General features: G+C 38.5%; 3 protein-coding genes across 3 annotated transcripts; 1 reads left to right on the top strand and 2 right to left on the bottom strand.

Annotated features, from left to right (window-relative positions):
* Positions 1-43,995: 43,995 nt before the first annotated feature.
* LOC122026522 (peroxidase 45-like) lies at positions 43,996-44,424 on the top strand. The gene has a single exon (XM_042585260.1). The coding sequence runs from the start codon at positions 43,996-43,998 to the stop codon at positions 44,422-44,424; it is 429 nt and encodes a 142-aa protein (XP_042441194.1).
* A 502-nt stretch (positions 44,425-44,926) lies between these two features.
* LOC122027479 (RRP15-like protein) lies at positions 44,927-53,040 on the bottom strand. Its single transcript, XM_042586464.1, has 8 exons — positions 52,537-53,040; positions 52,344-52,445; positions 52,149-52,230; positions 51,874-51,893; positions 51,720-51,780; positions 46,061-46,119; positions 45,508-45,612; positions 44,927-45,380 (listed from the first exon to the last, which is right to left on the bottom strand). Exons 1-8 carry the CDS (start codon positions 52,969-52,971, stop codon positions 45,318-45,320), a joined length of 927 nt encoding a protein of 308 aa, XP_042442398.1. The 5' UTR covers positions 52,972-53,040; the 3' UTR covers positions 44,927-45,317.
* A 15,712-nt stretch (positions 53,041-68,752) lies between these two features.
* LOC122026521 (putative disease resistance RPP13-like protein 1) lies at positions 68,753-71,566 on the bottom strand. The gene has a single exon (XM_042585259.1). The coding sequence runs from the start codon at positions 71,564-71,566 to the stop codon at positions 68,753-68,755; it is 2,814 nt and encodes a 937-aa protein (XP_042441193.1).
* Between the last annotated feature and the right edge of the window lie 523 nt (positions 71,567-72,089).

The following is a 72,089-nucleotide window of genomic DNA, read 5'->3' as shown; positions in this document are numbered from 1 at the left end:
TGCATGACTAAACCATTGGAGTCTTAATTTTGTCAAGGTCTTCACTTTGTTTAACTATATTATATATTTTATTGAATGTCATTGAATATGTATATTTTTCTCGTGTTCTGGTTATTTGAATTTACAAACTAATTGCACAGATGACAGGGAAGAGGGATGACTGGGAAAAGGGAGGAGCGAACGAGAAAAGGAGAATGGGGTCGGACTTCTACCACTGAGGACTTCAGAGCCGACCACTGAACTATGCTATGGGACCTAGGGAAAGGATTGAATGTTGGATCTGGACAGGAAGTGAGGCCTACTGCTCCGTGGGGTACCCATTAATGGTTAGGGATAGTATATCTATTAGCTAGCTTTTGATGTAAAAAGAATGTTTGGGTATTTTATGGATATTGTTCTAAGAAGATTATTTATATAATTTGTTAATATTTGTGTATTTTATGGATATTATTGAATGAAGAATATTTGTATAATTTGTGAATATTTGTGTATTTTTTTTTGTTATTGTCGGTTTTTCATGGTTTCGGAAATCAAATTTGTGAAAAAATATACATATTACATCGGTTTTCCACCGCTATAAAACCGGTGTTATTAACTAATATTACATCGGTTTTCCACCGTTGTAAAACCGGTGTCGTTAAGTGCTACTACACCGGTTTTAACCCGATGTCTAAAATGACAGACTTTTAACATCGGCTTCATAGATATCGGTCGAAAATGAAATAGACACCGGTGGAAAACCGATGTCTATGAAGGTTTTTGTTGTAGTGCTAGGGTTACATCTCCCTAGAACCTAGGGTTACATCTCTCTAGAACCTAGGGTTGCCTCCTCCTAGGGTTTTCCACCTGCCTAGAATCCACTAGGACTTTTACCTAAGAACACTTAGGAATTTTACCTAAGAACACTTAGCACTTTCCTGCAAGCTCATTCAACCTTGTTAGATAACAAGTAACTTTAACTTTGGACACTTTTCCATAATCAAAACTTATGTTCGATTGTTTGGTGTTCCCTACACCAACAAACTTTATGTTCATTTGATCTAGAACTTACTTATAATTGAAGATCCGCTCCACTTTATAGATCCAATCAACGAATCCTTCTACTTGCAACATACAAAATATTCGGGTAGTTCAACCTAAAAACTGAGGTCTCCATAAGGATCCTCTCGGCCACGATGCTCATGGTATACAGCTTGTTGGTGATAAGGGTTCTCAAAGGAAGATTTAGATCCATGATCTGAGATCCCACAATTTGAGATCCCTGAGCCTCAATAATTAACATCGCCTCAGCTAAACACTAAATTAAGTTTGTGACTTGCCTATGTAAATTTTCTATCGTCATTATGTCATGAATACTACGACCTCAGTGTGAGGCTTTCTCAGGCAGAACCTGCCTACCGCTACCACGAGCACAATGACACTCTATTGGATTTGTATGTTGCTCTAATACCAACTGACACTAGGCAGGATAGCAATTTTCTTATGGGTAGACAAGAAGAGGGAATTGAGGAGAAGGCAAGAAAAGAATGTGAAGAAAACAAGGAGAAAAATCTACCATTTGCTAAAAAAGAAAACTTTATTATTAATTGAGGGATGGATCCTCATACAACTAGATAGGAGTTTATATAAACTCTAGACCCGAAGACAAAGAAAGGAAAGAAATCCTAATACATGGACCTTAATTCCAATCTTGTAGAAAAAGAAAAGAGATCTTTCTTAAAAAGAAAATCTTTTGATAGAAATAAAAATTAATAAAATAAGATGTTTTATACTAATTATAATCTAAGATTATCAGGAATACCAAAAATATCCTAAATTAAAATCATAAAAATAAAAATCACTAAAAATAGTAATAAAATCTTTGGAGGCTCAGATGAGAGCCTAAATGGTGAAATTTAGACTTGAAAATTAGTAGTTATGAGTTCCACGATAATAAACATAGATTTTTGAATTTTACATACGTGACCACCGATAGAGCCTAATTCTGAATCTCAAGTAAAAAGTTATGACTGTTTGAAATTCAAAGGGTCATGTTGGGTCGATCCTGCATCACTTAGTTAGTTGATCTCTGCTTGAGCTGAGGAGGGTTGACGTACTATTGCCTTTTTTAATCACCAATCTCCACCTGCACTAAGGTGGAGATTTGGTCGAAGGGGGCCAGTTGAGCCTCCAATTCAGCCAAGCGAGCCTCCAACTCAATCAATCGAGCCTGCATAGGCCGATGATCTCACCAGAACCTGGGAAATCATTGGCCGAATGCCACCAGCTTAGCCTGGTGCCTGGCTTCATCCAGCATAATCTCATCAACCAAAGCCTTGAAGGATAGATTATTAGCTGTCTCCTTGGCAACGGACCATCTTGACACCATAGGATCGAAGAAGGTGAGATCAAGCATGTAGTCTCCAGGAACCTCTTGTTCCTGAGGTGCTTCTGAAGTAGTTGGGACAGGGTCTCTAACCACATCAAGGGGAGGGGAGCCTGCCAGGTTATCATCTTAACGACTCGAGAAATTGAGGCCCGGATGTGGATGTGAAGGACCGACCCTATTATGGAAGCCCCTTGGCTCAGTGATATGCAAAGATTGTGTCACAACAGCTCGATATCAAATATTCCTTAAAAATCTACCCCCAACTAGTATAGTGAAAGGTAATCCAGGATCATTTCACGAAAACCTCATGGATTCGTTGTTAAACTTAGATCAAATTCCTTCTCTTGGATTCTTTTTGGGTTTTAGCTTGGATTACAACTTCTAAGCCAAGGAAAGAAGTGGATCAAGTAAACTTCCGTTGAGTAAAGCATTTAATGAACCAATCAAGATAGCAATCAACTGTGTAAGAATTCGTAGTGCACAAATTCAAATGTCACAAAGACAAAGCACGGATGGACAATATGAAAAATCTGATCTAATCTTTTAAAGAATGAAACATGAAACTAAAAAAAAGAAACAATTGAACAACGTCCATACAAATAGTTTGTGAATTAACACAAAATCAGATTCAAATCTCCACTCTCGGAGTTAATAGATGTTGAAACAAATGTAAAGAAAATAGATCAAGTTATTGGGTTGAAATGTTGTAAATAAAGTTCCATATTGAAAACACATAAGAAAGATAATGAATTTATAAGGGAAAGATATCTCCATTGGTATGAAGTATTTTGAGTAAAGTCTAAAAATAAAACCATGATAGTTTAGACCTAAAGTGGACAATATCATATCATTGTAGAGATATCTAAATTCTTTTTGATCCTAACACAAGTCCCCTAAACTAGAATTAACTCAAATTCTTGCAACTAAGCAGAAAATAACAGAATAGTGACAACAACCAAATGCAGGAAGGAAAACTAAGAAAGGAGATGAACTCGAATGAGTTGGGGCAGCCCCAAGCACTCACGGATTTAGACAAAGATGTCTAGATCTAGCAAATGGTGAAAAACTGATCGGATGAGCCCTAGTTTTGTAGATTCTCTAAGTGTTCAGAAATCGATGAGTTGTAGTGAGCACCAGATGATCGAACCTATGTTTTGATAATGGAAAAGATTTAAAGTTAAATTGTCTTGTTATCTAACAAGTGTGATTAAGCTTGTAGGAAAGTCCTAACTATTCTTAGGCAAAAGTCCTAGTAGATACTAGGCAAGTGGAAAACCCTAGGGAGAGGTAACCTTAGGTCCTAGGGGGTGGTAACCCTAGGTGGAAAGTCTTAGCGGGTCATGTACTTTGGACAAAATCTTAGATTCGGGTACTCTAAGTGAAAATCCTAGTGGTCACGGACCAGGTGAAAGTCTGGACTGGCCGTGGAGCAGACGTCCAGCATGAAGACCTGAAGTATCGGGCGCTGAGCAAAAGTCTAGTCAGTCTGGAGGACCGGTCTGGCAACAAGTAACTTCTCCTGAGAGGAATAGGTGAGGACGCGATCCCTGTTGAGAAAACAGTAGGTGTCGATTTGACCCAGAGTTTCTGGAGGAGATCTAAAAGTCAGAACCGGACAGTCCGAAGGATGTCAAAAGTTATTCTTTCTTATTTCTTTATTTGTATAACTCTATTTTGCAGGAGGCTAATACTTTTTGCAAGGTTAGATTAGGCCTTGATCGGTCGACCGAACCTTTGGATCGATCGACCGAACCACCGAGTGAACAGATTAGATTCCAGCTCACAGTGAAGTGTTGGCCAGGGGATCGGTCAACCGAATAGGGAGGTTCAGTCAACCGAATGTGGATTAGCTTCGGACCGGGTTGATCAGATCAGATAAGTTAGAAATCATTGACGGGATCGGTAGATCGAACGCAGGGACCGGTCGATCAAACGAAGACTTATCCGAGCAGCAAAACCTGGACGAGAAGTCGGGCTGATTCAAGCAGAATCGGTCAACCAATTCGGGAGATCAGTCGACCGATCAAAGTCGGGTCAACCTGATCTCGAGATCAGTGGATCTAGATCAGGTTTGAGGTGGCTATAAAAAGGTATCTCAGCCAACACTTTGATACAACAATTTCATAACAACTTGCGCTCTTGTGTGTTAGAATGTATACTAAAAGCCTAACTTTTTGTATGAACATTTCTTTTGTAATAAGAATCACATTGGTCAAATATCTGCATTTAGTTAAATGTAGTTGTCCATTTAATTTATATTGTAGATAACATGGTGTGTAGTGTCACACAGAAGATCATGATATCAGTTCCTTATAAATTATAAATAGTAGTTTACAACCAAGATGGATTGAGACAAACCATTGGAATGGTTGTAGTGTAATTTGATATTAGTTGGTCTTGACTATAAAATTACACTAGTATACTGTGTGTGTATTCAGCAGGACCATTTGAGGTTGTTTCTTTTTATACTGACTGCATAAAAGAACAGAACCTCTGTTATTATGTATGTGTGTCTCTTAATCCTGATATAATAACAAGCACATATACTTAGTATTTATTTCTTTAATTTATCAATGGGTGACATTTATTCGTTAAATCAATGGGCCCGATAAGTTTGGAAATAATATTATTTATATAGTGTATTGTTGATTATAGAAGGAAACTGTGTCCTAGTTATCTAGGTTGATGGTGTCCCTTAAGGAGCTCATAAGGATTATCATGTGAATCTTGCAGGTGGACTTAGTCTGGCATGATAATGAAGTTGAGTGGTACTACTCTTGGAGCTATATATTAATTAAGTGAGTTGTTAGTAACTCATTTAATTAATGGGCATTCGATGTCTTAAACACAAGGAGACTAATGCACTCATGATAAGAAGGATCTCATAATGCAATATGGGATTGGTGGGGTAGTTCAATAATGACTCTTTAGTGGTATGAGTTATTATTGATGAACTTGAGTTGGGTGTTCAGGTCGAACACAGGAAGCTCAAGTCTATCAGGAGGCCAAAACCAATTCCTCCTCTAGGTCTCTGTTGTAGCCTCTTATTAAAAGTCTTTTTATCCACCCAAAGCCCAGCTTCTTACCCAAGCTAGGGGTCAGCCACATCCTTGCTTGGTGCCCAAGCAAGGGGCCGACCAAGCCCATCTTGGTGTCCAAGATGTGGCTGGCCAAGCCTTGCTTGGTGACCAAGCAAGGGGTCGACCACTAAAGAAATAAAAAGAGATATTTTACTTTTTGTTAAAATCTTTCTTTTTATAGCAATCTACAAAGGATTAAAAGAGAGATTTTAATTTTAAAATATTCTTTTTTTTTAAATCATCCACATGGTTTTAAAAGAGAGTTTTACATTTTAAAATCTTTCCTTTTTTGTTGCCATCTATATTGGTTTAAAAAGAGAAATTTTAATTTTGATAAAACTTCCCTTTTTGTAACTATGATTTAGAAGAGAAGTTTAATTTTGAACTTTCCTTTTGTATCCATCACAATAGGAAATTTAAAAGAGAGAGATTTTAATTATTATTAAAATTTTCTTTTTTGCCATGACCAAGGATTATAAAAGAGAGGTAGAGGGTGCCTTATGGGAATAACGAATAACACATAACACATCTCCATATTTCTCTTGTTCCCTTAGGGCCGAAACCTAAGTTTTCCCTCTTCTCTTTTCCTTGGTGGCCGACCCTTCTCTCTTTCTCTTCTCCCTTTGTTTTCTTCTCTTAAGGCCGGCGGCACATCAAGCTCCATCTTCTTGTGGCCGATTTGCTTGGAGGGGAAGAAGAAGAGAAGGAAGTTTCCTATTTTAGCATTCCTTGGGTGGCCAAAACTTGTAGGCAAAGAAGAAGGTTCGGGTGGATTTCATCTTGGTAGATTGTCGCCCACACGACGTCCAAGAGGAGGAGAGGAATAGAACAAAAGATCAAGAGGTCTTTAGCTACAAAGAAATGTATAACTAATTATTTGTTTCTGCTGCATAATTAGTTTGTGTTCTTTGTATTGATCCTGAAATACCAACACAAGAGGCTATCGATTTTGTGTTTCGATTTTATGTTTCTATTGTGGTCTCTATAGTTAAACCTAATGTTACTGTAAGAAGTTTAAATATTCAATTTCTTTGAACGGTTTTGTCTAGGAAGTGGTGGATGATCTCATACCCAAGAAGGCCGAGTGTCTCGCCATGTTTAACCTGGAAGCCAATCTTTGGAATATATATTTAATCAACTTCTGTAATATGTTTTAACTTCTGAACAACACATGAGTTGAACTTGGAGTAAAAATGTTAAGTTCCGTTTCCAATCCAAGTTTAACTTCTGAAGAACAACTTGGATTAAAAATGTTAAGTTTCATCTGCAATCCAAGTTTAACTTCTGTAGAGCACATGGGCTGCTAGGAAAAGTTCTGTTCTTGTACAAATTTTTGAATAAGGGAAACAGAATAGAATTCCAAGTAGCACCCAATATTGTGTGCTGCTCTAGAACACTTCAACAACATCCAAACGCTGCTCTGATGATGACCAAGCGAGAAGATTGATCTCACCAAGTTGTTGGTAATAAGTTGTATTTCAATATTTGTAAAGCTTCATACTTGTACTTGTTCCATGTAAAGAATTTTTGGATCTATAGTGATTTCCCAACGAAAGCGATCAACGATCATGGGCCTTGGAGTAAGAATCGTCACAAACTCCGAACCAAGTAACCAAAAGTGATAACGATTGTTCTCTTATTTCTTTCTATCTTCTGCTGTGTTTACTTTGTGTTTTTCGAAATGAGTGAAAAAGCCATGAGTGTTATTCCCCCCCCCCCCCCCCAGCACGTCTCGATCCCACAAGTTCAACCAATAATCCCACAATACTGTACAAATTCCACCAAAGTTCCAAATGATAAATTCATTCATTTATTAAGTAATAGATGAAATGTAACTAAATGAATGAATTAATAAATCTAATTAAAACCCCAAAAACTTGTACCAAAATGACACCTATCACTCAGCAGGGGAAGTTAGGGACTGGATCACCTGTGGCAAGGTCCGATCGCCCGGACATGGATGCAACGGACTACCTCCAGCTAGGAAGTCCTCCAATTCAACTAGGGAAGTCAGGGTCGAGATTAATAGTGGCGAGGACGAGCCATCTAGAGTCTTTAGTGTGTGGCACCTCTTCCTACTTATTCTCAAGAGCATCCTCGACTCGCCTGATGGGACCGACTCTACAACTGCTAAATGAGAGACAATTTCTGTGGGAGCCATGGTAGGGGTGGGTAATGACCTCTCCTTGGGTGCGGTTGCCTCCATGGTTAGATCAATGATCATCGCACCACATGTCTCCAATTCAGTCTCTTCACCACTTTGTTGACAGAGGCTTTCAACATAATGACGGTTGCAAGAATTGATACGTATTCAGTTAGACATCAAACCTTGTGAAGGTGAAAGGTCTTACTGAATGGGGCTTGAGAGGGATCAAGATAGGTCTCAGCCCGAATTTGTGAAGTAACCCATTCTTGAGTAGCAAGTTGCTATCGTATTTCATATCCTGTAGTTTCTGGGATATAGCAAAATGTTGGATTGAATGAATGCGATAGAGGAGGGGGATGAATATCGCGCTTTTAAAACTTTTCTTTTGCTCGTTAAAGACAAAGTCGTGCAGCGAAAAAATAGAGAACAATTCAGTTACTTGGTTCAAAGCCTAGGTTAACTCCTACTCCAAGGCCCACGATCATTGACCGCATTGATGGGCAATCCACTAAATCTCTTATTTCTGAAAACCTCAGAAAGAAGTAGTGCGTACAAAAGATTAGTAAGATAGTAACAACCTACTATCTTACTTGAATTAAGTACAATGTAGAATAAAAAGATTATACTGATTACGACCCAATTTGTCGTGAATTGGGCATCAAACAATGAAATATCAAACCACTCCTATGCTAATGTAGCATAGAAATGACTCGGGTCGTCCGCCAATGAAAGTAACGATAGGATGGTAAACTTAGGATCGTATGTTATTTCTATTTTTGGGGATTTTTAATATAGAAAAGGGGGTTTGGATTTTAATTCTAAACCTAACAAATTAAAAGCAAGACAAGTAGGAAATTACTCTAATGTGGAATGAAATCTAACTAAGTGCGAATAATTAATCCACAATGCATTGTCACACTACACTATGGATTAACTATCAACACAATTATACTAAGGAAGGAAATAGCAAAGTATTAAATGAAACATAATCTAATAAATGAAAGACAATACAAGTAATAAAGCTAAACCTAACTAACTACAATGGTAGAAAATGAAAGATAGCATGAAGTAAAGTAAAGCAAAACATTTAATGAACCCTAAAGCATTTATGAAATCTAATTTAACCTAACCTAATTGCATTAAATTAAACCTAGAACTTAATGAAATTAAAAGTACAGGGAAAAGCAAGAATTAAACAAACTAAAATGCATCAAATTGATCCTAACTATTGGTTGAAGCATTTGATCGAATACATTGCGTGCATGAAACTAATTAAGCATAATATGTGCAATTTAAACATAGAGAATCAAGTTTGATACAATCATTCAATCAAAAGCATCAACACAAACATCAACAATGAAAATTAAACTAAGTTAACCAAACCACAATCCACACAACTTCTTCCGATTACGAACGACTACCCTTTGCCATCACATGAAAGACCCGGCTCGGAACCCCCAAAACCGGTGGACAGTAGCTCACTACCGGTTGCTGCTAGTTGCGACAACGAAGATGATGCGAATCTTCCACCGAGGAACCCCCTCGGTTGGAAGTTGACTGGAAGATGATGAACTGCCGTCTACTCACCCACACTGCTCTGCCGCCTGAACTCCAATTGGAAGAACTGAAGGAAGAACGGCGGGAGGTGAAGGATCTTGCCGGAGAACCCCTCCGGCAAGGTGAAGTTGGTCAAAAACCGCTGCCAAGCTCACCGTTCCCGCCTGTGTTGCCGCTGTCGTCATCGCTGGAACTGAGAGAAAAAGGAGTGGACTGTGGAATGGCCAGCCGACGGCAATGAAGAGAAGAAAGAGCCGTCGGCCGGAGAGAAGGAAGAAGAAGTGGTCGGCGGTGAGAAAAGTCGATGCCCTAGCCCATGAGAAGAAAACGTTGCGCGATCCAGAGAAGAGGGATCCCCCCTGTGCCATAGCGTGAGTGGAAGAAGAGGTAAGGTTTTCTTAATGGGTTTCGGGTTTGGGTCCATTAGAACTTAGATCCGGATCCAATAACCAATAGGATTGAAATTGGGTTGATACTTGGGCTTTTAAAAGTGGGCTTTTGGATTGAGTTTGAATTGGAACTTGACTTCTTTGGATGAGAAAGATCTCTATGAATGGTCCAGATTGCTCTAAATCAGGATGAAGGCTGGATCACTTGATCTGACTGAAGGGGCAGGATCTCACTGGATCTTGATCAACAGTTCATATTAATTCAGCTTGATCTTCTCTGTTTGACCTCCAAATCAGACCAAATTTGATCCGGCTTGACCCTAATCCACGACTCTTTGAATTTCCTACAAAACCACATAAAAACATAAAATTAAATTCCATAATTTATAGAAAATTTATAATTAAGTCCAAAATAAGTCCCTATTCACAAATCATGATATAAACATAACATTCAGTATGCGAGAAGGTAGAAAATACTAAGTCTAAGAGTTAAAATAATCGATAAAACTGCTAGTTATCTTATTTCCATCATCTCTAATAACAAAAGCAGACTCCACTGGCTCAACTGGTGGTAGAATAATCCAAGGAAGCGATTCTTGGGTCTCCCCTACACTTTCATCATCATCAATAACACCTGCAACATCAAGATTATCTGGAACAACAATATCATCAACAGTAACATTATCAGGATCAACTATAACACCACAATGTAAAAAAAACTAGAAGAGTCATGTAGAGAAGTAGAATAAAAGTCAGGAATATCACAAACTCTACAATCATTCTCCTCGGGAATTAACGCAATAGGTTGATCTGAATGCAACTATATTTGTGTCGATGAATGTGTTCTTGGCTTGAATTGAGTTTCTTGATGTTGACAAAATTGTTGTAACTGCTCCCTAAAATCCTGCTCAAGCTGATGGTGCTGAAAGTAAGGCTGATAATGCTGGGACTACTCAGAATTCTCTTGTTGTATGGTCCCATACCCGAATCCTACAACGAAATTATACCTGTCCTGCTGATGAGTCTGATAATATTGAGGATCAAGCTGTTGATACTGGGTTCTGGTTGGGAATACACTGGCAAAGGAATGAACATCTTCGGTAATCATCAGTCTAGTCTCATACTACTGATAATTTGAAGTCATAATCTCAATAAGTTCTCTGGCCTGAGTAGATGTCTTGTTAACTAGAGCCCCTCCACTAGCTGCATCAACCATACTTCTGTCCATGGGAAGCAATCCCTCATAGAAGTACATAATTAGTATTTGATCGCTTATCTGGTGCTGAGGGCAACTAGCAACAAGTCCTTTAAATCTATCCCAATATTCTTGAAACGGTTCTCCTGTAAATTGTTGGATTCCACAAATACTCCTCTGAATAACTGCAATCCTAGAAGCAGGAAAGAACCTCGCTAGAAATAATTTCTTCATCTTGATCCAACTGGTGATAGAGTTGGGTGACAGATAATACAATCAATCTTTTGCTGAATCGGCTACTGAAAAAGGAAATGCTCTAAGTCTAATATCTTCTTCTGATATGCTAAGTGGGTTCCATTAAGAACAAACCATCTCCAAATCATGCAGATGTCTATTGGGATCCTCACTAGATAGTCCATGAAACTTCGATAATAGATGAACAATATAATAGATGAACAATATGTCATAACTCGAAGTCTACCTCTAAATCAGAATATCTGATGGAAAAGGAATCAACTGATAAATCTGGTGCCCAAAGCTCTCTGAGAGTCTTTTCAGTGTCATTCTCCATTTTACTCATCAAATCTGAGGTTCTGATCACACTGAAACTCTGGAACTGCTAATGATATAGAAGAAATTTCCTAGTCTTACCTGAAACACTCATGCAAATACCATCAAAAGACACAGGAAAATATACTAGATAGCACACATGTATACAAGAGAGGAAATAATTAAGCCCCTAACAATATTTTTGAATTTTTGCAACCACAAAAAATAGAAACAAGAAAAGAGAGAAAATAGAGAAATAATCCTGAGATTACTAAACACCGCTACTTCTTCCCGGCAACGACGCCAAAATTTGATGTTGACCATTTAGAATGTCACATGGCACTTCAAATTATTTAAAAATTGAAACCCAAAAAAGCTAAAAATAAGTGTTGTAGTAAGGAGTCCCAAGTCATATTTTTCCAAGGATAACTATTAAATGTTTGCGAATTAGATTCGAAAGTAAACAACAATCATCTTTTAATGCATTGCAGTAAATCAATCTAGTAATTCTGCACAATGAAATCAACTCAAGGTAGATAGATATTTCTTCACTCAAGAATCGAACTCTAATAAGAAAGAGCTAAGATTTGATTCAAACTTAGCTAAATTGCACTTAACAACTTCCCTATATGAATTGTAGACTAGGCTGCACAGAATAAGAGAAATTGAAAAGGCAACAACACCTAGCATCAAATTGTCCAATAAGCATTTCAATTAAGCTGCTGCATAATATCATAAACTATAAATTAGGTACATAATTCAGAAACTAAATCTCATTCAACAGCTCATCTAAACTCTTGTCTTACTTCGGATTTATCACAGCTTAAAAGTCCTTAACTAACTAACTAACTAACTAACAAATGCTACTCTCAATCTGATAAAGAAACTGTTAAGACAAGACTTATGAAATGGAATCTAGAATTCAAATTGGCAAATGACCTTGCTGTAAACGATTAGGAAATGAACTTGCAAAGACTAATTAGTATGCAATGAAGATATAACTAACTACTGGAGCTCCTGAATTATTAATGAAACTGATCAAGCTTGAGATTCTAATGCAGAATTAACTATGAAACTTTGAAGTGTAATCTCAACAGAAATCAAGAAATAGAGATCGTCATCTCAGTTATTAACTACAACGAAATTCAAACTGAATGGGGATTTCTATATAAAAATACAAATGAAACATGTAAGCAAGAATTCAAATCATTAAATCTACATGAAATGAACATTCACAAACTCAAATCAAATTTCCAATCAACGAATGGGGATTCTCTTTATCGCTGTGCAAAGGAGCTGCTGGGAACACCCTTCTAGTTCTCAACGAATCAAATTGACCTTTCCAACCAGTTATCATGTCACGCCAAGCTCCAAGGAACGCCCTTCAAGCTCGCGACACCATTGCACCAAGAACATGGGAATAATGGAAGTCACGACTCTTCAATCGATTGATCGAATCGATTCAAAAGTTGCAAATGGAAGCAGAAGTGGATCTGATGTAGAGGCATCAGGGAACACCCTTCTAACCTCTATGAATAATTGGAGTCCACAGATCTGGGGAACGCCCGTCAATCTGTAGCAATCTTGATTGCTCGAGTGAGAAAATCATGAATCTGGGGAACGCCCTCTGCTCGCAATCCGTCCTTTGCTTGCTGATTGCCGGATAAAGTAGATTTCACTGATGAAGATGGAACTGGAATCTGAGATCTGGAATGTGAATGAAGCTTGCGATCGTGAGGAGGAAGAAGATGCGACACGGTGAACAGTAGCAGAAGCCTACTATCTAAAAACCTCAGAAAGAAGTAGTGCGTACAAAAGATTAGTAAGATAGTAACAGCCAACTATCTTACTTGAATTAAGTACAATGTAGAATAAAAATATTATACTGACAGTATATAAAAGTTGAGGCTTTGGTCAGCACTTCTTGCAGCAGTAGGTGAGTAGTCGTAGTGCTGATCACAGCTTGCACAGTGAGAATCTTTTAACCAGAACAATGTTGTCTATAGCCTCGGACCTCGAGCTCTCTTTTATAAGAATCGTCAATGTTCGGTCGACCAATCCCAGGGTGCAGTTGACCGAACCATCTCCCTTCCTTCTTGGCTGAAATCCAATGCTGATTCGATCTTCGGCAATTAATGATCATTAAGGGTTCGGTTGACCGATCCTCATTTTCGATCGATCGAACATGCTCCTTCCCTATTCGTCGAGATCTATTGAGATGCGGATTTATTGTACCTTTAATGTTGATTGTTCGGTCGACCGCTCCTCTGGTTCGGTCGACCGATCAGTGTAATATCCTTCTACTTCTGATCGTTGCTAATTGAACTGATCTGTGTTGAGTTGTAAGTATTTGGTTGACCGATCAAGATTAGATCGGACTGTGCTCTACTGGGTTGTGATCTGGTCTGAGTCAACCTAGTTCGGTCGACTGATCCTCATGTTCAGTCGATTGATCAAGCCAAACCTACAACACAGAGTTAAAATAGAGTATTCCTGTAATACAAAAGTTAGCACAGTAATATATATAATGCATGAGTAATATTAAACAGTAGAACTATCTTGATCTCAACTTGGAAACCTTCCCGATTTCTTCAGTTGAATCAGTGACCTTAGGTTGTTCCTTTCAGGAACACGACCTCACTGTCGCTCTTCCAGTTGCATATCTCAACTTACCTGTCAAACATTGGTCCTCCAGACCTATTTGGACTTCTCTTGCTCAGTGTCTGATCGCCTGATCCACTAAGACTTTTCCTGCAATACTATATTAGCCAACAATAATAATAGTAACACAGAATTCTATGGTAAACCTAAACTTAGATTTACCGAGATCCGATCGTCCGGTCGACCGTTCGATCAACCTTGCTTGGAGTTTACTCCTCCAAGACTTCTCGTTACCTAAGGTTATCTCCCCCTAGGATTTCCTTCACTTGACTTCACTCACCAAGACTCAGTATTCGGCTATCTAGGGATTATGTCCTCCAGACCTATCCACCTGGCTTCCACGATCTACCGAGATTTCCCTTGCCTAGCCTACAACTAGGACTTTCCAAGACTTAATATTAGGCTACCCAGGGATCAAGTCGTCCAGACCTATCCACCTAGCTTCCACAATATACCGAGATTTACCTTGCCCATCCTACAACTAGAACTTTCCATGCCTAACTCTGTTAGGACTAGTCACTCGGTTGACTTCTCACCCTTGCCTAGCCATGACTAGGACTTTCCATGATCAAGCTCCATTAAACATACTTAAATATATTTGTGGGGCATTAAAACCTTGGAGGTCGATTGCACCAACAATCTCTTCCTTTTTGATGTTTGACAAATATGTTTAAGTTAGGTCTATTCATAAGATTTAGATTGCTAAATTAAAACCTTCTTCTCCCCTTTTGACATTTATCAAAAATAATCCTTCATAAATATCATCGATTTCTAAGGTATCCCTAAGTTTTACACCAACAATGATGTAAAACCTGAAACATTCTCAAGATATTCCATAAGGTATGCCCTCACTCTTTTGAAAGACAATAATAAGATGTATATTGGATTTTCAAGCATCAAATATATTTTGAGAAATATTGGTTCTTAGTGTTAAAATTTTTTTGATGGAGTTTTCAATATCATTTTCAAAACAAAAATATTTCTAGGCTAATTTCAAAAATATTTTCAATGATTTTACTAAGGAAAAAGATATTCCAAGGCTTAAAAATTGTCAAGGAATAAGAGTTTCATGAAAATAATTTTTAAAAAGATTTGCAAAGAGTTTTTCAAAGTATGAAACACAAAAGTTTAAAGGAATTTTCAAAGTATATATTTATTAAACTATGATTTTTCAAAAAGTTTTCAAAAAAGTTTGAGTTTGAAGAATATGATTTTGAAAAGATAATGCTTTTGCTATGTTTAAAAGATAATATTTTTGCAAAACTAAATTCCTTTCCAAATAATTTTTTAAGTAATTTTATAAAAATAATTAAAAGTTCAAAAAGATTTACAAAGTAATTTTTTATCGTCCATACTTTTCAAGGAGTTTTTCATATCATTTTTCAAAACATGATGATTTTGAAGAAAGAGTTTTTTTAAAAAAATGCTTAAACTCAAAACTTTTCAAATCCTCTTCGAAGAGTTCAATTTGAACAATATGTCTTTCCGTATAGTCTCTCCCCCTTAACCAGATACTCTTTTTAGATATCACTGTTACCCACAAGGAAGACTTTTCTATGTGTATCTAAGGGTCATGATTGACTTAAAGATCTAAAGACTTAGGTGATGAACAATAATTTATATATATAACACACCCAATAAATTATCAAACAAAATATATATAATAATTTTTTTATTATTAAAAAAAATTATAAGTTTAAAAAACTTTTTTCAAAATATTTTCAAACTTAACATCTCACCCATTCTAAATTTTCAAATATGGTAATCCTATAATTGTGTGAGATGACTTTATTGATTTTGAGTTTGTTGAAATTTAAATTGAATTTTAGTTGAACTTCGATTATGTTAGGTTAATTTTGGGTTAAAATAGATTATTAAGATTAATTAAGTTGATATTAATGGTAACATTATTTTTATTTTTATTAATGTTTAGTTTAGAAATTTTAAAGTTATTTGTTAAAGATAATTAGCTAATTAAGGATTAAGTTGATTGGGTTAAGAATTGTTTTTAATAGTTATGGTTATAGGTTATGATTGTTTTAAACTTAATTTAAAAGTTAAATTCAATTGAGTTTAATTAAGTATGATTATTATATATTTTAATTTATTTTTAATTAATTAAGGATTACGAATTAGATTTATAATTGTTATATTAATTATTGCTTATTTTAATTAAGGTTGATTATCATTTTAATTGTTGATTAAAGTTAAGATTTCAAGTTGAAATTCATTAAGAAGTAATTAAGTGTATTAAGTTAGATTGTAAAGTTGATAATTAATTTAATTAAGTTAAACATATTAATTATTGATTTCTTATTGGTTAAGGTTAAATTAATTTATTTATTGATTAAAGTCATTAAAGATTAATTATGTGTATTAAGTTAAATTGGTTAATTTAGTTTTAATTTAAGGTTGATTTAGTTTGTTTTTAAATTACATTTAAGTTAATTTTAGTTCAGTTTAGTTTAATTAAATTAAGTTATTATATTAAGTAAAATTAAATTTAGTTTAATTAAATTAATTTTAGTTTAAATTAAGTTATTTTATTTAAGTTTGAATTAATTTGAGTTTTAATGAAGTTTGAATTATATTTTAATTAAGTTTTAATTTAATTGAATAAGTATTTTGGAAAAGGTTGTTGAACCCATGTTATATTCAAACTTAGCTTTGGGTTAATCAAGCAAGCTTCCTAAGAATAAGTTTTCAGTTCGGTGGCGAAGTATATGACCTTCTTGTGTATCAACGATGGACCACTTGCTAAATACTTTCCAAAATAGTCTTGCCCAAAAAACTTAATATTAAGTTTTGATCTAACTAGTTCATGTTTGATTGGGGTAACTTTGGTCAGATCCACATATCTAGTGCACCAGGTAGAATACACAAGATTCAGCCTAGACATGCCTTCGACAAAGTTTCCTTGACGAACTATCATCCCAATCCATTCCGATGCTATGTTATTAGGGTTTGGTAAACCTTTTTAACTAACCGTTCTAAACTAATAGCATAAAGAAAAGATGCATGACATGGTATATAACAGATAAATATGCATGATAATGGCAAGTCAGTCAATTCAAGCAATTCATATTATTTAATGTTATTATTGTTATTTTATTATTTTTATTGTTATTGATATTGTTTATTATATTATTATTATTTTAATATTATTATTTTATTGTTGTTATTTTAATTTTATTATTATTATTATTATTATTATTATTATTTTATTATTGTTATTATTATTATTATTATTATTATTTATTAGTTTCATAATTCAAGGTACATAATTATAATTAGGTTTGTAAAAGTTTTGTTGTAGATTTGGTTTTGATTTATAACTTAAATCTAGATTTTGTGAGTTGATAAAATTATTAATAATATTTTCTAATTTATCAATTTTATTTTTGAAAACATTATTTTATTTTTCTAGTTTTCTAAAATTTGATTTGTATTTAATTTATAGTTTAGTTTATTATTTTTATTTTCTAAATTTTTAGTTAATTTTAGATAATTATTATTTTGATTAAAATTCAAATTATCTTGATTAAATAAATTTTGATTTACTAGATCTACGTCTTGATTAATGTTTGGGTCGATTTAATCAATTTTAATTACATTTGAATTAATTAATTTTTTATTAATTAAGTTATTTTTGTTAAGTAATGTTAATATAGGATTTTTATTATTTTTTAAATTCATAGTAAAATTTAAACAAGCAGGATCTAAAGCATACAATTTTTCATGTAAAGTAAATTGTTTTACCTTAATTACTCCTCCTAGATCCTTAGTTCTTTTTTTCCGAGCAATAAGATTTGTAATGACCCGTTCTTTTGCATTTGAAGCACTCAATCTGGCCCTTCCTTTTCTGGACTTCTGGCATCGATTCCTCCTTTGCCTTCGGTTGTGGAAATCGGTTCTTTGGATATTTACTTTTGTAATGCCCTTTTTCTCTGTAATTAAAACATGTTATGTGTTCTTTAAATTTTGTATTTACAATATTACCTTTTGAATCCTCATTAGGATTCTCCCCCTTGACCATTGCCATTTTGGATTCAGGCTTGAGCATTTGGTCGGACTTAGGTTTGGGTTTGGACACTTGTTCTGACTCGATTTCGGATCCAACAACCTCCTCCTCAGCCACTAGTGCAATGAAATTGATTTGGTCATGTTGTTCTAGATCTGGCTCTAAGGATAGCTACTCAGATTCGGACTCGGATTCGGACTCAGATTCGAACTCACTTTCGCCTTGATCTTCCTAGCCTCAACGGAGTCTCGTGAAGCTCGATCAATTTGGTCCACATCTCGAATGCGTTCTTGTAACCTTCTAATTGACACAAAACTTTATTAGGAAAAATATTTATTAACATATTCATTACCTTTGTGTTCAATTCTGAGTTTTGAGAAGGTTGTCTTAGTACAATCTAGTTATCGAAATTGTTGCTTCCAACGAAGCATTCCATCATTTGCCTCCAGGAATTAAAGTAGATTTTATCGTACGGCGGAGGTTCATAAATACTTCTCCCTTCTTGATAAGATGCCGACATTCTTGCAAGAAAAAAATTTCCAAGACTTTCGTCTTGGGATTAGTAGTGTTGAAAAAGAATAAGAGAATAAAAGAAAATTTTAAAAAAAATGAAAAGGAATAAATGAAGGAAAAGTTTTAAAAATTCTTTGAAAAACGGTTAAGTAATTTTAAAGCTAACGAGACTCTGATACCAGTTGTTGGATCGAATGAGTACGATAGAGGGGGGGGTGAATATCGCGCTTTTAAAACTTTTCTTTTGCTCGTTAAAGACAAAGTCATGCAGCAGAAAAATAGAGAACAATTTGGTTACTTGGTTCGGAGCCTAGGTAGACTCCTACTCTAAGGCCCGCAATCCTTGACTGCACCGATGGACAATCTACTAAATCTCTTCTTTCCGAAAACCTCAGAAAGAAGTAGTGCATACAAAAGATTAGTAAGATAGTAACAGCCTACTATCTTACTTGAATTAAGTACAATGCAGAATAAAAAGATTATACTGACAGTATATAAAAGTTGAGGCTTTGGTCGGCACTTCTTGCAACAGTAGGTGAGTAGTCGTCGTACTGATCGCAGCTTGCATAGTGAGAATCTTTTAACCAGAACAACGTTGTCTACAGCCTCAAACCTCGAGCTCTCTTTTATAAGAATCGTCGACGTTCAATCGACCGAAGCAGCTCCCTTCCTTCCTGGCTGAAATCCGATGATGATTCAATCTTCGGCAATTAATGATCATTAAGGGTTTGGTCGATTGATCCTCATTTTTGGTCGACCGAACAGGCTCCTTCCCTGTTCGTTGAGATCTACCGAGATGTGCATTTACTGTGCCTTTAATGTTGATTGTTCGGTCGACCAATCCTCTAGTTCGATCGACCGATCAGTGTAGTTTCCTTTTGCTTCTGATCGTTGCTAATTGAACTGATCTGTGTTGAGTTGTAAGTATTCGGTCGACCGAGCTGGTTTGGTCGACCAATCAAGCTTAGATCGGACTGTGCTTTGTTGGGTTGTGATCTGGTATGAGTCAACCTGGTTCAGTCGACCAATCCTCATGTTCGATCGACCAATCAGTCCGAACCTGCAACACAGAGTTAAAACAGAGTATTCCTGCAACACAAAGGTTAGCACAGTAATATATATAATACATGAGTAATATTAGACAGTAGAATTGTCTTGATCTCAACTTAGAAACCTTCTCAGTTTCTTCAGTTGGATCAGCGACCTTATGTTGTTCCTTTCAGGAACACGACCTCACTGTCGCTCCTCCAGTTGCATACCTCAACTTACCTGCTAAACATTCATCCTCCAAACCTGTTAGGACTTTGCTTGCTCAGTGTCTGATCGCCTGATCCACTAAGACTTTACCTGTAATACTATATTAGCCAACAGTAATTATAGTAACACAGAATACTATGGTAAACCTATACTTAGATTTACCGAGATCCGCTCGTCTGATTGACCGCGCGCGGTCGACCAGAAACCATCCGATTAACCTTGCTTGGAGTTTACTCCTCCAAGGCTTCTCGTTACCTAAGGTTATCTCCCCCTAGGATTTCCTTCTATAAAATACCGTAAAAATGACGAATATTAATAAGGGAATTTTCTGGAATTTTTAAAAAATTTCTGGAAATTTTTCGGAGACCGTATGGACGAGTTTACGGGGATAAAAATGGGGCCCAGGAAAGCCTGTTTAGGCTACCCCATTTTAACGAGGAAAAGTTGAAATTTTGTTTTTATTTTTCTTTCTTTTTCTCCTTTTCCTCTCTTCCCATCGTCGTTTCCTTCCCCCGCGTGCCCGCGCCCCCTTTCCTCAATCGACCCGTGCCCTACGGTGCCGACGCCGCCCATCGACGCGTCGCCGCCGCCCTTCCCCGCCGGTTCTCCTCCTCCGGTATAAAAGCTGTGGCTGAGGGTTTTTGCAACCCTTCCTTCTCTTCCCCTTCTTGTGCTGAGCCCTAGAGTTTTGCCGCCGGCGAGACCTTTGAGCCACCATCGACCAATTATTCCCTTCCTTCTCCTCTTCCTCTATCTCGAGTGACCTAGCCGACTTCTTCCTTCCCGACGCCTTCTCTGCCCAAAGCCGAACGCCTCTTCCATCTGCTGTTATCCGGTTCTTCTTTGATCAACGACGCCGTCGGCTATCGTCGGAGCTGCGAAGCCCTTCTATCGCGGAGATCATGCCCTAGCCTCTCTGCAACGATTTGGCAGCACAACGGCCACCTTCTGTGTCCTAGCCGCAGTCGCCATGCTTTAGATCGCCGGGGATCGGGAGCATGCGTTGATGACAAGGGTAGGTTCTTGAGTTGTTTTCACTTGATCCTCTCTAGCATGTACCCTAACACTGTCTATGATTGGGTAGCTGATCTTTATAGGGTTTATTGGTGTCCGGAATTGTTGATTCTGCCTTGATCCGACACTGTGGCAGAAAGGTCTCTTTTCACGGCAGATCGGCACACCTATATTGGTTTGGTTTGGATGGTTTGATCACGGTGAAGGTGACAGCAAGGTGAGTTAGGTTGTTTGTTTGATCTATGATTTCCACCGACTGGTTCCAGTGAGATTTTATTTTTGATCAGTGAGGTGTGCTTGGGCTGTTGGGCAGAGACTAGAAGGTGGTTACTTGATTAGTGACTTCTTGCTTGATTCGGTTGATATCGGTGAGGAAAGATTTCAGCAAGATTCTGTGTTGTGGGTTGCTCTTTGATCTAGCAGCACCTTGGATTCGACAGGACCTCCTTCAGGCAGTACACGTTTTGGCTGAGCTTGAGGTATGGTTTATGTATCGAATTATGGATAAATTAGATTACTAGATGGTTAGATTTATTAGGGTTTTACCCTAATTGAGCCTCAAGGATTTTTATTTGGTTATGCATTTGAGTGTAGTTAAATAAAATATTTATTTATTGGACATAGGACTTTGACGCGAAACTAATATCTCGACGTCGTATTTGGATCGGATTGGACTTTTCGATTGGAGGTGGGTACCTCGACTTATCTTTTTGATATGTCTTGTTGATATGTCTAGTAGGTTATAGCCTTTAGTAATAATTATGTTCGTCCTTGTTTCGGTACGTCACTACCCGATACTCGTTACATGCTTGTTTGCTCACCTGTTATGCATTTTATGCTAGTACCCATATGATTATATATAAGCTCAGTGAGGTAGTGACATACCATGCTTGTTATATTCAGGACCTAGGTTTTTGATATCCTATCTGACCTGTGTACTTTAGATTTTCATATTTGACCATCGATATTACAGTACACATTTTAAATATATGGATATGGTTATGCTGATCAGTTTATTACTATGCTTAGTGTCATGCATCATGGTTGCATGCTGCGCGATTGTCGGCTCCACTATGGTTGAGCACATCGCCAGTTACATGTACTGCACACACCACCACTCATGGATTAGTGGTATATCAGGCAGGTGTGTGGCGGTTCTGCTGTTTGGCTCCGTTGGTCAGGTGACTCAGCGTGGTAGCCGGCAGACAGTTCCGCTCTGTTTGGCTCCGCTGGCATTTAGTGTAGCAGCGTGGTAGCCGGCAGACGGTGGACTCTGTTTGGCTCCGTTGGTCAGGTGACTCAGCGTGGTAGCCGGCAGAGATACCTCCCCGTCATCGTGTACCGGGAGATGAGAGCATTGAGCTCCCCCATTTATGATTTGGGGTCAGAGGACAGGAGTACTCCGACAGCATCCCGTCCACTCAGTCACTCATCTGGAGTAGTGATGGTAGAGTGCACGGTTGTCACAGCCCTACCCACTCGGTCTCACCATTGTGCGTGAGATGACTGACTGGCGTCAGGGGTGATCAGGACGCATCATTGGCATCATACGCATTTATGCATTTATTGCTCGTGTTTGCTGCACTTATATGCTGCATTTGGATGGATGCATATGTTTGACATGCATACAGGATTTATGACACTTCCGGTCTGACGACCTGATTATTCTGATAGGTGGCCCTGGTGAGTACAGTACTCTTCAGCATTTTCTATTATGCATTACTTTCTTTTTTTCAGGAGACTGTACTCCATAGTTATTACTATTTGTTATAGTTTACTATACATGTCAACTAGGTATCTGCTGAGTTGTTGAACTCACCCCCGTGGACACTATCTTTTTCAGGTACCAGGTTGTTTATGGAGTCGCTTGGAGTATCCTGCTTGTCGGTCCCCACGTCACATCAGAAGACCTGTCTCTGCCTTTGTTATTGTTATTTTTGGTATATTTATTTGTGTACTTATCTTTGTGTTCCGGTTTTGTGTCCGGAGTGTTTGTTTTGGTTGTGTGGTGTAAGCCTAGCCAGCTAGCAGTTTTTGTGCTTTGGTTTGTATTGTGTTTCTGTCATTTTCCGTTGTGTTGGTTTTGTTTCAGCCGTGTGGGCTGATGATATATATATAACTGCGTGGTTGTGTGTATATTCCAGCCGCCTGTGGCTGATGTATATTGTGGATGTAGAAAGTTTCAGTTTGTCCGCCGTACAGGGGAGGTGCTGTCGAATTTTCTTCGGACAGGAACTCCCTCGGGGCGTGACAATTTAAGTGGTATCAGAGCAGGTATACGATACTTGCTATGTGTGTTGAATTTTCGAGATTTATCTAATACCAATTTATTTGGTATCAGAGCACGGTTTACAGGTTTTATATTCCATGTTTTGGATTTCGTGTTTTAGTCTTCTTGATGTGACTTTTCGGATTTTGGGACCTGGCAGCGGTAGGACATCTCTAAGCTATAGGAGGTATGTTGGTATACTGTTATCCTACCTTTTTGTTAGTATATGCACCGTTGACTATTACAGTTTATGACATGTATTAGCACTCTTTACTAGTACCTGTCTAGTTGAGATAGCATATATTTTATGCATTAGGTAAAACCCTGATGATGATCGACCTTGATAGAGATTAAGGGTTACAGTTTCTGGTGATTTATCATATCATACACCAGTAGTTTTTAACTTCTGTTATTACTAGTTGGTTAGCAGATTGAGGCACATACCAGCCTCTACTATTATTAGCTGGGTAGAGGATAGTATTTATATCTTTATGTTGACCTAGCCAGCAGTATACCATGTTATCTGAGTTAGTTTCATCAGTAAATATTGATTTACTCTTGTTAGATTGGTCGGTAGAAGTCTGATTTACACTTGTTGATTTGGGTAGTCGTATATTGATATACCTTAGTTGCTTGTGGAGGATTAAGGTATTTTTGATTAGTTTGGAGATGACTGATTTAGTTTTGTTGGTTCAATCAGTAGAGGAACATCATACTCTATTTTTTTTAAGAGATGCTGATCTTTGAGTTATTCGTGCTTAGTGGATATCTTGAGCACATAGAGTACATGGCTTGTACTGAAGTGGGGAAAGACTGAATTTGCAGTATACCATTGTCGGTTTGGTCAATCTTTAGAGGATCGATGTATCCTATTCCATGGGTACGTTAATTTTGACTGTATGTACCTAGTTGGATAATTTAGAAGGTGACCCTACCGTTTCAGAATGCAAGGTGGATTGGATTAAATATGCTGATTTTGCATATCTATGTGGTAGGTATATATGATTGTTATAAGTTGTACATATGATTGTTATGAGTTGTAGGAGCTCTATGATGATAGTTCATATGCAGGTAGTGTGAGTAGTCACATCTAGATATGGTTATTGTAGGTTCCTTGTGGATTATAGCTTTTTAGTTAGTTGTACATGCCTGATTGACATATTGGAGGTATCTTATCGATTTAAATCTGTGTCGTGGTATGTGCACATGGGTGTGAGTGTCATGTTGGAAGTATCTTGTCGACTACATCGGTGATGTGATATGTATATATGTGTTTGGTGTGGTATCTGAGGTATCTTGTTGATTAGGTGTGATTTGTGAATGCACCTGGGTTTAGTATGCCTTATTGGAAGTATATGTTGATTATACTCTTGGCATATGTGTATATTTGTCATGTGAGTGTTGTTTGAGGGGTATTGTTGATTTTACCTACGATGATATATGCACACGGGTTCAGTATACATTGTTGGAGGTATCACGGTGATTTATACTTATGATGTGAGTATATTTGGTGTGTACTAATTGGAGGATTATGTCGATCATACATATGTTGTGTGTGCATGTGTGTCAGATGTATGGTTGGTAGCATCATGATGATTCTACCTATGTTAAATGTAGAATGTTAAATGTCTACATTATGATATTGGTTGTTTTACCCTGTCAACTAATATACCCATTAGTGGGTGACCGACCCACTAGGAGGATGATAGAGTTGAATATGGATTTGATTTGCTTACTGGGTGGTTATACCCTAGGCTACCCACAGTGATCTGTGGTAGAGAGATCTCGTGTAGTCTCTAGCTAGATAGTTAGGTGCTTTGGGCATTTATGTATTGTTGTGGTAGAGCGTAGCTCTCACATGTTATGGATTATTGTGGTAGAGCGTAGCTCTCACATATTTAGGGATTGTTTTGTGGTGGAGCGTTGCTTCCACATATTACGGATTGCTTGTAGCGGAGCATTGCTCCCATGTTTATTGTAGATATATATTTTGGATTATTTGTGGTGGAGCGTTGCTCCCACATGTGGAGGATTTCTTGTGGTAGAGCGTTGCTCCTACATATATGGTATTTCGTGTGATGGAGCGTTGCTCTCACACTGGAGGATATATTCTTTGGTGATTTATATCGTTGGTGATCAGATCTATTTATTGTCGAGGATGTTTGGATCGGTTTCCATTGTCTTTGTTGACGATGTTGTGATCTATTTAGGATCCACGGTGAGTCACGCACATCATCTTTGCATAGTTCTAGAGATGTTTCGATGGGAACATCTATATGTGAAGATCAGTAGTGCGTATTTTGGTAGTCTCCGGTGAGATGTTTGAGACACACGGGCACCAGTAGAAGTGTATCGTGGTTCCACAGAAGATAGAGGTTGTTATCGTTGGGAGTATACGGAGTCTATAGAAGAGGCTCGCAACTTACTTTGTTTGGCTCGATATTTCCGGAGATACGTTGAGGTTTTCTCACGGATTGCTATGCTACTTACACGCCTGACCAGGAAAGGCGTGAAGTTCACTTGGAATGAGAATTTCAAGACCAGCTTCTAGGAGCTGAAGGGGAGACTAGTGTCGGCTCTGATTTTTGGTTTTTACCTTCTGGAGAGGACAAATTTGTCCTCTATTCCGACGCGTCTCTACAGGGTATGGGTGTTGTTCAGATGCAGCATGGTAGAGTATTCTCATATGCTTCTCGATAGTTGAAGGAGCATGAGAAGAACTACCAGTTCTTGATATGGAGCTAGCCGCCATCATCTTTGCTTTGAAGATTTGGCGACATCGTTAGTACGACATTACATTTGAATTCTCATTGACCATAAGAGTCTCAAGTATCTGTTCACTCAGAAGGAACTCAATCTCCGACAGAGGAGATTGAGTTCCTTCTCGAAGGATTACAATTGTACCATTAGCTACCACTTTGGGAAAGCTAATATGGTTGCCGATGCACTCAGCAGGAAGTCCAGAGGGATTTTAGCTTGCCACCGAGTTGTGGTAACAGACTTGATTTAGGGATTCTCCGAATTGAGCCTTGAGGAGCAGTGATGGACAGAGCAGGGTATTCTGGTTACCATGGTTGTTCAGTCGTCGATCAGGACGAGGATCCGAGAGCCCTAGGCTGTTGATCAGTATTTGTAGTTTATTTGCAGCCAGATAGCTTCCGGGTAGCAGACCGAGTTCACACGAGACGAGGAGGGTAGTATACACTTCTGAGGCAGATTATGCGTACTTCAGTCTCATCCGGTCTTATAGGAGTTACTTCCGGAGGCTCATCGCTCATGATTTGCTATCCACCCAGGCGGTACCCGTGTATACCAAGATTTGAGGTGTTTCTATTGGTGGAACGACATGAAGGAAGACAGCGCGGATTTTATAGCTAGATGTCTTATCTGTCAGCAGGTGAAGGCAGAGCACTAGATACCTGCCGGATTATTTCAGCAGATTCCTATTCCTGAGTGGGAATGGAACATATTACCATGGATTTTGTGGTGAGTTTGCCGAGGAGACGATGAGGCTATGACACGATTTGGGGTAATCGTTGATTGATTAACCAAATCGGCGCACTTCTTGGGGATTCGAAAGTCGGATTCCCTAGATCGATTGGCAGATCTGTATTACCGGAAGATCATCATATTATATGGTGTCCCTTTGACTATCATTTCGGATAGAGACCCTCAGTTTACGTCTCGATTCTAGCAGAGTCTGCAGCAGGCCTTGGGCATTCAGTTCTGTTTTAGTACAGCTTTCCATCCGCAGACAGATGGACAGTCAGAGCAGACCATACAGACTCTAGAGGATTTGCTGAGGTCACGTGTATTGGATTTTTGAGGAAGTTGGAAGGACCATTTGCCATTGGTAGAATTCGCCTACAACAACGGTTTGCATTTGGCTATCCAGATGGCACCGTTTGAAGCGTTGTATGGTAGGCCTTGTCGGACACCCACCCTCTGGGATGAGGTTGGGGAGGCCCAATTGTTGGGACCTTATAGAGCTCGGCATGAAGCAGACTTGGTCTGTACTATCAGACGGAGGATGTGAGAGGCGCAGGACCGCCAGAAGAGTTATGCAGATCGGAGACGCAGACTCTTAGAGTTCTCTGCAAGTGACCATATTTTACTGCGAGTTTCACCCATGAAAGGGGTGAAGAGTTTCGGCCTTATCGGTGAGCTGGCTCCGCGATACATTAGACCTTTCCAGATCTCGGGAAGGATTGGAGTAGTAGCTTACGGGTTGGCACTATCGCCGTCCTTGGCAGGCGTGCATGACGTATTCTTTGTGTCTATGTTGAGAGGGTATATACCCGACCCGACACATGCGCTGACTGATATCTCAGTTTCAGTTCAGCCTGACGTCACTTATGAGGGGTTCCGGTACAGATTCTAGACCGGAAACAACGTCAGTTGTGGAACAAGACTATCCAGCTGGTTAAAGTCGGATGACAGCATCATACGGACGAGGAGACTACTTGGGAGCTCGAGGATACTATTCGAGCTAGATACCCCCCATATGTTCACATGAGGTATGTGGTTAAATTTACCGTTCAGTATCTATACTCTTTGCCTGTTGTTAGTATTTGCTGATGGTAGATATGCTGGTTGCTACTCGAAAAACCTAGAGGTTCCACTGTACAAAAATTTTGTACAAAGGTCTGAACCTTTTCCTAGCTACCATGTGTTCTTTTAAATTAAATTTTGGATCGCCTGTGGAACTTAACACGTTTGATCCAAAACTTAATCTATTCGTTCTTTTAGGTTTTGACTTGGGTCTCCTGCGGAACATAACACGTTCGACCCAAATCATCTTAAGTTATTAATTCCATTAAATATTAATTTCCATAATTGGTTCCCAGTACTGACGTGGCGAGGCACACGGCCTTCTTGGATATGGGAGCAACCACCACCTACTAGACAAAACCTTTTATGGAAAGCTAATATTTAATTTCCTAAAATAACTTTAGGTTAACCAAAAAGAACAATCAAATCACAAGGAAAAATAAAACAAAAGAACACAACATCGAAAAATATATTCGAAATACTAGAATCGTAAGCCTCTTGTATTTGGTATTATTTCCATAAATAACTAGTATGATGCGGAAAGGAAAAATTACTAGTTATACCTTCTAGAAAGACCTCTTGATCTTCTACCGTATTCCTCTTCTAACCTCGGACGTTGTGTGGGCAACGATCTTCCGAGATGAGAAACCACCAACCACCTTCTTCTCCTCCTAGCTAGGTTCGGCCACAACAAGGAAGCTTTACCAAGGATGAAGAACAAATCACCAACCAAGCTCCAAGAGATGCAAGCTTTCTCTCCTTCTTCTTCTTCTTCTCCAAGTAGTATCCGGCCACCACAAGAGCTCCAAGGGAGATGAAGGATTCGACCACCACAAGAGGAAGAGAGGGAGAAGATGACGGCCAGCCACAACACCAAGGAAAAGAGGGAGAGAAATAATAGAGGTTGCATCTCATGAAGGCACCCCCTCCCCTTCTTTTATATTCCTTGGCCTTGGTAATTTAGGAAATTTAATTACAATAAAATTTCCTTAATTTTCCTTGACATGAATTAATTAAGAAAAATTAAACAAAATTTCTTAAAACAACATGTCTAGGTTGGCCACATCATGGAGGAATAAATTAGACAAGTTTTAATCAACAAATTAAAACTTCCTAATTTGTTTCCGGAAATAAAATTTCTCTTCAAAAATCTCTTCATGGTTGATAAAATGAAATTTCTATAATTTTAATTTTTCAACATGTGAATAATTTTTAAAGAGAAAATAAAATATCTCACCAATCTACAAATAAGGAAAAAGATCTAATCTCTTTCTTTAATCTTTTGTAGATCTTTTACAAGAGAGATATTTTTATTTTAATTCTCTTTAATAAATTATATCTTTCACATAATAAAAATTAAAATTAAAATTATTTTTTAATTTAATATGGTCGTCCCCCTCTAGCTTGGGTTCAAGCTAGGGTCGGCCACCCTAAACCATGCTTAGGCCGGCCCTAGCTTGATTCCAAGCTAGCTTGGCCGGCCCCCTTTAGGTGGGTATAGAAGGTGGGTATAGGTGGGTATAGTACTCTATAAATAAGAGGCTACGATAGGGACCAAGAGGAGGAATTAGTTTTGGTCTCCCGATAAAATTAAGCATCCCGTGTTCGCCCCGAACACACAACTTAATTTTATCAATAATAATTCATTCCACTAGAGAACTATTATTGAACTACCGCACCAATCTCAAATTACATTTTTGGGCTCCTTCTTATTATGAGTGTGTTAGTCTCCCTGTGTTTAAGATATCGAATGTCCACTAATTAAGTAAGTTACTGACAACTCATTTAATTAATATCTTAGTCCAAGAGTAGTACCACTCAACCTTATCGTCATGTCGGACTAAGTCCACCTGCAGGGTTTAACATGACAATCCTTATGAGCTCCTCTTGGGGACATTATCAACCTAGTATCTCTAGGACACAGTTTCCTTCTATAATCAACAACACACACTATAAGTGATATCATTTCCCAACTTATCGCGTTTATTGATTCATCGAACTAAATCTCACCCATTGATAAATTAAAGAAATAAATATCAAATATATGTGCTTGTTATTATATTAGGATTAAGAGCACACACTTCCATAATAACTGAGGTATTTGTTCATTTATAAAGTCAGTATAAAAGAAACAAACTCAAATGGTCCTACTTAATACACTCTAAGTGTACTAGTGTAATTATATAGTCAAGATAAACTAATTCCTAATTACACTACGACCTTCTAATGGTTTGTTCCTTTCCATTTTGGTCGTGAGCTACTGTTTATAATTTATAAGGTACTGATAACATCATCTTCTATATGTGACACCACATACTATGTTATCTACAATATAAATTAATTGAACAACTACAAATGTAGATAAATTGACCAAATGTGATTCTTTATTTAACATAAATGTTTACAAAAACTTAGGCTTTCAGTATACACTCCAACAATCTCCCACTTATACTAATGACTAAGCTGTCATATCTTCTACCATACATCTGATTCCAATTCCCTCCACATGCCGATCAAAAGCTTTCGCCGGAAGGGCCTTAGTGAAAGGATCTGCCAGGTTATCCGCTGATGCAATCTTGGCGATGACAACTTCTCCTCGCTTCACGATATCTCGTATCAGGTGGTACTTGCGCTCTATATGTTTACTTGCCTTATGAGCTCGTGGTTCCTTCGAGTTTGCAACTGCACCGCTATTATCAGAATAAATTGTGATGATTTTGGGAAAACCAGGAATCACATCTAAGTCCATTAGAAAGTTCCTGAGCCATACTGCTTCTTTAGCTGCCTCAGAGGCTGCTACATACTCTGCTTCCATGGTTGAGTCTGAAACGCATTTCTGCTTAACACTCCTCCATGAAATGGCTCCACCTCCTAAAGTAAACACATAGCCTGATGTAGACTTACTGTTGTCCCTATCTCGATTGAAATCAACTGTAACCCACAGGGAGCAAATCGTCTGCTTGGTAAACTAGCATATAATCTCTAATCCTTCTCAAGTACTTTAATATATGCTTTACCGCAGTCCAATGTCCTTGTCCAGGGTTACTCTGATATCTGCTGACCATGCCCACGGCAAAACAAATATCAGGTCTCGTACATAGCATTACATACATAAGGCTTCCTACAGCCGAGGCATAAAGAACTGCTTTCATGTCTTCTATCTCCTTTGATGTCTTAGGAGACATCTCTTTAGATAGAGCTATTCCATGCCTAAAAGGTAAGAAACCTTTCTTGGAATCCTGCATGCTAAAACGAGCAAGGATTGTATCTATATATGAAGCTTGGGACAGACACAACATTCTTTTCTTGCGATCCTTTATTACTTTGATCCAAAGAATGTGTGCACACTCTCCTAAGTCCTTCATATCAAATTGTTTGAACAACCATACCCTTACGTCTGATAATACCTTGACATTGTTGCCAATTAACAAAATATCATCTACGTATAGTACAAGAAATACCATCACGTTTCCGTTACACTTCTTATATACACAAGACTCATCCGGACTTTGAATAAATCCATATGACTGGATTACTTCATTAAACCGGATGTTCCAAGATCTTGGAGCTTGCTTCAGTCCATAAATGGACCGATTGAGCTTGCACACTAGATGCTCTTTGCCTTTTTCAATGAACCCTTCTGGTTGCTTCATATGGATGTTCTCTTCAAGACTTCCATTAAGGAAAGCTGTCTTGACATCCATTTGCCAAATCTCATAATCCATATGAGCAGCAATGGATAAGAGTATCCGGATAGACTTAAGCATGGCTACCGGTGAAAAGGTTTCCTCATAATCGATTCCCTCTTTCTGAGTGTACCCTTTTGCAACAAGCCTAGCTTTGAAGGTTTCTACCTTCCCGTCTGTCCCTCTTTTCCTTTTGTAGATCCACTTGCATCCAACGACTTTTACACCATCAGGTGGTTCTACAAGCTCCCAGACCTTATTAGAGTACATAGACTCTATTTCAGAATTCATCTCCTTTTGCCAAGATGTTGCATCTATATCTTGGAGTGCTTCGTCATATGTCCGGGGATCAGGTTCATGTTTACCCGGGATCAAGTCCGAAGACTCTCCCAAAAACATGAATCTCTCAGGCTGCCTTACAACCCTCCCACTACGACGAGGCACTGTCTGTGGTTGTGTATCATGTGTGACACGTGTTGCAGTTTCTTGTGGTACTTCATCTTGTACTGTTGGTACTAAAGTAGACGTGTCCTCTCTTAGTTCTTCTAAAACAACTTTACTACTGGGCTTGTGATCCATTATATAGTCTTCTTCTAAAAACTGGGCATTGGTGCTAACAATGACCTTCTGGTCTTTAGGACTATAAAATAAACCTCCTTTCGTTCCTTTGGGATATCCCACAAACACTCGAACTTCTGTACGAGATTCTAACTTATCAGCATCTGGTTTCAGCACATGTGCTGGACTACCCCAAATCCGAATATGTCTTAGACTAGGTTTTCGCCCATTCCACAATTCTATGGGAGTAGACGAAACTGATTTAGAAGGTACTAAGTTCAGAATGTACACTGCTGTTTCCAGAGCGAATCCCCAAAACAAATTTGGTAATTCTGAGTAACTCATCATCGATCTAACCATCTCCATAAGAGTCCTATTCTTTCGTTCTGCCACACCATTCTGTTGGGGTGTACCAGGTGCAGACAGTTGGGATTGAATCCCGGCCTCTGATAAGTAATTCCTAAACTCTCCTAAGAGGTATTCGCCACCACGATCAGACCGTAGTGTCTTGATACTTTTACCTAGTCGTTTCTCCACATCAGCCTTGTATTCTTTGAACTTATCAAAGCACTCGGACTTGCGGCGCATTAGGTAAATGTATCCGTATCTTGAATAATCATCTATAAAAGAGACAAAATATTCAAAACCACCTCTTACCTGGATAGACATAGGACCACACAAATCAGAATGAACCAATTCTAAGACATCTTTGGCTCTATACCCCTTGGCCTTGAACGGCCTCTTGGTCATTTTACCTTCCAAGCAAGATTCACAAGTTGAAAAATTTTCCAACTCTAATGAACCCAAAAGTCCATCGGCTATAAGCCTCTGAATCCTACTTAAGTTGATATGACCAAGCCTTAGATGCCAAAGATATTCTTGGTTCATTTCGGAAGGTTCTTTTCTCTTATTAGTATTAGAAGATGAGTTATAAATTTCCATGTTTTGCTTTGTGAGAGAAATTGGATTTAAAGTATACAAATTGCCAACTAATGCACCAGAACAGATAATTACTTTATTTCTCTTAATAACTACATCGTTACTAAAGGAAACTGAATATCCATCTAAAAACAGTTTAGAAACTGAAATTAAATTCTTTCTAAAACTGGGTACATAAAGACAATTTCTTAAAACCAAATTTCTATTTCTACTAAAAGATAAGTAGACGTCTCCCACTGCAACAGCTGCCACCTTAGTAGCATTGCCCATGTAGACGGTAATCTCTCCTTCAGATAGTCGTCGGGTTTCCTGGAACCCTTGCAAGGAATTGCAGACAAGATCAGTGGCTCCCGTATCTACACACCAGGTGCTGGTAGATAACACCGCTAAACATGTTTCAACAACTAGAGCATGAGATATACCTTTGTTGTTCTGATTCCTACGAGGACAGTCCGCCTTCCAATGCCCTGACTGCTTGCAGATGAAGCACTTGCCCTTCGGCTTCTTCATTCCAGCTTTAGGTCCTGTACTCTGAGATTTATTCACTTTCTTTGCTGAACCAACTTGTTTCTTCTTCTTCTTTCCTTTCGGCTTAGAAGTAGAACCATTTTCAACATAGTGATTATGAGAGTTGTGACGAAACAATCCTTCTACTGCCTGAAGTTCTGTCAGTAGTTCCGCCGATGAATATACCCTTTTGTTCATATTGTAATTCAGGCGGAATTGCTCAAAACTTCTAGGTAGTGTTTGGAGGATCATATCGATCTGGGTTTCCCCATCAATTTCTCCTCCAAGGATCTGTATTTCGTTCAGATAAGCCATCATCTTTAGGATATGATCCCTCACAGGAGTACCCTCTTGCATGGTGGCTGTCATTATCTTTCTCATGGCTTCTTGTCTAGAAGCCCTATCCTGATGACCAAAGAGTTCCTTGAGATTGTTCATAATATCATAGGTTGTTGGTAAATCTTGATGCTGATGTTGCAATACATTTGACATTGAAGCCAAAATGTAACACCGCACCATCTCATCTGCTTTTACCCATTTCCTATGATATTCAATCTCCTCTTGGGTAGATTCACCAGTAGGTGCTTCTGGACAAGGCTCAGTCAGTACAAACTTATAGCTTTCAGCAGTAAGGACAATGTCCAGGTTCCTTTTCCAATATATGTAATTAGGTCCAGTAAGTCTATTCTGTTGAAGTATGATGGACAGTGGGTTGAAAGTCATCCTAAGAATCACAAATAACTTTTGGTCAGAACTCTAAATTTAGAATAATATTGATTCCTCAAACAATACTATTTTAAATTAACCAAGACCTCAAACCACCGTGAATTTTGTATGCCACGATAGTGTGGACGTATACAAATTCAACATTTGTAAAAGGAGGGTTTTAACCCATTAATTTTATTATCTTGTCAACCTAACTTTTTGACAAATAAAATTAATAGTTGGTATCCTTTGGTCACACGAATAATAACAGTGACTCCGATGGGGAGGATATTATTAAACGTGCCTAAGTGTATACCATTACTTGACACTAAGTCCATTAATAAGATTGTGCCCCTTCCGATGGGGAAGATCACACGCTCTTAATTAACTTCCTATAGTCATCCAAAATGGAAGTTTGTTCTAGTGATCCACAAACAAGCTCATCCGATATGGAGGAAGGCACTCAGAGCCAACGCGCAAGCTTGTTTGCATCACTTACAAACCAGTAATGGAGACCATGGGTTTTACTTAAAAATCCCTCTCCCACTTAGTTATTTATAAATGAGGAATTTTAACTATGCTAGCCCACTAAACATGTATACTAACATACACACACAGCACAATATAAAAGTAATAAATAGAAAATATAATTTTCAACTATTATGGCTTTTATCTATGGTTGTCCTCCGTGTGTTGTCATCCCAAGCTGCTGCCATATTTGGCCACCGCCACCGGGTCTAGCTGTCGCATCCATCTTGCTCCTTGTTCCGCTGCGTCTTTAGTCCTCAGAAGGTTCCACGCTTTGCAAGATTCGATCCGCGACATAAATAGAATTTTACAATTTTGATCATATATTCCATAAAAGGAATGTACATGTATCTAGATCAAAAATAAAATCCTAATAAAACTAAATACAGCTTCTGCTGTATTTTATAATACAATCATGCACACACATATAAATGCCCTTGACATGTCCAAGGGTCCAATCACACACATAAAACTATAAGCCATAATAGTTGGATCCTGCATCCACAAAGTTAGCACATCCTACTATTATCCTGCCTAAATTATGTATGACATGTGCATAATTAAACTAATACCAAATACACAGAGGCAAAACCCTAGCTCTGATACCAATTGTTGGTTGCTACTCGGAAAACCTAGAGGTTCCACTGTACAAAAATTTTGTACAAAGGTCTGAACCTTTTCCTAGCTACCATGTGTTCTTTTAAATTAAATTTTGGATCGCCTGCGGAACTTAACACGTTTGATCCAAAACTTAATCTATTCGTTCTTTTAGGTTTTGACTTGGGTCTCCTGCGGAACTTAACACGTTCGACCCAAATCACCTTAAGTTATTAATTTCATTAAATATTAATTTCCATAATTGGTTCCCAGTACTGACGTGGCGAGGCACACGGCCTTCTTGGATATGGGAGCAACCACCACCTACTAGACAAAACCTTTTATGGAAAGCTAATATTTAATTTCCTAAAATAACTTTAGGTTAACCAAAAAGAACAATCAAATCACAAGGAAAAATAAAACAAAAGAACACAACATCGAAAAATATATTCGAAATACTAGAATCGTAAGCCTCTTGTATTTGGTATTATTTCCATAAATAACTAGTATGATGCGGAAAGGAAAAATTACTAGTTATACCTTCTAGAAAGACCTCTTGATCTTCTACCGTATTCCTCTTCTAACCTCGGACGTTGTGTGGGCAACGATCTTCCGAGATGAGAAACCACCAACCACCTTCTTCTCCTCCTAGGTAGGTTCGGCCACAACAAGGAAGCTTTACCAAGGATGAAGAACAAATCACCAACCAAGCTCCAAGAGATGCAAGCTTTCTCTCCTTCTTCTTCTTCTTCTCCAAGTAGTATCCGGCCACCACAAGAGCTCCAAGGGAGATGAAGGATTCGGCGACCACAAGAGGAAGAGAGGGAGAAGATGATGGCCGACCACAACACCAAGGAAAAGAGGGAGAGAAATAATAGAGGTTGTATCTCATGAAGGCACCCCCTCCCCTTCTTTTATATTCCTTGGCCTTGGTAATTTAGGAAATTTAATTACAATAAAATTTCCTTAATTTTCCTTGACATGAATTAATTAAGAAAAATTAAACAAAATTTCTTAAAACAACATGTCTAGGTTGGCCACATCATGGAGGAATAAATTAGACAAGTTTTAATCAACAAATTAAAACTTCCTAATTTGTTTCCGGAAATAAAATTTCTCTTCAAAAATCTCTTCATGGTTGATAAAAAGAAATTTCTATAATTTTAATTTTTCAACATGTGAATAATTTTTAAAGAGAAAATAAAATATCTCACCAATCTACAAATAAGGAAAAAAGATCTAATCTCTTTCTTTAATCTTTTGAAGATCTTTTACCAGAGAGATATTTTAATTTTAATTCTCTTTAATAAATTATATCTTTCACATAATAAAAATTAAAATTAAAATTTTTTTTTAATTTAATATGGTCGGCCCCCTCTAGCTTGGGTTCAAGCTAGGGCCGGCCACCCTAAACCATGCTTAGGCCGGCCCTAGCTTGATTCCAAGCTAGCTTGGCCGGCCCCCTTTAGGTGGGTATAGAAGGTGGGTATAGGTGGGTATAGTACTCTATAAATAAGATGCTACGATAGGGACCGAGAGGAGAAATTGGTTTTGGTCTCCCGATAAAATTAAGCATCCCGTGTTCGCCCCGAACACACAACTTAATTTTATCAATAATAATTCATTCCACTAGAGAACTATTATTGAACTACCGCACCAATCCCAAATTACATTTTTGGGCTCTTTCTTATTATGAGTGTGTTAGTCTCCCTGTGTTTAAGATATCGAATGTACACTAATTAAGTGAGTTACTGACAACTCATTTAATTAATATCTTAGTCCAAGAGTAGTACCACTCAACCTTATCATCATGTCGGACTAAGTCCACCTGCAGGGTTTAACATGACAATCCTTATGAGCTCCTCTTGGGGACATTATCAACCTAGTATCTCTAGGACACAGTTTCCTTCTATAATCAACAACACACACTATAAGTGATATCATTTCTCAACTTATCGGGTTTATTGATTCATCGAACTAAATCTCACCCATTGATAAATTAAAGAAATAAATATCAAATATATGTGCTTGTTATTATATTAGGATTAAGAGCACACACTTCCATAATAACTGAGTTATTTGTTCCTTTATAAAGTCAGTATAAAAGAAATAACCTCAAATGGTCCTACTCAATACACTCTAAGTGTACTAGTGTAATTATATAGTCAAGATAAACAAATTCCTAATTACACTACGACCTTCCAATGGTTTGTTCCTTTCCATTTTGGTCGTGAGCTACTGTTTATAATTTATAAGGTACTGATAACATCATCTTCTATATGTGACACCACATACTATGTTATCTACAATATAAATTAATTGAACAACTACAAATGTAGATAAATTGACCAAATGTGATTCTTTATTTAACATAAATGTTTACAAAAACTTAGGCTTTCAATATACACTCCAACAAGATAAGGAAATTTGGAGGACCAAATTTTTATTAGTGGGGGAGAATGTAAAATACCGAAAAAATGACGAATATTAATAAGGAAATTTTCTAGAATTTTCTGGAAACTTTTCGGAGACCGTATGGAAGAGTTTACAGGGATAAAAATGCGGCTCAAGAAAGCCTGTTTAGGCTACCCCATTTTAACGAGGAAAAGTTGAAATTTTGTTTTTATTTTTCTTTCTTTTTCTCCTTTTCCTCTCTTCCCATCGTCGTTTCCTTCCCTCGCGTGCCCGCGCCCCCTTTCCTCAATCGACCCGTGCCCTACGGTGCCGACGCCGCCCCCCGACGCGTCGCCGCCGCCCTTCCCCGCCGGTTCTCCTCCTCCGGTATAAAAGTTGTGGCTGAGGGTTTTTGCAACCCTTCCTTCTCTTCCCCTTCTTGTGCTGAGCCCTAGAGTTTTGCCACCGGCGAGACCTTTGAGCCACCATCGACCAATTATTCCCTTCCTTCTCCTCTTCCTCCATCTCGAGTGACCTAGCCGACTTCTTCCTTCCCGACGCCTTCTCTGCCCAAAGCCGGACGCCTCTTCCATCTGCTGTTATCCGGTTCTTCTTTGATCAACGACGCCGTCAGCTATTGTCGGAGCTGCGAAGCCCTTCTATCGCGGAGATCATGCCCTAGCCTCTCTGCAACGATTTGGCAGCACAACGACCACCTTTTGTGCCCTAGCCGCAGTCGCCATGCTTTAGATCGCCGGGGATCGGGAGCATGCGTTGATGACAAGGGTAGGTTCTTGAGTTGTTTTCACTTGATCCTCTCTAGCCTATACCCTAACACTGTCTATGATTGGGTAGCTGATCTTTATAGGGTTTATTGGTGTCTAGAATTGTTGATTCTGCCTTGATCCGACACTGTGGCAGGAAGGTCTCTTTCCACGGTAGATCGGCACACCTATATTGGTTAGGTTTGGATGGTTTGATCACGGTGAAGGTGACAGCAAGGTGAGTTAGGTTGTTTGTTTGATCTATGATTTCCACCGACTGGTTCCAGTGAGATTTTATTTTTGATCAGTGAGGTGTGCTTGGGTTGTTGGGCAGAGACTAGAAGGTGGTTGCTTAATTAGTGACTTCTTGCTTGATTCGGTTGATATCGGTGAGGAAAGATTTCAGCAAGATTCTGTGTTGTGGGTTGCTCTTTGATCCAGCAGCACCTTGGATTCGACAGGACCTCCTTCAGGCAGTACACGTTTTGGCTGAGCTTGAGGTGTGGTTTATGTATCGAATTATGAATAAATTAGATTACTAGATGGTTAGATTTATTAGGGTTTTACCCTAATTGAGCCTCAAGGATTTTTATTTGGTTATGCATTTGAGTGTAGTTAAATAAAATATTTATTTATTGGACACAGGACTTTGACGCGAAACGAATATCTCGACGTCGTATTTGGATCGGATTGGACTTTTCGATTGGAGGCGGATACCTCGACTTATCTTTTTTATATGTCTTGTTGATATGTCTAGTAGGTTATAGCCTTTAGTAATAATTATGTTCGTCCTTGTTTCGGTACGTCACTACCCGATACTCGTTACATGCTTGTTTGCTCACCTGTTATGCATTTTATGCTAGTACCCATATGATTATATATATGCTCAGTGAGGTAGTGACATACCATGCTTGTTATGTTCAGGACCTAGGTTTTTAATATCCTATCTGACCTGTGTACTTTAGATTTTCGTATTTGACCATCGATATTACGGTACTCATTTTTATATATATGGATATGGTTATGCTGATCAGTTTATTGCTATGCTTAGTGTCATGCATCATGGTTGCATGTTGCGTGATTGTCGGCTCCACTATGGTTGAGCACATCGCCAGTTACATGTACTGCACACACCACCACTCATGGATTAGTGGTATATTAGGCAGGTGTGTGGCGGTTCTGCTGTTTGGCTCCGTTGGTCAGGTGACTCAGCGTGGTAGCCGGCAGACAGTTCCGCTCTGTTTGGCTCCGCTGGCATTTAGTGTAGCAGCGTGGTAGCCGGCAGACGGTGGACTCTGTTTGGCTCCGTTGGTCAGGTGACTCAGCGTGGTAGCCGGCAGAGATACCTCCCCGTCATCGTGTACCGGGAGATGAGAGCATTAAGCTCCCCCATTTATGATTTGGGGTCAAAGGACATGAGTACTCCGACAGCATCCCGTCCACTCAGTCACTCATCAGGAGTAGTGATGGTAGAGTGCACGGTTGTCACAGCCCTACCCACTCGGTCTCACCATTGTGCGTGAGATGACTGACTGGCGTCAGGGGTGATCAGGACGCATCATTAGCATCATACGCATTTATGCATTTATTGCTCGTGTTTGCTGCACTTATATGCTGCATTTGGATGGATGCATATGTTTGACATGCATACAGGATTTATGACACTTCCGGTCTGACGACCTGATTATTCTGATAGGTGGCCCTGGTGAGTACAGTACTCTTCAGCATTTTCTATTATGCATTACTTTCTTTTGTTCAGGAGACTGTACTCCATAGTTATTACTATTTGTTATAGTTTACTATACATGTCAACTAGGTATCTGCTGAGTTGTTGAACTCACCCCCGTGGACACTATCTTTTTCAGGTACCAAGTTGTTTATGGAGTCGCTTGGAGTATCCTGCTTGTCGGTCCCCACGTCACATCAGAAGACCTGTCTCTGCCTTTGTTATTGTTATTTTTGGTATATGTATTTGTTTACTTATCTTTGTGTTCCGGTTTTGTGTCCGGAGTGTTTGTTTTGGTTGTGTGGTGTAAGCATAGCCGGTTAGCAGTTTTTGTGCTTTGGTTTGTATTGTGTTTTTGTCATTTTCCGTTGTGTTGGTTTTGTTTCAGCCGTGTGGGCTGATGATATATATATAACTGCGTGGTTGTGTGTATATTCCAGCCGCCTGTGGCTGATGTATATTGTGGATGTAGAAAGTTTCAGTTTGTCCGCCGTACAGGGGAGGTGCTGTCGAATTTTCTTCGAACAGGAACTCCCTCGGGGCGTGACACCTTCACTTAGCTTCACTCACCAAGACTCAGTATTCGGCTACCCAGGGATCAGGTCCTCCAGACCTGTCCACCTGGCTTCCACGATCTTCCGAGATTTTCCTTGCCTAGCCTACAACTAGGACTTTCCAAATCTCAGTATTCGGCTACCCAGGGATCAGGTCCTCTAGACCTATCCACCTGACTTCCACGATATACCGAGATTTCCCTTGCCTAGCCTACAACTAGGACTTTCCATGCCTAACCCTGTTAGGACTAGTCACTCGATTGACTTCTCACCCTTGCCTATCCACGACTAGGACTTCCCATGATCAAGCTCCATTAAACGTACTTAAACATATTTTTCGAACATTAAAACTTTGGAGGTTGATTGCACCAACACAAAATAGCCTCGCTCCAAATGATAATTTTTCAAGGTAGGGGTTACAGGTAACTCGAGTTGTCATCGAGTAGGCTAAGATACGGGAATCGAAGGTTTCATAAAGCAAAAGTGGGGCTTCTGCCCCTTGTGAGAAGATGAGAAGTTCTTTAAAAAATTAAGCTTGACTTCGGAGGAAAAGAAGAATACCTCGTCTTCCATTCTCTTCGAGTAAAAAAAAATAATGAAAGATTCGAGGAGATAGGGGGATTCAGTATAGTCGAAAGAGGATGATTATGCTGGTGAGGATTCAGAAAGAGTTTGGACCAAGCTGAGACAAAGGAATGCTGAAATACTAAGACACTTCAGAAAAGAAGGCTGGGATGGGAAAATGAAACCCACTCAATAAATGACTCCAGAAGAAGGTCACAAAATCAAGAGGAGAGTGATCTAGACAGAAATTACCATTCTGAACTACTATGTAATAGTCGACAGGAATCCTATAGGTCATCCTTATTTGATCTAATTCACTGCGGTAAAAATTTGATTCAATGAATCTGTACCAAGGAGCAGAAGACGACTCTACGGCCATGGAAAGATATGATATAGAGAAATGGAAGCTAAAATCGAGGATTAGAGAATCAACTATTGTTCAAATAAGAGGGTCAAGGCAAGGATTAGACACTTACTGAAGAGTTGGAGGCGGAGTACTTGGAGACAAAGAAGATGACAGCGGTAGTTACAGAAGCAAAATTTGTGCGATAAAGGCAATGATATCTCTCTCCGACCTAATATACCTTTGTTCACTTGATTCCAACCGTTGGATCTTTGCAATTATAAGGATGGGATTGATTTTCATCCGTTCGATCAGATACATGGATCAAAACAAATCTTAGTAATCATTGTCGATTCGGATAATGCTTCATTTTCTTTACAGATGGTCATATCATGTTAATGAGACACAATCTCAGAAACATATTGACGTACTCCGGACTTGAGGATCAAGACAAATGTGCATGGTACATATTTAATACTCATGACCGCAGTTAATGCACAATATATTCTGAATTATGCATGAGATTTGTCATGTGGCTGATACAGTTGGGATGGCAAGAGCCGCCTTGTTTAGCCACATAATAGTCCAATTAGTCAGACTCTCGCCTTCTTCAATTAGACTTAAGGGGAAGATAGTTGATATGGAAGGTAATCAGAGGGTGACATATAGTTAAGGGGAAGTTAATAGTCTTGTTGAGGTGATGGCTAAGTCAACAAAGGTCACTCCCGACTCCTTTCTGTGCCCGGCTCTAAGCCATCCCTGATCCGGCGCCACGGTCTGTTCTGTGTCATCCCTGACACGTCATTGCTCCCAGCTCTAGGCCGCTCCCCAGCTTAGTGCCGCTCCTGATTCCATGTCGTCACTAGCTCCAAGTCAATAGAAAGCTGCCTCCTTGACTCCAGATAGTCTCTAACTCTGTGTGGCCTCCGACTTTAGACAGTCTGTATGGTCTCCGACTCCAGACAGTCCCCGACTCCATGTAATCTCCATATTTGTATCATTCTCGACTCCACAAATGAGGCATGGATCCATTGCTCATGGAATATACGGACAACGTAGCTATTTTCTTTAGAGAATATGAGAAAACACAATCATTTAATTTATTCTAGGAAACGTGGTTAATGTAAATGGGAATCTGGAATATATGAAGAACATGAAGACGCAATTACAACTTTATAAAAAGTCGCTTACTCCCGGAGGTACACCCCTCTAGACTTCTAGAAATCCTAAGTCATTGTTCTTTCTCTTCTTTGTTCTTCGACGCTAACCTTGTTCCCACGACTGTTTCATCAAAGTCAATACTTACATGCTAGATTTTAGTACTTCTATTTCTAATATTTATCATAGAATATATAAAAGGCTATGATTAGGTGAGGAAGTAGAAATTTTTTTTCGAGAAGGCTAAATTGCACTGATAAATTTTTTCGAATATATATATATATATATATTGGATGGTTACTTGTTAGAATTTGGTTTAAAATGGAGAAGAGGAAGAAGAACGGAGGAATGATAGAATTTGGGAGGAAAATCACATGAAGACTCAACCTTCAACTTTATAAAAGACTATGTTTTTTTAATACCTTTTAGTGGAACGAAGTATTCCACTTAAGGGTATTAAAAATAAAAAATAAAGCCATGAATCTTTTGTGGCTTAAAAAAAACCTTTAGTTAAACACAACCGTTCTTCCATCATTTTTCATGTTCTTCATATAAACATGAAAATTTTGGACAACAAATCTATCTTAGGTTTTTCTTATATGATTTTTTATAATAAAAAATTATGTTATATTAGAAAAACTTGATCTAGCATACAAATAACAAATTTGAAAGAAAACTTAACCTAAAAGTCATGAAAACGATGAAACGTAAAACTTTGATACCACATGTTAATTCCTGGAAAACCTAATACACATGAATTCTAACACACAAAAGCTCACATATAGCAAATACAATAACAAAAAGATCTAGTTCATTAATTAAACATTACATAAAAATAATATATAAACATAAAGAAAATGAACATGATTAAAGAGTCATCCTTGTCTTTAGCGTCGTCCAGAAAAAATCACTGTGAAAGAAGAAGCGGAAGCAAAACGAAGAGATTTTCCATGAAACTTAGGGAATGACGGTGCTGAAAAGCTTTAGTTCAATGGGAAATAAAAAACTCTATCAAAATTATCCCTAAACCCTTAGAAACTTCCTCTTATATAGTGAACCAATCCGTTATCAGCTCAGATGACAACAAATATGATTAAAATATTCTACACATTCAATTCATATCCGATAACCCGAAATCTAATAAGCTTAAGTTAAATCATTTTTAATAGATTTGATTTGTATTCATATACACAACATACAATTAAACTTACCAGTTAGACATAATAACCAACACAATCTTCTGACATAATTTCTAACTCCATCAACTCATTCATAACTTTAAGAACAAAAGGTTACAAGCGGGATCCTCTAGTCAGTAATTTGTGGACCAAAGAATGGTCCATTACTTATGATTAGTGGATTATGATGAACTCCATCTATTTAAATGATGGAGTTTATTAAAATGGACCAATCCCCAACCAAGATGAGCACACTCTCAGGAGCGCACACAATCGGGCTGGCGCACTGTGGTGCATTCACCAGCAGGATCTACAACTCCAGCTCGGGCACGGGCGTGGACCCGATGCTGGGCCCGACGTACGCGGTGGAAGTGCCCAACGTTGACGATCGACGAGGAGGTACTGATGGACCCGTCGAGCTGCTTGGGGTTCGACAACAGCTACTACCAGGGCGTCCTGAGGAACTAGGGATGTTCACGTCGGACCAGTTGCTGCTGACGTCCCCATTTTCGGCAGGGAAGGAGAATCTGTTTGCAAGAAACTCGGCCATCTTCCAGAGCAGCTTCTCGGCGGCGATGGTGAAGATGGGCAACATCGACATCCTAACGGGGTTCAACGGAGAGATACGTAAAAACTATAGAGTGGTCAACTGAATCGAACAAATCCCAAAGTAATTAAGAAACGTAAACGAGATCGAAGTAATCGACGCGTGTGTTTCAGAAGCTTGTTGCCAGGGCAAATGCCTCCGTAATTTAGCTCCATTTTATTTTCTATGTCATCTGAATCACGTAAATGTTATCGCCAATAATTAATGCGACAGAAAGTATATCAAAATCAAATATTAAATTCAACTTAAATTCGAATGAGACATTATTCTACCGAATGGACCTTTCAACCGTATGGATCTTGCTCCTTGTTATCATGTTTGCAAATTGTTTGAATCAAATCGATCCTAACCACGGATGTCAAGAAAGTAGTAGAAGATCATAACTAGGGAAATTTTGCTTTTGAAGAAAAATATGGAGGATCGAATTCAGTACCATGGTAGGGATGAACTTGTCAACTACTACAAACTAATACAAGTCTCTTATATATGATTATTCATGTGACGAAGATTTTTCGTATCACATTCCCATGGGGGGAAGCATCAAAGAATATGACAAATGAAGATTGATTAATGACTAAAAAACAAAAGAACATTGTAGCTTTCTTGCAGCAATAAGAAACAAATTGTTGGCATTGCTCTAATTTGCTCCTTACAAACTGTGAAAGGAGAGCCTTTACATGTCCCTCCACAATCTACCTTTTCTAAACTTTTAGCAAATCCCTTACAACTATGAAAATAGTGACTTATATCGAACATGAAGTAGCATAGTTTGCCGAGATAGTTTCATCTCCACTCGTTACTACCAGATGGAATTCACAAGGATCGCTGGTGCCTATAAACTCAATCTCTACAGTGAAATACTGAGAATAATTTACCTTCTTTTTCTGCAAACCGAGCTTCCAGCACTGAGGAGCGCATCCAGTAATGTTCTTCCAGTTACTATTCGTCATCTGAAGAACTATCAGATAAAACTTTCTCCCCATTGACTGCTGCTGCAGGTTCCTGTGTGCAGAAGAAAGATGTCCTATAAGCATTTGGCTAGATACCAGAGCAAAACTTTGACAGGTCATCAAAAAAATAAATGAAAAGTCCTATAAGCAAGCAAAGTATTCATTCTTTTTCCACTCACCGCCATTTTATCCCAGTCCTTCAACTTCGAATGTGTAAGCATGTAACTGTCACGTAGGGGGGCCCATCCAGGCTCGTCCTTGTTTCCCTTATTAGAATCAGAGATCTACACAAAGCATGCATTTTATATTAGTCCAGTTCATGGTAAAACAAGTCATTGAGGGAACACATTGATAAAAACCTCAACAATTTATCCATGAAACTCCCAATATAATTTTAGAGAATCTCAATGTCAATTTAGAGGTATCATACTAGAGCTTTGCAAGAGAAGGCAAGAGATTTAAAGAGTCTTGTGACAATACTTACACTGAAATCATTTGTCAGTAATATGCGAAACATTAGGCATCAAACTAAGGTTGCATGACGGTAATAAGAAACTAGGAAAGTGAACTATAACTGACTAAATTGTAAACAGAAGAATAAATCATACTAGAAAGCTAAAAAAAACATTAAAATATCTAAGTGAAAGGAAAATGAAGAGTAGCAGCATGCACATTGCATTTATAAGGTGACTACAACCAAAACAAGTCGTGTGATGAAGAGTAATAGCATACTTGTGGTGCTGGCTTATGTAGCTCTGAAAAAAAAGCTTGTTTTCTTCTTTTTGCCAGCACTGTTGAAATCACAAGAAACAGAAGTCACTAAAGAATGCTGAGAAAAATGAATTTACATTTTTAGGCTACGTTTAGCTAAGGACACAAATGATTGTACATGAAATATCATCACAGAAATAATGTTTTATAAATTCGAGCAATGTGACTACAAGAAAACTTGGGATTTAGCTTAAACTATGTCAGTTGTCAAACACAAAGGTCAAGCAACCAAAACTTGGTCTTCTACTCTGCATCCAAAACTAAGGAAAATTTAATTGCTCTTACCTGTGGCAGATCTAAAACCCAAAAGGTATTGAGTGCCACAATAAAATAAAATAAATCACCTAAATGTCTAATTTCATAAGCGAGATGATATGATAGAGAACAAAAACATCTCCCCAAAATCTATATGACAAAAACACATACAAGATCTCTGAGCACATACTAGTTTAATTTCTCAAATCTCACTTACCATAGGGCATATCATTAGCATCAAGTGCTACATGCTCACAAAAAATACTAGCATACGGGCTATTATTCATATCATTTCAAAAGGACAAAAATATAACAATTGCCCTGGGCATGCTTTCATAGATAGAAATTGTTGAATGAACGTCTTGTTTTCATACATAATATTAAATGCATCTTTTTTTATATTAGTAACTAAATAATCATTCACACCATGATTTCTCATTCAGTTTCATGATCTATTTTTAAAATCCTCATTGCAGAAAAAACTCTCCATGTATAAGCATTAGCAATAGATAAAGTGACTGACACCTTCAAGCAAATATATTAATGGATAAATTTCATTTTTTTTATGTTTCAATAAACTTTTTGCAACAGTATCAATCTCTTTCCTCATAAAGAAATGGATCATTTGTTTGCATATCAGTTACCTCGAGTTGATTATCAAAGGCTAGCAATCTATAAGAGAAGTCATGTGGATAAAACTGAAAAGAATGAATCAAAGTAAAGCATGAAAAGGCATCATATGTATTAAGACATGCTACACAAAACACTCAGTTGTTACTTCGTGAAATTGCCTGTCTAGAATAACATAAAACAATCCCACGAGGTACTTTACTAGATTTAAAAGCTAAGTTTCATGTCATCATTGTAGTCATTCTCTACTTACAAATATTTCATCTGAGCTTACAAACCTCCATTATCTCTCAACACTTCATGTGAGATAAACTAGGTGTTAGTTTCCACTTTCTAATATCAAAAAAGATTTACTAGTACATAACACCAGCCTTATTACTTTGACCCCTAGTTGAACATATATAGAATCAAAGAAAACAAATGGTGCAAGGATAGTTTCCATTGCACAGTTCAATTTGTGAACTCGATCATAAATTACTAAGGCACTAATTGTTGGAACCCCAAGGTTGGTTTTGGTGTGATCAACAAGTTAAGTTAGGTTCTGTTGTTTTCTAACCTTGTGTCTAAGTGTGCAGGAGCTTAGGAGCACAGGTACTCGAGCGGAAGACGCAGCTAGCGAGAAGGACGGCACGCGGTGCGTCCGAGGGACGAGGCGCTGCGGAAGAGTACACCGGCGGACGAGAAGGAAGTGCGCGCGATGGTTCCGAGGTACGAAAGCCGGAGCAGAAGATTGCTCGAGGAGCAAGAGACGCAGCTAGGGACGAAGTCTGCGGATGAGTACGCTGGTGGACGAGAAGGGACACGCGGCAATTCCGAGGGACGAGAAGCCGGAGGGAAGCACGCTCGAGAAGACCGGAAGATGGGTTCGGGTGAGCCCTATTCCGGATGTCAGAGATCACCCAATCAAGCGGATCCGGAGCAGAAGACCCGGACCGAAACGGGAACTTAATGGAGAAGTGGTCCCGGACAAAAAGTCAACCGCAGTTGACTTTTTGCTCCGGGGCGCCCGGAACCAATCCGGGCGCCCGGACCCTGATTTTGACCAAGATCGCGATTTACGCGATCTGAACGTTGGGGATAAAACTTTATCCCCCCAGGGCGCCCGGAACCCTTCCAGGCGCCCCGACCAAGGCTATAAATATAGCCTTGGTCCAGAAGCTCTTCATCAGTTCAGAAATTGTAAACAACACTTGTGTGCTTCCACTGTTTAGATTAGCTTCTGTCTTTCTATGCTTACACTGCTGTAAACGAGGCTTCTCCGCCTGAAGGAGCTCTTAGTGCGATCTTCATCCTTGGATTAACAACCTCCCCGGTTGTAACCAAGTCAAATTCGGTGCCTCGTTTTTATGCTTTATTTTCTGTTTAATCTATTTTTTATGTGTTAGCTTAATCGTACGAGAAAGGGTTGTGTTTGATTTTTCAGGGCTATTCAACCCCCCCTTCTACCCGGCCGCATCGGTCCTACAAGTGGTATCAGAGCCGAGGCGCTTCAGGAGGACTAACCGCCGAACGAAGCAACAAGATGGCCGGATCCAACATCCACGCACCAAAATTCGAAGGGGACTTCGCTAGCTGGAAAAAGCGAATGGAGGTATTTCTTGAAACAGATTATGATTTATTACTAACAATGGAATTTGGCTATGAAGCACCGAGGGCAAAGCAAGAAATCAATGGTCAAAGAAGGAGCAGGCTGACCACGTGGCAAACAAGAAAGCAGAATTTCATCTGCTAAGTGTACTTCCAACACAAGAAGTCAATCGAGTTGGTACCTACAACTCGGCAAAGGAGCTTTGGGAGAAATTCCTTGAGTTACACGAAGGAACATCCGAAGCCAAACTTGCAAGACGGGATTTACTTCGTAACCAGCTTACAAACCTCCGATTTGAAGAAGGTGAAACAATTGCACATCTACACTCGAGGATTCAGGAACTCATCACCAGACTTACGAATCTCGGAGAAGAGGTAAGTAACCGAGATTCACTAAGGTATGCCCTAAATTCCTTTCCTAGAAACTCAAAATGGGCATCACTAGTAGATGCCTTTTACATTTCAAAAGATCTAGAAAAAATTTCATTAGACGAATTCTTTTCAACTTTTGAAGTGCATGAGTCAAGATGTGCAGGTCCGAAGGAGCCCAAGAATAATGTCGCCCTTAAAACTTCGAGAGACGAACCTGAGTCAGAATCTTCTCTCGACGACGAGGAAATGGTAATGATGGTAAGACGATTTAAAATATTTGTAAATCTAGAAAATCTAACCATCCGCAGGAAGAAAGAAAAGAACCATCCGCTGCTACCATTGCGATGAAGAAGGGCACGTCGAGGACAATTGCCCTAAGCTCAAGAACAACGAGAAGGACAAGGGTAAGAAGCCTATCCAAAAGCGCAAGACCCTAAAAGCGACGTGGGACGATACGTCGTCGGAATCAAGTCGAGGAGTTCTCGGGCTCGCTTTAATGGCGAGTCATCAAGACGACGACTGCGAATCAAGCTCTTCCGAAATGAGCATCGATGAAGGGGAGCCACGTCCAAGAGAGCAGAGTTTCGGGGGAGAAACAGACAACGAGATCGACAAGGTAAGTGAGGTACGATCTCTTCCTCCTAATAAAATGTTTAAATTCATTAAAATTTTAACAAAAATTGCTGCAAATTAGAAAATAAAATAAAGATTTAAAAGCAATATTAGCTACATCTTGTCCGTTAGAAATGCTAGATAAATCAAATTTAGAAAATGAAAAATTAAAATTAGAAATTCAAAATTTAAAAATTCAAGTAGAAAACTTGAAAAACTCTGCTTGCTCATCTAAATCCAATTTTAGAAGGATCAATAATTTGAATTGGTATTATAGATATCACCAGGGACAAATTAAAAATATCTCTAGAAAATATGTCCCTAAGAAATTTTTAGTTAATCCAGTAGGTTGGAACCTTTATTAGGTTCCTAAATCTTGCTTAGTGTAAATTTTAAAATCAAAGTTAGCGCTTTAAGTGAGAAAATTAAACAAAAATTTCTTTATGGGCTTTGACTAGAAAGTGGTTGTTGCTCCAATAACCAAGAAGGCCACTGACTGGAAGCCAAATATTGAAATAAATGTTTAATTAATAAAGCATTAATACTAGAATTATTTAATGCCTTAAAAAGTTATTCAAACATGGTTCAAAATTTTGACTTAAATTTTTTTAAAATAATCAGTTTTTTTTAAATTCTATTTTCAAAAATAACTTTTACTTAGAGTGTTTAGAAAAATTTTCAAAAACTATTTTTTCCTAAGTTAAAATCTTAAAAAAATAATAAATAAATAAAATTAATCTCAAAATTCTTTTACTTAAAATTTTACTTAGAATTTATTCTGCTTTTATTGATTCAAAAATATTTTTCAAATTATTTAATTAAGTTTTATTGATTGCAAAGTTCTTTTTCTAACTTAGAATCTTTTGACTTAGAAATTTTTTTTTAAGGTAGCTTTTCAAAATTTTCTAAGTTTTTAACCCTTAGATTTTTTCTTGGAACCCCATTTTTTTTGTGATCAAAGGGGGAGAAGGATAAGTATAGGTCTAGGGGGAGGTAGCCTAAAACTATTTTTTTTCTACCTTTGTGCACTAAATTGTAAATTTAGTTAGTTTATTTTTTGTCTAGTTAACCCTAGCTTAACTTGGGTTGATCACACCAAAAAGGGGGAGATTGTTGGAACCCCAAGGTTGGTTTTGGTGTGATCAACAAGTTAAGTTAGGTTCTGTTGTTTTCTAACCTTGTGTCTAAGTGTGCAGGAGCTTAGGAGCACAGGTACTCGAGCGGAAGACGCAGCTAGCGAGAAGGACGGCACGCGGTGCGTCCGAGGGACGAGGCGCTGCGGAAAAGTACACCGGCGGACGAGAAGGAAGTGCGCGCGATGGTTCCGAGGTACGAAAGCCGGAGCGGAAGATTGCTCGGGGAGCAAGAGACGCAGCTAGGGACGAAGTCTGCGGATGAGTACGCTGGTGGACGAGAAGGGACACGCGGCAATTCCGAGGGACGAGAAGCCGGAGGGAAGCACGCTCGAGAAGACCGGAAGATGGGTTCGGGTGAGCCCTATTCCGGATGTCAGAGATCACCCAATCAAGCGGATCCGGAGCAGAAGACCCGGACCGAAACGGGAACTTAACGGAGAAGTGGTCCCGGACAAAAAGTCAACCGCAGTTGACTTTTTGCTCCGGGGCGCCCGGAACCAATCCGGGCGCCCGGACCCTGATTTTGACCAAGATCGCGATTTACGCGATCTGAACGTTGGGGGATAAAACTTTATCCCCCCCAGGGCGCCCGGAACCCTTCCAGGCGCCCCGACCAAGGCTATAAATATAGCCTTGGTCCAGAAGCTCTTCATCAGTTCAGAAATTGTAAACAACACTTGTGTGCTTCTGTCTTTCTGTGCTTACACTGCTGTAAACGAGGCTTCTCCGCCTGAAGGAGCTCTTAGTGCGATCTTCATCCTTGGATTAACAACCTCCCCGATTGTAACCAAGTCAAATTCGGTGCCTCATTTTTATGCTTTATTTTCTGTTTAATCTATTTTTTTTATGTGTTAGCTTAATCGTACGAGAAAGGGTTGTGTTTGATTTTTCAGGGCTATTCAACCCCCCCCCCCCCCTTCTACCCGGCCGCATCGGTCTTTCACTAATGTTCATAGAAATAGAGAGATGAATTTCATAATTGGATCCAGTATCAAAGCATGTCAAAGTATGGATTCACCATTCATTACCTTTTGCATCTTTGGAACTCGAAGGATTCGAGCCACTTTGTGAACTCTGTGCCTTACTTACCTGGGAAGAGAGTTAGATGTTACTGTCAAAAATAGCAAAACCACCATATGCATGATAATTTACAACTCAAAAGTGGCATGTTTGTCTTCTTACTGCATTGAATAGCTTCACAACTGAGAATCCAAGACATCGACACACATGCAAGAAGAATACTATTTAGTTAGATGTAAAAGAAAGAAAAACAGTTTGTAACAACCATTCGAAAGAGCACAACTTGTGTAAGTTTTAAGTGCTGTCCTTTGAAGAACTCAGATTACCTCCTTAAGTTGCAACACTGATAAAAACTACAAAACAGTGTATAACTACCATTTGGAATAATAAAAATTGTGAAGTTTTTAATTGTCATCCTTTAGAAGCACGAAGATTACCTCCTTTAGTTGCAACACTGATAAGAAACTTCTCCTTTGCATCTAAGAAATTGTCAGGCTTTGTGTGGCCCTTCTCGTCTGCCTAAATTATATATTAGAAATAAAATGAAAATAAATACACACTATATTTATACGGCCCCCAGTGAAGCCCACATAAAGGATAGAAACAAAATGAAAGGTAATAATTATACTGACTGAATGTCTTTGCTTTTTCGTCTCCCCCTTCATCTTCTGTTCAGAATCCTCTTCTGCAAGCTTCTCCGCGACAAGCTTTTTGTGCGCTGACAATATTGGACCCTAAGATGACCAAAGACAAAAAAATTAACGGAAAAAATCTTTTCCCCATTAATCTCGTTAAGAATCAAACACCTCTAATTATAACGCTTACAAGGGGATCATCAGGGAGGTTCCTCTTCATAATCTTTGCAAAAGCGACCTTAAAAGCCCTGCAACCCTCGAGGAGCCTGGTAATCCCATGCTTCACTCCCTCCTCATCCTCCTCATCGCCTTCAGAGCCGTCACTTCCGTAATCTCCCACACCCAAGTCCTCGTCTTTTTCCTCGTCGCTAGAAGGATCCTCTGGGAAATCTTTGTCTGCGTCATCCGCCTCCTCGTCCGAGTTATACTCCCTGGCTCTCTTCTGGAACAGCTTCTTCATCTTCTCGGTAGGTTTCTGATGCTTGGCGGTTCCCATGGGTGTCGTCCTCTGCCTTAACCTCTTCCTTGAGCTCTTTGCTTTGCTGTGATTCGACCTCCTCTTTCTAGCAACAACCGGATTGGCGGCGACGGCACCTGCGTCGAGGGTTTGGAGCGCGGCCGCCATGTCGACGACGGCGAGGTTCTGACAGATCAGCGGAAATCGATCTAGTTACGACGACGAAACCTGAACCCTCGTCCCTCGCAATGTAAAAATACCAAAGTTTAATTGGGCCGGGCCCGGCCAACAAGCCCAATTAGGTGTAAAATATCAATTTAAAAAACTTTTAATAAATTTATTATTATTAAGGATCAATAAAAATGTATGTAAAACTCTATGATCATTTCCTTCACGTTATCAAACTCTAAAAGTTGATCAAAACTAAATATACAATTATTTTGTAAATTGATTTTTAATAATTATGGTCAACGGTCTTCAACAACAACAATGATAGTGAAGGCAATGACGATTGATGCGGTGGAGCTCTCTAGTCCTACGTGGCTCATAGGATAGAAAGTCATGTTGAGTTATCAATCACAATCAAGAGCGATACATGCTACCAACGGGGGGTCAAACTCGTCATAGAAGGAACTCAAGTTGAGTCCAACAAGTCTAGTACATCATTCCAGAGATGCCAAGCTAAACAAAGGCTTACCATAGGCCATGTCTTGGCTCCCAGTTTTGACACCTTACTTGGCTCAGCCCTAAATCTTGACACTCATTCTGGCTCAATCTCAAACCCTTGCACCGGTTCTCAGCCTTGGCTCCTAATCTTGACACTTTCCTTGGCTCAGATCCAAGTCCTTAGCTCAAATCTAAGTCTCGATTTCAACTACTAACTCCACCTCAGCCTCCATAATAGACTTCATCTTAGTTTCGACAATAAACTTCTTCTCAGTCTCAGCAACATACTCTCTTAGTCTTAGTGACGGACACTCTCTCAATCTCTGCAACAAACTCTCTCTCAGTCTCGATGATAGACTCTATCTTGTCTCAACAACAAACTCCCTCTTAGTCTCAGCAATAGACTCCCTCTCAATCCCCGTTGCCATCGCTAACATCATTTCTATCTCAGCCTTATTTGCTGACACCCTTTCTTTGCATTGAGTCATGGCATCATCTTAGTCTCGATCTCAAATCCTAATTTTGTCTATTCTCAAGGTCACTCCAGATCGACCTCACTTTTTTCGTCCTTAAGACAGACCCTACGCCCTATACGGGATCGTTGACATTAACTGTAAATATTCTATGACACATGACATCTTGAGCATGGGGAGAGCGGTTACGAGATTATCATATTAGGTCTCCTAGATGCTCTCCTACAACACGTGGCACTAGATTAACGGAGCATTAATTAACAGCTATCGGATCTGGTCCCCTTAACAGCAGCCACAATGATGATATTTTGATTGACGTGAAGATACTCTCTGATAAACCATATAAACACTCATGAAAGTAATGACAAGGGATCCCTAATTTCTTGAAACCCTAGACCAGGTTCTACTCTCCCTCTCCATTCTCTTCTTCTTCTTACATATTATCTCAAGCAAACCTTAACTTGAGCATCGGAGTAGCCCCAGAATTAGTCTCATGACCAATCTAACTCTCTTTTGAAGTGCATTTTAAGCTCTTTCATCTCAGCCATCGATGGTCTCCGGAAAAAGCGTGTGTTAGAAAGCTCGTTGATTGGTGCTTGATCATCCACAGTATTTGGCTGAAACAAACTGACAATGTCTGTGGGAAATCTAAGCCAAGACACTGTGATGGTTAACACTAGAAGAACTATTGATAGTTGTGACTTTATCGAGGAGAAAAGCAATAAGAAGCCACATAAGACTCAAAGATAAAAGGTCCACTCATTACAGGTAACATCCATTCCTCAACCAGTCTATGAAAAAGAGAAAGTTCAAATTGTGCCTGGCTAACCTGATCGTGTTACTCAGGTGACAGTTGATTTGGCACTTGAACTCAAAGAGAAACTAATCACCCATCTAACCTAAAAGAGGATGTCTTCGCCTGGTTGTCTCATGAAGTCACTGGTGTGGCATCCACTATGATGGAGCGTCATCTCAACCTCCTTCCGGAGTCTCCACATGTTTAGCAAAAGAAGCGACACTTCACCCTTGCTCAAAACAAGGTGATTCATGACGAGGTCACCAAGCTTCTGGAGGCAATACATATCCGCAAGGTCCAGTTCCCCTCTTAGCTGGCGAACGTAGTCTTGGTACCCAAGCCAAGAGGTAAATGGTAGGTCTGTATTGACTTCCGAGACTTCAATAAAGCTTCTCCCAATGACTAATATTTACTTCCTTAGATTGATCAACTGATAGACTCGACCACAGGTTATAAATTCATCTACATGCTGGATTCATACCAGGAATGTCATCAAATCCCTTTGGCCATGGAGGACCAAGAAAAGTTTAGTTTTGTCACCTTTGACGGGACTTTCTGTTATATATAGTTATGTCGTTTGGACTAAAGAATGTAGAAGACACTTACCAAAGGTTGATGGATCAGCTCTTCAAGCACCAAATTTGACGCAATGTGAAGGTTTATGTAGATAACATATTGATCAAGTTAGCCAGAGTTGAAAACTTAATTAGTGACGTTGAAGAAACATGCAACACCTTACGAAGGTACGGCCTTAAGTTGAACCCTACCAAGTGTTTGCTTGGCATCAAGAGTAGGTGTTTCCTCAGATATATTGTCATCGAACGAGGGATAGAAATCCATTTTTAGAAAGTTCAAACTTTATAGAACATGGAGTCACCGAGAAACACCAATGAGGAAAGAGGTTGGTTGGGCAAATTACGTCGCTATCATGTTTCATCTCTCAATCAGCAACAAAGAGTCTTCCATTCTTTAAAGTACTATACAAGGCAACTCAATTCTCATGGGATTAGAAATACGTGTAAGCTTTCACAGATCTCAAAGCATACCTGTAGTGAAAGAACCTCTTTGGTTGTATTTGTCAGCTTTTAAAGGAACCTTAGCCTCAGTCCTAGTGTGGCTGGAAGGCAATGTCCAACATGATAATGCAATCAACCCCTGGTCAATGTTAGCCAAGATGACCACGCTCAAGTTGACTTGAGCATGGGGTTTCGATGTTTAATCAATATGTTAGTTGGTCGAGACGTTAAGTAGGTCAAGGTTGACCATATACTTGATAGTCGATCAATATGTTAAGTTAGTTGAGCGAAAAGTCAAGTAGGTCAAGATTAACTGAATACTTAACAAGTTATTAAAAGTCCAAGTGAGTCATGGTTGACTGAATACTTGGTGGTTGGAAGTCTAACATAGAATTGACACAAGATAGAAAGTCTAAGTAGATCACAGTTGACTGAACACTTTATAATCGAAAGTCCAACAAAAAATTGATAAGAAAAAAGTCCAAATGCATCACGAAGGACCGCCCACTTGGTGATAGAAATTCCTACAGAAAGTTGGTAAGAAAAATGTTCAAGTAGATCATGGATGATCGAGCACTTAATGATCAGAAATTCAACAAGAAGTTGGTAAGAGAAGAGTCCAAGTGGGTCACGGAAGACCGGACACTTGGCAATGAGTGAGGAAGTCCTAGTAGGTCAAGATTGACTAGATACTGGGCAACTGTGAAGTCTCGGGAAGTTAAGGTTGATCGGATGTCGAGCAATGATGAAGTCTCGATAGATCAAAGTTGATTGGATGTCAAGCAAAAAAAGTCCTAGTAGGTTAAGGTCAATTGAATACCAAATAGATCAAACTTCTTAATGTTATAACTTTTGACTCAGATGTCAGAACGAGATGATTTTTGAAGTAAAACAGAGATCGTTCAAAATTCAATGTATGTAAAACTAGGTCATTAGTCGACTGATGGTTTTGATCAGTTGACTGATGACTTTAGGAACCGAATAGAAGCTTATTAATTCGACTAGGAAACTTGACTGATTATGATCATCTACTGATGGAGTAAATCAGTCGACTAATATGATTAAATAGGTCAAAATGAGCCATTCTACTAGTTTCAATGATCGATTTCATCAGATCTGTCGATTGACCGGTAAAATTAGTCAACTGATCAGTAAAATCAGTCGATTGATGAGCATAAATCAGCCCGAGAAATAACTTTTAAAAGGTGATTTCAAAGAGGTTTGAAGGTGTCAATTCTTGAAGATTCTGAGGTGAAGTGCTAGTGCATTTTCGAGTTAATAAGAGGTATTTCCAAGCAACAAGATAGCAAGCATTGTAAGGTTTTCATTATAAAGTTTTTTTTTCTTTCGATGGTATTTGTGTTTGCTCTTTTTGTTGTATTCTTGTGTAATTAAGCTTGTAAGAGGTTTCTCCTATTTTGAAAAGTTTCTGAGAATGAGAGAGTTCATAGTGAAAGAAGATTATTAGGAGTGGACCCCAAGATTAGTTGCCTCAAGGAAATAGATATCAAGTAAAACTAAGGGATTAGTTGCCTCAAGGAGGCAGATATCAAATAAAACTAAGGTATTATGCATGTGACATCAAAGTTGATTGAAGTTTCCGCTGTGCATTCAATGACGAGCACAAAGTGAAGATGCGAAGCGATTAGAGCTATTTACACCCCCTCTAGCTCATACAGGTCCTAACAAGTGGTATCAGAATAAGACTACTCTTCATCGAAATAGTCATCGGAAGAAGCACGAGCTATAGGAAAGAAAAAGAAGGCATGATTTTGAGCTCTTTGATAGCAACAAGTCATCGGGCTAGCCACCGGAAGAAGCCAACACCAAAGGGAGCTTGGATTTTGGTATGGAACTCTGAGATGGATTCGAATATGACATCTAGTACCTCCACCATTTGGACTAGAAGGTTTTGATCATTGGAAATCAAGAATGAAGTATTTCTTAATGATGGATATAGAGCAATGGTTTACTTAAACGGAAAGATTTGAAGCTTTGAGAGATACAAAAGGAAAACTTCTTCGGAAGAGCAAATGGAGTGAGAAACAATTTCAAATGTCTATAACAAATGAAAAGGTAACTAAATTACTAGTTAATATTTTGCCTAACAAGATTTTGTGTAAGCTAGAAAAATATAAGGATGCCACAGATCTATGGAGCAAGCTTGCCAAGCTTCATGAAAGTCCAACATTGACACAACATGAAGATGAGTTCGAAGATAAAAACTCATTGACTTCTATGCAAAATGCTCGGAGCTTGAGAGGTGTTCAATATCCGAAAATGAAATTGAAATGACATCCACCTCAAGGATTGAGAGAAAGATCATTGACATCGGAACAAGAGGAATTCTCAACATCCAAAGTAAATGAAGAAGAATGTACCACCTCTATGAGTGGAGATATCTCAACTCATGAAGGTATATCAATTTTGTGCATTAAAGATAAAGATGATATCATTTGCTTCGAGTGTAGAGAAAAAAAGGATACTATAAGAACAAGTATCCTAAATTGATGATAAAAAAGACTAAGTTGAAAACCAAGGCGAGCGAGAAGCTAAAGGAGGTCAAACCCATGGTACGGAAAGGGAAAGAACACATTATGTGCTTTACATGCAATCAATTGGGATATTATCATAACCAATGTCCAAATGGGAGGCATAAAAAAAGACAACGGAGAAAGCTCAAATTTAGGGTGAGCTTCCAAGGTATCATTTCATAATGTAATTCTCTTATGTCATGATAAAAAACATGTTAGAAATAAGTTTCATAATTTTAATATTTATTATCATGATAATAAAAAGTATGATAATTTTAAAGACAATTTTAGGTCATATCATGCTAGAATAACTCTACCTAAAGATAGGAAGGTAGAAAATAATCTAGGCAAAAGTCCTAAGCAATTTAGATATATGTCCAGAAAGAAAAATATTCAAGGCAATCATGAAAAATCAAAACTTGTGAATTTAAAGATTGAAAATTAAGTTTTGAGATTGAGAGATGATAAATTGGAAAAGATCCTAGAGAAAATGACAAATAATGTTAAAAGGTCCAAAGCCAAAACCTAAGTTTATGTAGACAAGAGTCATCTAATGACAAGAAAGGTTGGGATACAAACCTAAGTCTAAGGAAAGCATGGAATCATACCATAGGGTTCCATATAATTATAGAATTAATCCTAGGTTAAGGGGTGAGTTGATGGGCCCAAAAGAAATTTAGATATCTCCATAATAACATTATATTTTCCACTTTAGGCCTAAGACCACATGGTTTTATTTTTGGACTCTATCAAAAAGGTCTCATACCAATGGAGATATCTTTCCCTTATAAATCTATGATTTTTTCCCATTTATTTTTAATATGGGACTCTGTTTACAACCTTGCAACCCAACAATCTCCTCTCAAATGAAGGACCACAGACTCCCTGACATCCAATTCTCGACCCACCAGGTCTTCCTACCCCTCGGTCCACTCGGCCTGTTAGGACTTCCTTATCTAGCGGCAACTAGGACTTCCTGCCTGATGTCTAGTTCTCTTGATCCGAACATGGAAGCCCCCACTTCTTTCGTTCAAGGTCAATATTCTACTCACATGATTCAATTGAACTATGGCTCTTGTGCACAATCAGTGGCTAGTCCTTTTGACAATTCAAGTTCTGATAGTAATTGTTGGGACTAAAAGGAATTTAGATATCTACATAATAGCATGATATTGTCCACTTTAGGTCTAAGGTCCCATGGTTTTATTTTTAGACTCTACCTAAAGGACCTCATACCAATGGAGATATCTTTCCCTTATAAATCTATGGTCTTTCCCGTGTATTTTCAATATGGGACTTTATTTGCAATCTTGCAAAATAACAAAGTCAAGGTTACAAGGGAGGTCATCCCAAGAGTTGACCTTGATAATATTACAATGACTAAAACTTCTAAGAAGCCTAGAAAAGTCATGAGAACGGTATCTAGGAAAGTTATTCCTAGTGAATACCTAATACACCCAAGGAGCTCCAATAGATTTTGGATTTCTAAGAGTGTGATCTCTTCATATTAAATAGGTATAGGGTGTGTCAATCCAAATTGGAAGGGTAATAACCTAACCATAATGAAATTGACATTTTAGGATATTTTTAAGATATCATGATATTTTGAGAATGAGAATCCAAATCTTATCTTGGAAGATTTCTATAGTGTGTCAATTAAAATTAAGTTCTTAAGTTAATCAAATTGACAAAATAGGATATAATTTAGAGTGTGCCGAGTTTGGGGTTCTTTGGCACATTTGAGGGAGATAGGTCGTCTATGTCAAATCATGTATTTGACATAGTGATTATTTGATAACATTTAGATTAGGTTAATATAAAGTTAGAATGAACATTGAAGTTTTTAATAGTTTTCAACTTTGCACCATTTTTTGAAAATAAAATATATTTTCATAGATAACTATTTTTTCTAATAGTATTTGACATAAAAAATGTCTATATAAAATTTTATGATTTTTTTAAATATAGAATTATTTATGAATTTCTAAAATTTAGTCTAAAATTGAAATTGTAGTTTTCAGAATATTTGCCGACTTATTCAGAAAATTAGTCGAATGGATTCTATATTTTTTACTAAAATAAATTTGTTTAAGTCATCTAAGCTCAAGGTTATCTTAACTATCCCTAACTCTTAAATATACTTGGATAGATATTCAAAGGGAATTTTCTTGATGAAAATGAGAAAGGGATGTTAGAAAAATAAGAAATGGAATTGAGAGGGAGGTTTATATTGAAGGCTAAATCTTTAACCTCATAACTTAGATTTTTAGAATTTTCTAAAGATTTATGAATTAAAAATAATTGTTAGTGCAATGATTAAAGTTGGAGCATGCTTTGAGGTGGGTGGTCCTCCTTAAATACATGATTTCGATATTGATGTGTGAAATCCACAAATGAACGGTTGTTGTTAAGTAATAAAGATATCGATCCCATAAGAACTGTTGATTAAACACTAAATGAGATTGCAAAGCCAATTATCTAGACAAGCAAAGTTGTGTAAGTTCAAGAAAAAGAGAGAGAGAATTGTTGAGAGAGAGTCTAGAGTAGTGAAAGTCAAGAGTCAGCAATTGGTCGAAGGAAGGGATTGGATTGAGTCAAACGATTCTAGGACTTCATTTTTGCTATGATGCTTTTTGACGCCCAAGTATTATTCACTTTCTTACCTCTATGTTTATTCGCTTGTAGGGTTTCCTATCCAAGTTACCAATATGGATTTGGGAGAATTATATCCGAGTGCCTACTCCAAATTCGAAGCTGCTAAGTAAGGCGATAATGTTAAAATGTTTGCTTTGCGTGACTACCTTTGTCACTAAGGCTCCATGGTACATCTAAATTATTTATTCTACTTTCTGACTTCAAATTGGGGCAAACCTAATAAGCTCTAAGATAGTTATCCCCTTACGACAAGCCAGTTTACATTAAGGTGATAATTTGAGAAATCTGCTTTGTCAGACTACCCCTATCACTAGGGTTCCATGATTCATCTAGATTATCACCTCTACATGGTGACCGACTCTCCACATCCTATTTCATTTAAAGCACACACAATCAAGCAGGAACAAGTAGTAAACATGTAATAGAATAGAGAAAGTTAACAATGACTTAGTTCATATATCAAGAATCACATTGTAGCTACTTCCTACTCCTAAAATCTGGAGATCTACTCCATAGAGAGTGAGAGACAGTCAAAAGACATAGAAGAAAGTATTCTATAATTCAAAATAGGGAATGAAGAAAAGAGAATGCTTATCCAAGCGATGTCGGTGCCTTCGGATGAATCCCACGCTCCAATGGTGGATGGATCGTCTCAACAACTGAGAAAAAGGTCGCTCTAAGATTCCCTAGAATGGGGAGAACCCTCCTCCTCAAGTTAGGGGATAACTTGGGCTTTTTAAAAATGGTTGGAAAGTCCCTAATCATCGAGAAAAATCCTCTTGTGACACGGTCGTGCCTCTGAGGCATGGCCGACCCGTGTTGGCCTCAACCAGATTCTGAGGTCAAGGCACAACCAAACTGTAGGATCGAAAAGAATTTAGATATCTCCATAATGGTATGATATTGTCCACTTTAGGCCTAAGCCCTCATGGCTTTTCTCTTGGGCTCTCCCCAAAAGGCCTCATGTTAATAGAGATATCTTTTCTCATATAAATTCATGATCTTTCCCATGTGTTTTCAATGTGGGACTATGTTTGTAACTTTACAACCCCAACACAAACCGTGCTGACCACGGTAGAATTTCGAGGATGAGGAACAGTCGAGCAGTGTTGGGCTTTGTTGGAGAAAAAACATGGCTATTGGTCTCCGAATGAGGCACAGTCGTACCTAAGAGGCACGAACGACCCATGTTGGTTGTTGGAAGCTTTGTTTTACTCCGTTATTCGGTTGATTTCTCCCAGAGGAATATGGTCGTATCATGGGTCATGGTTAAAGCATGTTCCATACTGCCACTTCTCAATTCATGGCTTAAATGCTCCATTTTTGCTCTAAAAATATATCCTATCAATGAAAATAAGAGAAAAGTAGCTCTCCGAACTAAAAGAGTAAAAGTAACAAAAACACATAGAAATAGGATGTATGAATGTAAAATATGCTCATGAAATATAACAAATATATGCTAAACAATGTTTAAAAATATGTACAAATTATACACATTAGATATGAAAGGAGGAGAATGCAAGAATTTGAGGATAAGTAAATGAATGAAGGATTGTATGCTCATGGTTGAGTGTTGAAGACAATGGAAGGTAGGGAACCTCCATTGTGATGTTGAAAGTTAGGAATTAAAGAATAGAATGAATTTTTTGAAGAGATTTTTAAAATGTGTCAAAGGGGGAGAATGAAGGGTTCAAGTTAGGAAACTTTCATTCATGCCTTGGCATAAGAAGTAGGATGTTGGACAAATGGTTTATCCTAAACTTAAACATATTTTCAGATATCAAAAAGTGAAAAATTATTGGTGTAATCAACTCCTAGTCAAGGTTGGCCAAGATGACTAAGCGTGAGTTGACTTGAGTTGGGGTTTCGATATTTGATTAATATGTTAGTTGGTCAAGACATCAAGTAGGTCTAGATTGACCGGATACTTGATAGTTGATCAATATGTTAAGTAAATTAAAAGACTAACAAATGATCAAAAACTAAGCTAAAAGACTAACAAATGAAACCAAAAGTAACTGAATCAAAACTAAAGGCACCAAGCTAGATCTAACATATGTATAATCCCCTCCAAACTTAGACATTTTATTGTCCCAATAAAAGAAAACACTAATAGTCAGAAGGGGGAGGAGGAGGAAACTTAGGCAATCGAGGCATAGTACCTATATGTTTGTGGTATCAATAAAGACACTCAACCTATTGTTTAGTTAAATCCAATGAATGTTGATGATCCTCCTCTCTTTGCCACTCTTGGTACTGTTGATAAAAGAAATTAGTGACCTGGTTACAAAATACGACCGACCTCGTAAAATTTTCTTATATCTCTTGGTACTGGTCTTGAGACATGTGTATTTGTCAATCCAAAAGATTTTGGTGGGCAGCATGCTCAGCATGAAGTACATTAAACGAGCCGTAGAAATCAGAGAATTCAAACCCGGAATGTCTTGCAGAAGAATCAAAAGAAAAGGAATGTCTAGCAATTGTGGGTCTAGGGGATGAAGGACTAGGTAGTTCTACGGGGGTAGGTGTGACATCAGTAATGACCTAGTTGGCACAGTTTCTAATTGAAGTACGATCGAGATTTGATAATTTAAGAGGGAAAACATTCTTCCAAAGAAATCCATATCCATCACCATCACTACAGATCATTTTCATTATCAAACAAGTGGCAATATCAATCCTAAAGCTACTATGAATAACTTTGAGTCCATGCAGTCACAATCTAAGTTCATGGCTATATAGGCAATTAAGCCACGAAAAACTACGGCTCCCAAAGAAGCTTTACTAGTTTTCACAATGTGGTTAACAAAATAGAAGTGTGTATCGATGTCAACTTCATTTAACATGGCCCATAAATAAAATAATTCGCTCTTTCATACCACCGCATCACTATCACCCATGTCCAAGATAGTCTTGCTCACAACACGATGGAGGTAGTGGAAAATTGAATCTTGGAGACAAGTGACCTTGGCACAGGAGGGGTCATAAGGTTTTTCCCAATCCACTATAACCTCCCAAAAGGATTTTCTATTAAGTTATTCAGGAAATATTCTAGTTTCCTCACATCTGCATATGCTAAAATCTACCAATGTCCGCTCATAATCAAAATTAAACAATCAAAATCTTATCTTCCCCTCATCATCATAGTCAGTCAAAATATTTACCTCCATAGAGCTCAAGAACTCAAGGGTCATCCTAGGATAGGTTGGGCATAGTAGTCTCATCAAATCATTCCAACCTAGATTTTCGATCATCCAATAAACATCATCCTTGATCCCTAGAGTTTCTATGGTTCTATGGTATGTTTATCAATATATCGAGTATAAACAATCTTACATTTAATGAAAGTATCATAATAAGTTTTTTGCTCAACATTACAAAAAATAATATTGTAAGGATTATCTATATTTTCGTCGCGTGCTTGTCGCTTCCCTTTTTTGTGGCCTTACCCTTGCCCCCGCTTAAACCATCTCCCTTTCTAAGACACTTCAACATCTTGAAGTAGACAAATGAAAGAACAAGAAAATTGGAAAAACGGGTTATGTTTACGGAGAGAGAGATGAAGAAGAGGAAAGAAGGGATTCACTTGAGGAAATAAGAGAAGGGAACAAGCAATGGGAAAACATCTCTTCAAGTCTTGTACCAAACGAGAGGAAGATGAAGAGTCTTTGAAGGTATTTGAGATGGGAGAAGGAGAGGTAAGAAGAAGAGATCTAATGGATCTAGGGTTTGGAAGAAGGACTTGAACTTGGCTTTGGGAGGAGACGGTACACGACCATTTGAGGAGAGAACACAACCCAAAATATGCTTTTTTAAACTGCTTCTTCACCACGTGGTACGACCGTGTCAAAATGGTACGACTGACCTATTTTGTTCATGGGTGGCTGAGCCTCGCGAGAAACAACCATGCCAAAAAAGGCATGGTTAGCCAGTGTCGGGATCAGCCACCTAAAGGCTATCTTGTACAGTCGTACCTCAGGGGGCACATCAATTTTTTTCAATTTTTTTTTTGAGTTCAGGACTAGTAACACAAAGCAAGGCAAGGCAAGACAAGGCACACCTGTGCCAACTAGGCACAACCCTGTCGTGTTGAGCACGATCGCCTGTAGTGAAAAATGCACGATTGTGTCCTTTAGGCACAACCTTCCAGTGTTCACAAGATTTGATTTAGTACAAAATGTTAGTATGGTGAGTAAGTTTCTTTCAAATCATGGTCAATAACATTAGGATGTGGTCAAGTGGATTGTTATATACTTGAGGAATACTACAGATTATGGTATTGAGTTCATCAGACAATAGGTTTATCCTTCAATTACATGATATGTGGATGCATAGTATGTAAGGGATATGGATGATAAAAGGTCTACTAATAGGTATGTGTTCACTATGACAAAAGGACCTGTCTATTAGAAGTCTATGATACAATCCATAGTTACATTGCCCACTATTGAGTCAGAGTATATGGCAGTAGCTAAAGCAGCTATGGAGCTTGGTAATTTACTGGGTTAGTCAGAGAATTAGATGCTCAACAAGATGGAGTTTTGTATTGTGATAGCTAGAGTATTATCCAATTTGCAAAGAATCAGGTGTATCATGCTAGAACTAAACATATTGATGTGAGTTTCATAAGATTAAGGAACTAATTTCTTCTAGGGAATTATACCTGAGAAGGTCTACACTTCCAACAATGTTGCAAATATGTTGACAAAGCCAGTTATCATAGAAAAGTTTAAGTATTGCTTCAACTTGATCTATTTCTCTAATTGCTAGAGGAGGTGTAGCCTGAACTTAGCATCCTAGGTGGAGATCTTCTGCTCGTGTTTCTCTGAAAGGGTGGATATTTACCAAGATGAAGGTTGTTGGAGTTGGCTCATGTGGAGTTGAAACCAGGCATGACCATGCTAGGAAGCACGACAAAGGCATGGCGACTTTGGGTCTTTGACGAGCACAAAGAAGCACGGTTGTGGCAATGGGCATGGCCAGACCATGCTAGCGGTGATGGTCGTGCCACTAGTCAAGGCACGGTCATGCGTGTGCCTTGTTCTTGAGGCGTCGCTGCCTTAGGCATGCCCCATGTCATGGGTGTGACCAGGGATCATGGCCTGCCCATGACCCATGTTGGAGGCGCCGAGTTAAGTCATGGAGTTGTGGGATTTTTGGTAATCACATCTATACATGGTATTTTAAGTCCAAAATACCATGTAGGAGTTAGGACCACGGTAACCATTTTTGTCTTCTCTCCTCTCATGTTTCTTCATCCTCTTCGGTTTCTTCTCAGTGATCTTCGCTATTGTTGCGGCATGATCCCAACATCTACTATAGCAGGCAACTGACATACTACCTACTGCTTGTCAATTAATTTTGGGAATATATGCTGAACTATCAGAAGCCAATAAAAAATAATAGCAATCGTAGAATTAATTTGTCACATTAAATATGGCTAAGGTAGATGCATATTATTATCTTCTTTAGAGGCTTGTTTGCTGTTCAAGTTTCAAAGATTGGGTTATTTTAGCTTCAATATCATGAAAATTGGTTTGAAATCTGCATCCTCTCCTGGAAACCCAGATTCGTAATCAGAATAGAAGATCAGTTTTTATATTATTGGTCATTGTTCTTTCTTTTCTTGAATAAATATTTATCAGCATTGTGTCTAGAAAAGGGAAAAAAGGAACACATAAATTGGAATAGAATATTAGTTCACAAATTGTTATTAGTCTTTGGCCCTTATTTCATTGAATAAATATTGATCCATATTTAGCTAGAAATGTAATAAGAGGAAAATAGTCTCTCATGAGTTTAGGAAAACTTGTATCGGTAATTGAAATAGATGGATTTTTGGAGATTGAGAACGCAGATTTTGTTTCTTTTTTAGGTACATACAAAGTACTTGTGCTATGAAAGACTTGATTGCCTCTCCAGCAACATCGCCAGCAAGGTATCTACGTTTCATTTCTTCAATATGAAATCCATGATTTGTTACTTCAACATAATAATTCATCAAGTAATTCCCCTACTCTTCCATTGCATCCTTATAGCTGTTTACACTAATCAAAGCTGCTCACGTTCATTGCTCACGTTCGATGCTTTTGAGAAACTGTGGAAGCAAGAAAACTATCAGTGTACCACTGTTTTTCCTGCCTTTTGAAAAATCTTAATACTTGTCTGTAGAACAAATACGTGTCTGGTTGTCACTTATTATGGTTTATATATGTGATTCTCACCAACACCTATTCCATTTCTTTAAGAGACCGTCAAATAATAGCTTTTGCTCGTGGACATTTTTCTTTCTTTCTGATTTTATTTTCATTTGAAATCTGTCTGGATTACTGATCTTGTGGTTACCTTTGTTATAGAATAGAATACATACCACGATACAAAAAATAAACTCAATCATGGTCTGTGAGATGGCAAAGGTTCATAAGGAACATAATTCCTCTTTTTTCTTTTGTTCTGACAAAATAAGTTGTTAATAAACTTTAGCTACTCCAGGCTGAATAAAGTATAATACGATGCTGAAGATGCCTTTAATCAAGAAGCTGAAATGCAAGTTTAGTAAGTCGGTTATGAAATGGCCATTTGTATAACGCTTGTTACTAATTACATTGAATGAAGAGTAACCTTTGAAACAGAATGTAATCAATTTCCTCTCGCTTTTGATGGCATGAGTACAAAAATTTTGGAGGCATTCAACAAATTAAGAGGAATGAAAGGAGAAGAGCAATAATCATCTATTTTTATCCTTTTTAATTGTATTCATAAAAACTATGAAATGATTTAATTAGTAGAATAATTCATTTTATATGTTTGGAGTTATCAATATATCCAAGTCATTTGGTTCAATTATTCGTTTGTCACATTTGATTTTTTTTTCAACCAATCTGGTCGACTTAATTTAATTAACCAATACACTTATCTTTCTTGGAGGACTTAAAACCATTTTTTTTATATTCAAATTCACTCCAAATATTCAATAAAGTAAAAAAAGAAATAAATGACTAAATTTCAATACGCTTTAAATAATATATAAAGATTATATTTAGTCAAATTATAATTATTAAATTACTATTTTGAGAGAGATAAACTGGTTTATAAACAAATTTTAGAATAATATATTTGGAAAAAAATAAAGACTGAAGTGAGAAATATAGGGGGAAATGTATTTTGATAAGTTACGTGTCAAATTTTGCTTAACCCTACAAAGTGTAGGATAGTGTTCCAAAGAAATGTCCAGTGATGATTAAAGATAACAAATATACCGATAAATCAAAATGGAAAATGCCAGACAATTAATTATTAAACATTTAAAATGCAGGTTCTACAAAATATGATCATCTTGAGTCACAGCACAAACTTAACTGTCAATACTTTTTTTTTTTGAACAAGATGTTTAATAAAAGTTAACAAAGAGTCATTTTTAAACCAGCAGTTTACTATAAAAATAGTCTATATTTAATAAAGTTGTACGTGGGCAATAAAGATAACTCACACTCTCAGCTAATTGTATTTATGTTCTACTCATGATTTTGTAAAACTAGTAGCGGTGTATATATGTATATTTCTCTGTTTATTATGCCCTACATTCTCGTACGTAGACAATCACCATAATAAGGGGAAAAAGAAAACAATGAAAAAAGAAGACCAACCGCATCAGTAGAACAATTCTATTTTCTAATATGCCAAACATGTCAATGCAATGTGAGAATAATAGAGTTTAACATCATGGCAATCTTACAGCTCGACTTAAAGTAAGGTTTCATTTAACATGAAAAAATAAATTTTCGTGTAGATTATGCAGAATAAGAGAGATCAAGAGCTCACATCATTTCCATTGACATTGTCTGTGGATTGTGGAATAATTATTAAGTACTTAATCCTTCTGGGAAGATCCTTCGGCCGACGACATGGTAAATTGGGGCACTGAGACACGACAATGTTCAAGAGCTTAGGAAAATTACCTTTGAATTTGCACAGCATGTTCAAATCAGGCATGTCTTTGATCGTAAGAGTCTCCAGAGATAGAAACCCCTTCATCATGTTCTTCAAGTTTCTTAGTCTCTTCATCCCTTCTATATGCAAGTGCTTGAGCTTAGGTAGCTGCCCAAGCGACGACAAGGATTCACACTCTCCTGAGCAAGATAGTGTCACCGTTTCTAGACTTGGGAAGTCACTGTTCTCCAGCCAATTTGGAAATTTGCTTCCGGGATAATTCAAGATCCACACGCATTTGAGATACTTGTAGGGCTGTAATCTCTCGGCAACTTCCTTGCAGATATTCACATCTTGTTGCACATTAGAGATATTCGCACCTGGTTGCACGTTATAGGTGGCACCGCTCCATCGCAGCATCAGCTTGTCAATCCACTTCTCTCCCAAATTAGCTTCACTGGCGTCACTTGCATTGGTAACGTTTTCAAGCTTGCAGATGCAGAGCTCTCCTCGAAGATCTAAGTTCTTTAACTCCTTTAGGTTGCAGCCAACCCCATCCACATTGGTCACGGTGAATCTTGACAATGTCATCAGAGAAGTCAAGCGATCAATTCCAGTAGGCATGCGCCTCAAATCATTAATCTGTTCCCAGTCAAGATGCAAACCCAGATGCCTTAGGTTGACTAACTTACTTGTCCCTTCGGGTAACGAGGAAAGGTTGGAGCAAAAATTGAGCTCCAAAGTCTGCAAATTGTACAGGTCTTCCACTGACTCTGGCAGCTTTTTGATGTTGGTTTCAGAAAGGCTAAGATATCTCAGGTGAACTAGCTTGCCAACTGAATCTGGCAATTTTTCTATGCCACTGTTGGTCAGATCCAAAACCCGTAGGTATTTTAATTTGTCAAACAGATCTTTTGGAATCCCGACCACATCTATCTTAGATTCATTGCATAATTTCAGCGCCCTCAAGTGCACCTGATGGTATATTTTCTCAAACACTATTGGGGCATGTTTTTGATGAAGTAATGCATAACGAAATTGTCCAGATGAAAAATTCAACCCATTGTCTTTCATAACCATTAATTCATGCTTCGACAATAGGCGTGCAAGATCATGAATCAGATTGGGCATTGTGTACTTGCATATAGTTCCATCCGAACATTTGATGGAACGTTCGAAGAATGACATCCACATAAGGTACTTAAAGAGCTCGCTACCAATGGTCTCCGGTGGTTGCCTTCCATTTTGCTCTATCAAACCTTCTGCTATCCACATCCTGATCAACTGATCTTTGTCAAACTCAAAATTATCTGGAAAAATAGAGCAATAAGTAAAGCACTGCTTCAGTTGGTAGTTCATTTGATGGTAACTTGCCATGAAACTCGACAAGAGTGGACCAATGCCAGAATTTGGCGAGACTTCTAGAGCTAGCATTTCATTGAGGGCGATCTCCCAATTGTCCACGGTAGTTTCGGAGCCCAAGATTTTGCCGAGTGAGATTGCGGCAAGAGGCGAACCCTGGCACCTTCTCACTATTTGTTCACCAATGTCTTTTAATTGATCGACGTTCTCCTTAGCTTCGCGAAATGCCAAAGCATTAAACAATTTCTGGCAATCATCCCTCTCGAGACCCTTTAAATGCAACAAAGGCATATTGGCCATATGCCTTGATACTTCTCCGTTTTGAGTCGTAATCAAAACACTGCTTCCTTTTGCTCCCTCTAGCAGAGGACGTTGCAGATTGTCCCAGAATTTGAAGTCTTCCACCCGAACGTCGTCCAACACTAGTAAGAATTTCTTGCCCTTCACAAATTTCTTGAGACGATCTTGCAGATGGTTTAGGTTTGGGAGCTTGCAAATTTTCCCGATTATCCCCTCGATGACGTGTTTAGTAGCCATTGCGGTGTCACGCCCTTTTAGCAAGGAGACCCATATCGTCATTTCAAAGTGCCGCTTGGCACTGCTGAGAGATCTACTTGGGTTTGGGGAAACCTCCTCCCGATCATTCTCAGAGAAATGATCGAAGACCCATTGGGCGAGTGCAGTCTTACCGATTCCAGCGAAGCCGTAGATGGCAATCACACGAAGAGGCAAGTCCGAATCGGCTTTCATTGCGGCCAAAATAAAGTCGAACTCCTTGTCTCTCCCGATAATCCTCGATACAGGCAAAGATGCAACGGCCGGAAAAAAGACCGCCCTCTTCGAGCCCTCGTTTTGCTGCCTCCCATAGGAGGGCATCAATCGAAGATTCCTCTGGTTCTCGTTGATCTTGTCGAGTCTACTCTGGATCTTGGCAGTCTCCGTCGAGATGATGTATGGCCAGACGAGGCCGGTGTTGATGCTGAGAGATGGGATTGGGATGCAGTACCAGGATCGCTTCCGTTTACGGGAAGGAGCTTCTTTGGTGTGCTTGAAGACGTCGATAAGGGTCTGAAAGCTGTCGAGAAGGTCGTCGGCGTCGAAGCCGACAGTCTTCAACTCGCGGAGCACGGATTCGTCCTCGATGTCACGGCGCTCCTCGGCATCAATGACGAAGTATCGGATCTGCTTGTGGGTCCACCGAAGCTTGTCGATCTCATCCTCGAGGCCCTGGAGGCGGGAGACGTCGGAGTAGGCCATGGTGAGCAGAATTTCGACGACCTTCTTGACCAACTCAGGGAGGCCGAGGCCGTTGAGGACGGTGATCCAATCCATAGCGAGGGTTGAGGAGATGAGCGAGACCAAAGAAGGGAAGGGAAGATTAAGCAGAGACGACGCGGATTGACTGCAACTCTAAAGTAAACGTCTACGGTCTACCAGTGTGACGTGAGAATACATTAAGAGACCAGAACGTGCGTCGAAACTGGAAATGATGAGAAAACATGATGCCTAGTGGGAATTCGTTGAGGAGCCGATTAATTAGACAAATCAATACAAGACTGTCATCCAAATCATCAGTCGTAGCAAGCAAAAAACTCACATTAAAAAAAAAAAAACTCAAGTATTTCTTATGAAGGATACGTGTCAGATAAAAATTAATTATAATAAATTTAGTATTCTCTAATCAAATCAAGTTATTTATTATAACATCCTATCAATATTTTTAAAATTATTATCCTATTAAAAAAAAATTCTTCCAATAGTCTTAATTAACATTCAACTTTTAAATATTTAATTAATCATTAAAAAAATCTAACCACTAACTCTCATCTTTGCCATGATCAGCCTGTATATCTTT

The sequence above is a fragment of the Zingiber officinale genome, chromosome 10A (genome assembly GCF_018446385.1).
Source record: "Zingiber officinale cultivar Zhangliang chromosome 10A, Zo_v1.1, whole genome shotgun sequence".
In the NCBI taxonomy this organism is placed as follows: Eukaryota; Viridiplantae; Streptophyta; class Magnoliopsida; order Zingiberales; family Zingiberaceae; genus Zingiber; species Zingiber officinale.
This window is presented reverse-complemented; position numbering and strand designations above follow the sequence as displayed.

What these genes read in the sequence shown, in the direction of transcription:
- LOC122027479 (XM_042586464.1), bottom strand. Translation starts at nt 52,971, where the DNA reads ATGGCGGCCGCGCTCCAAACCCTCGACGCAGGTGCCGTCGCCGCCAAT. An exon ending in TTGTGAAGCTATTCAATGCA is followed by an intron (nt 51,781 to 51,873) that starts GTAAGAAGACAA and finishes CTCTCTTCCCAG; the next exon opens with GTAAGTAAGGCACAGAGTTC. An exon ending in AGGACTGGGATAAAATGGCG is followed by an intron (nt 45,381 to 45,507) that starts GTGAGTGGAAAA and finishes TTCTGCACACAG; the next exon opens with GAACCTGCAGCAGCAGTCAA.
- LOC122026521 (XM_042585259.1), bottom strand. Translation starts at nt 71,566, where the DNA reads ATGGATTGGATCACCGTCCTCAACGGCCTCGGCCTCCCTGAGTTGGTC.
- LOC122026522 (XM_042585260.1), top strand. Translation starts at nt 43,996, where the DNA reads ATGGACCAATCCCCAACCAAGATGAGCACACTCTCAGGAGCGCACACA.